The sequence below is a fragment of the Mustelus asterias genome, chromosome 20 (assembly GCF_964213995.1).
Source record: "Mustelus asterias chromosome 20, sMusAst1.hap1.1, whole genome shotgun sequence".
Taxonomy (NCBI): domain Eukaryota; kingdom Metazoa; phylum Chordata; class Chondrichthyes; order Carcharhiniformes; family Triakidae; genus Mustelus; species Mustelus asterias.
In genome coordinates this window covers 49,106,171-49,178,259 of record NC_135820.1, presented here as the reverse complement: position 1 = coordinate 49,178,259, position 72,089 = coordinate 49,106,171, and the positions used below count along the sequence as shown (strand labels likewise).

General features: G+C 43.9%; 2 protein-coding genes across 2 annotated transcripts; both read left to right on the top strand.

Annotated features, from left to right (window-relative positions):
- Window positions 1–52,520: 52,520 nt before the first annotated feature.
- Window positions 52,521–57,815, top strand: LOC144508299 (P2Y purinoceptor 1-like). The gene is made up of 2 exons (XM_078236118.1): window positions 52,521–53,687; window positions 57,311–57,815. The coding sequence occupies exon 1, from the start codon at window positions 52,615–52,617 to the stop codon at window positions 53,671–53,673; it is 1,059 nt and encodes a 352-aa protein (XP_078092244.1). The 5' UTR covers window positions 52,521–52,614; the 3' UTR covers window positions 53,674–53,687; window positions 57,311–57,815.
- A 6,923-nt stretch (window positions 57,816–64,738) lies between these two features.
- Window positions 64,739–66,643, top strand: LOC144508298 (P2Y purinoceptor 1-like). The gene has a single exon (XM_078236117.1). It carries the CDS (start codon window positions 64,825–64,827, stop codon window positions 65,845–65,847), a length of 1,023 nt encoding a protein of 340 aa, XP_078092243.1. The 5' UTR covers window positions 64,739–64,824; the 3' UTR covers window positions 65,848–66,643.
- The last annotated feature ends 5,446 nt before the right edge of the window (window positions 66,644–72,089 follow it).

The following is a 72,089-nucleotide window of genomic DNA, read 5'->3' as shown; positions in this document are numbered from 1 at the left end:
TGGAAGGCTAACACTAGGATGTAGGAGTACTCTCCCATACTATTTACAGATGCCACATTTCTCAATAATCTCTTCAATTAGCTTTATATGCTCTGCATCAGCTATACCAATATCATTCAGTAGGATTTCTTTTCCTTTGATAACTGGAGTAAACAAATTGCCTGTGTAACTCTAGGTTAATTTGCTTTCACTCTCTCTGATTCTTATCAGCTGATGCCATTCATTCTAATTCGGAATATAACATCAGGTTTTGTTAAGGGGATACAGTGATGTCCTGCTGGGTAAACTGCGGACCCAGTGACTTTCCAAAAATAATCGCCTTATCATGCCCCTTGTCAAGTTTCATTTGTGTCTTTTCCATAGAAGGTTTATTTGCCAACATATGTATCTCATTAGAAACTACATCAGTTCGTACAAAATTAATTACTCCAGCTGTTTTAAGTGGAATTGTAATCACAAAATCGAAAGCAAGTAATGTTTTTATATTCATTAATCTTACATCAATCCTTACTATTTACTGAATGGGGGTGGCATTTTAACAAATCTGTTCCACATACTTCTGAAGTGCAAGCTTTAACTAGCACTGCACAGTTAACTGAATCAGCAACTAACACGTTCATCACAAGATTAAAACTCATTTTGAGTGGTATAATTCGTTCAGATACATCATTATCTTCAATCTCTTTCTCATAGTTCTCTGCATCATCCGCCATTTCAAGGGCCCTATCTGTTTGCTTTGGCAGTTCATTGCACAATGATATTTCAAGTCACACCTGAAGCACAGTTCCTTGGCATTCCTGGGATTCATTCCAATTCTGTCTTCTGCCATAATAGCCAGATCTGTCAAAGGTGTGTTCATCCTCATTCTGCCTCTCTTTAACACTTGCATTTTATTAACGCCTGCATCCAGCGTTTAGACCATTTTGAAATCGAGTAATGATGAAAGAAATTTCCCATCTCTCCGAGCGAGAGGTTGTTGACACAGAGCAGGATTAAAGGGAGAGTGGATTGCTGCTGCTGCTGCTGATGGGCTGGGGAATTTAGAGTGCAGTGCAGTTGATCCATGCCCAATTTTGTGAGGCCCCTGGAGAGTCCAGAAGGGTTGGCAACCCAATAAGTGATGGAGAAAAACAACATTGAGAAATTTCTTTCCCCCGTGATTTTTTTCACGACAGCCCATCTATCATGGTCTCCCTCTCCAAGAATCAAATACCATCTAGAACAGGGAACCTATCCATATGAGACACATTATTAAATCCAGAAATTTAAATGCTAGCACTGATCCAGGGATCTTCAAGTTGAATTTCATCAATCTTTTATACAATGTATTAAAGTCCATGATATAATCCTCCATGGAATGGCCATCTGTTTTCTGAAGCCTATCAATGGCCGTTAATCAAAGTCTGAAAATGCCTCAGAGACATTTAACTGATTATCGTTCTTCTAGGTTTCATCCAAGTATCTAAACCTTCAGCATCATTCAATTGATGGGTATCCAGAACATAAAATACTTTACTTCTTGTTGGGAGTGACAATGCCAGAACAGTGCCTTTTTTTCCTTTCTGGTAGAGCCAAAACCCTTGTTCACGTAACCATTTCATTCTTCCACTACTGGTATGGTTCTACATCTAAGAGTTTTGGAGGGTATTATTTATTGATTGATTGATTTATTTATTAGTGTCACAGTTGGCTTACATTAACACCACAATGAAGTTACTGTGAAAATCCCCTCGTCACCACACTCCGGCATCTGTTCGGGTACACTGATGGAGAATTTAGCATGGAAAATGCACCTATCCAGCACGTCTTTCAGATTGAGAGGAAACCAGAGCACCCAGAGGAAACCCATGCAGACACAAAGAAAACATACAGACTGCGCTCAGACAGTGGCCCAAGCTGGGAATCGAACCCAGATCCCTTGCGCTGTGAGGCACAGTAAGAAGACTAACAACACCAGGTTAAAGTCCAACAGGTTTATTTGGTAGCAAAAGCCACGAGCTTTCGGAACAGGCTGTCCCTTTGTCAGGTGGGTGGGAGTGTTAACCACTGTGCCATTGTGCTGCTCATACCCCATTAATTTGTACTCGCTTTCTGCCATTTTCTGCAGTGGCTACTATGATCATAGTTTGCTGTTGCTACTTTGTCTCTGCCAACCATTCTCTGCCAGCATGTTCAACTGCAGAAAGAGAGTTGGTGAAGCATAGAAGTGGAAACAATCATTACACACATATAAATGTATTTACAGAATGACGCATTAAAAGCAAATGCCTCCTAACGCAAATAATTATTTTTAGTCTGTAACTATTTATCCCCAATTAAATGCTCACCAACAATTTGCATACAATGAAGCATAATTAATATACAATTTACTCCATTTGCCTCCATCAAAATCCTTACCTTTCATTCACTCTTTGACTGGCTGTGTCTCTCACTCACGTCCCAGCTCTCACCACTCATCTAGCTGACCCTTGAATTCCCCTCCCTCTGCGGTGAGAGATTGGGTTTAGGAGAATGGTTACTGCTGCTGATGAGTGAGAAAGTTAAAGTGCAGCGCAGGACGCCTCTGCTCCATTTCCCGCAGAGTCCAAAAGAGTTGACAACCCTATAAGTGTTGGACAAAAGCAGCATTTAGAAGCAGCTTGTTAGGAACATGAACTGGCACTACCGCAAGTTCAGGATTGGATCTACCTAGTAAGAGTTAGCAATAAAAGTTTTTGTCAGGAAACGAAATTGATTTTTTAAAATCAGCTCAGAGCTCTTCACCAGCATTAATATAACTTTCTAAATCTATCATTGCTGGTAAATCTTCTAATACAAACAAGCACATACCTTTTTGCTCTGTTACGTGATTAAAAGTGAAAAGCACCGGAGGGTCTAAGAAAGTTGAAATACAAGGTGGATGAATCACTGGCAAATTATATCCACCTCCACATTTCCTATGATTCTTTGCCACAGGAGAAATTGAATCCATGTGTCATTGATATAAAAGGATAATCTGTGTTAATCCCAAAGAGTACCAACCAGTTGTAGACTCTCTGGTGCCTACTTTAAGTTTGGCTAATACTGGGAGTGGAGGGGTGGGGTTTGATAGCGCATGGGAAATGCAGAGTTAAGTTCAGCACATTTCTCAGTGGCTCAATCAGTTCATTATCATTTTATTTCCACATTTCCTGCCTCATTCATAGCAGCAGTGTGATAGGCCCTCAAGGCTCAGAGTCACTGGGTTGCCTTTTGCAGGGGCGTTTGTAGTCTCCCCGTGTGAAAATCAGCTGCCTTTCACCAGCCAGTCTGCAGCCAATGTGGGAGCACTGTAGGAGCACTACACCAAGCAAAGACACCCACAAGACAGGTTGTAAGGCAGTGATGGGCAACCTAGGCTAGTAAGTCGCCCTCCTTCATCTCAGTGGGATGCAAGATTAAAATCAGGTTTTTTCATTAACCATGACCCCTTGAATAAGATTAAATACATTTAGTGCAGGCTGAATATTTCATAACAAGTGTAGAAAATGCTTAGTCACTTGTATTAGTATAACTGTCATCAACTTCAAATCGTAAAAAACTAAAGAAATATTTATGCTTTGGGTACAGAGGAGTGCACAGCTCTGACAGTCAGTGTTGTCCGCAATCAGCATGCACCTCACTTCCCTGACCCTTGCCTAACATGCGTATTACTTCAGTCATATGGGTAGGAAAAACAACTACAGGGACGAGAATCAACAGAATGTAGCAACCCTGCATGCGAGCACGGGACAACAAAATGCCTCGTGGACCGCACATAGAACCCAGATGGACCACATGCGGCCCCCAGGCCACAGGTTGCCCACCACTGCCCTGAGGGATTGCAAATGTTTGAATAGTTCATTTCTGTTTGTTTAACTGGATGTGTTGTTGGATCCAGATGTTAATGAGAAGGTTTTAGTGGGTGGCCTTTTTCATTCAATGACAGAATAGGGAATGTCGTGATGGAGTATCCCAGTTAGATGTGACGGCAGGGAATAGGTGGATCGATGATGGAAAGGGGAAGCAGTTTCAGTGAAAATGGAATCTCTGAAGGTACACTCTGACAGCCATCTGGAGACAAGGAGTCGTCATGGAACTGCTGCAACGGATTCAGTTCAAATGCCATGGAAGTCCTAATGGGACTTTGGGATTCCAATTTGCATGATCATGAATAAGAGGAGTGGGACTGGAGGATTTTAATAGTGAACAAACTGCTCCCAAATATTTTAACATCCCATCATCATTTACATCCTATTGTCAACCCTGTCCCCAACTCCTCCTCCTCTTCCTTTACCCCTCATAAGCAGTATAGCACACATAAGCATTGTATGTACCCTCATGGTGGTAATGTTGTGGAGAATGCAGCTGATTATCACAAACTTTAAAACTTGGTGTGTCTTGTAGGATAGTCAAGACAGTGGAAATATTGCTAGAGCAAGCCAAATGGATGCTCCGCAATTTGTTTATATGCTTGCTGTTCTTGTGTAGCTGGGTGGTGTAGGGAACAGTCAGCAGCCTTTGTCCCTGAGGAGCCAGCCCCTGTTTCGAAAGACAGTGGTTACAGCTAATTGGCAGAGAATGAATGCAATATGGCTGATGCCTGGATGGTGGGCATTCTCTAGCATGGTGCTATTGGCATAGTCACACGCCAGTTGCACGTTTATAGAATGGAACCCTTAACGATTCCTGTATTTCCCTCCATTGTTCCTGTATTTCCCTCTATTCCCTCCACAGAGCCATGTGCACTCAGGCAATGGTGTAATCCCAGTATCTACAGCCTTTTCATCCTACTTGCACATAGTGGGGGAGAAGATGAGTAGATGCCCTCTGTGACCTTCTTGGCCCATTATAATCTGACATCTGCATATAAGTGTCTTTTGATGTATTTTAGATGTCTCCCAGGTGCTCTAATGGAGGGCATACTGGGGTATATTGGAGTCTTCTCCTGTTCCTACCTGGAAGGGCCCAGGTGCATAAAAGTTCAGTGTTCCTGCAACCTTTATGCCCACTGGCAGCATGTTTCTCCTCCTGATGTGAGACTTCAAGTTTAAAGTTTATTTATTAGTGTTACAAGTAGGCTTACATTAACACTGCATGAAGTTATTGTGAAAATCCCCTAGCCGCCATACTCCTGCACCTATTCAGGTACACCGGGGAAGAATATAGCATGGCCAATGCACCTAACCAGCACGTCTTTTAGACTGTGAGAGGAAACCGGAGCGCCCAGAGGAAACCCATGCAGACATGGGGAGAATGTGCAGACTCCATACAGACAGTGACCCAAGCCGGGAATCGAACCCGGGTCCCTGGCGCTGCGAGGCTGCAGTGCCCTCATGCTGCAAGTTGTTGGAGGTGGAACAGTTGTCACCAGCACACTGTTGAACCTGAATCACCTCAGTCATTGCTCTGGGGATAGTTGGAGACATTCCCAAGTGTTCCCAAGAAACCCTTGATGGGCAGAGCATTCTGTAGAGAACCCTCCTGTCACTTTTTGCAGAGCTCCCTTCCTGCAGCCTCTGCTCCATCTGATGGCTAAGCTGCAGATCAAGAGGCAACCTCGGGAAGCAAATCCTGTGTCCTCCCTGATCACAGCACTTTCCCAAACTTGGCCTAAGCAGAAGAAAATCAGAAACACCTCACCTGCAAGTCTTCAAATAGTATTGTGGGGGCACTGGGGGCAACCTGACCAGCTGGGAGCGATCAGCGCAGGCCTTGTTTCAATAAGCACAAGGTTATAGAGTCATAGTCATAAAGATTTACAGCAGGGAAACAGGCCCTTCAGCCCAATTTGTCCTTGTCGTCCTTTTTTTTAAGCCAGTCCCAATTGCTAGCATTTGGCCCAAACCCTCCATACAAATCTTACTGAGTAACTGTGTAAATGCTTTTTAAAAGACAACATTGTGCCCGCCTCCACTACTACCTCTGGCAGCTTGTTCCAGACACTCACCACCCTCTGTGTGAAACATTTGCCGCCTGGACCCTTTTGTATCTCTTCCCTCTCACCTTAAACCTATGCCCTCTAGTTTTAGACTCCTCTACCTTTGGGAAGAGATATTGACTATCTAGCTGATCTATGTCCCTCATTATTATATAGAACTCTATAAGATCACCCCTCAGCCTCCTACATTCCAGAGAAAAAATTCCCAGTCTATCCAGCCTCTCCTTATAGCTCAAACTATCAAGTCCTGGTAGCATCCTAGTAAATCTTTTCTGCACTCTTTCTAGTTTAATAATATCCTTTCTATAATAAGGTGACCAGAATTGCACACAGCATTCCAAGTGTGGCCTTACCAATGTCTTGTACAACTTCAACAAGACGTCCCAACTCCTGTATTCAATGTTCTGACCAATGAAACAAAGCATGCCGAATGCCTTCTTCACCACTCTGTCCATCTGTGACTCCACTTTCAAGGAGCTATGAACATGTACCCCTAGATCTCTTTGTTTTGTAACTCTCCCCAAAGCCCTGCCATTAACTGAGTAAGTCCTGCCCTGGTTCAATCTACCAAAATGCATCACCTCGCATTTATCTAAATTAAACTCCATCTGCCATTCGTCAGTCCATTGGTCCAATTGATCAAGATCCCATTGCAATCCGAGGTAACCTTCTTCACGGTCCACGAGACCACCAATCTTGGTATCATCTGAAAACTTACTAAACATGCTTCCTGAAACTAACATCAAATGAGCAGGAGTGACAAGCGCCCTTGCCAATATGGACTATATCCAAAGTGCCGGGTGTGTGGGCAATGCTGTTTTATTGCCTTGGTGCTGCAAAACCCAATTTAATGCCTGAAGTGTCAGAATGGAGCCCAGACAAAAGGGTATCCCTGGTTTCACTGACACCTCTCTGGATGTGCTACTAGCTGTGTGAGGAAGAGGTGAGAGATACTTTCCTAGCAATGGGTGCTGGTTGGGGTGGGGGGTGGGGAGGGGGGGGTGCAGGGGGGGTGCAGGGGGAGTGCATGGGGAAGTCTGCAGATGAGGGCAAGAAATCTTGTTTGGAGGTTATGGAGGAGACTGGCAACAAGAGTGAGGTCTACAGTCCTGGATTTAGCAGGTAAGGAAAGGTGAGCACAGTGATACATTCACCTACATCTTGTCATGTACATCAACCCTGACCCATAATCTGTCTTCTGAAGCCTTCTTAGCACTTCATTACTCACACTAGCTTACTTTGCAGGAGCATCCATAGAAGCATAGAATCAATGACACGGAGACAGGATCTTCAGCCCAAACTGGCCCATGCCAACCAAAATGCCCATCTAAGCTTACCCGTTTGTCTGCACTTGGCCCATATCCCTCTAAACCTTCCCTATCGATCGGGCGGCACGGTAGCACAGTGGTTAGCACTGCTGCTTCACAGCTCCAGGGTCCTGGGTTCGATTCCCGGCTCGGGTCACTGTCTGTGTGGAGTTTGCACATTCTCCTCGTGTCTGCGTGGGTTTCCTCTGGGTGCTCCGGTTTCCTCCCACAGGCCAAAGATGTGCGGGTTAGGTTGATTGGCCAGGTTAAAAATTGCCCCTTAGAGCCCTGAGATGCGTAGGTTAGAGGGATTAGCGGGTAAAATATGTGGGGGTAGGGCCTGGGTGGGATTGTGGTCGGTGCAGACTCGATGGGCCGAATGGCCTCCTTCTGCACTGTAGGGATTCTATGATTCTATGGTGTATCTGTCCAAATGCCTTTTAAATGTTGTCAATGTCCCTGCCTCAACCGTTTCCTCCAGCAGCTCATACGAACGACTCTCTGTATAAAAAGGTTGCCCCTCAGGTTCCAAATAATTCTTTCTCCTCTTAACTAACACATCTTTTCCTGTGCGCTTTCTCGTATTCTTTTCTGTCCATTCAGCACTCCCACTGACTCTCATCCTTACGGAGTATCACTCCACTCCATCATAATTGGGAGAATGTAGCTTCACATGACCCATGCATCTCAATTTCTGGATTGAGTTGTGGAATCAGCACAGGGTATGTTAAAACAGCTTTGTGTTCTCCTGAATGAGAGATGCTTTGTAAAGAATGAGTATTTGAAGGATTGGGAAAGTCATTCATTCAAACTGTGATGGTCTGGGACATGTTGTTGGTCATTGCCTACAGTAATAGACCATAAGACCATACGATATAGGAACGGAATTAGGCTACTCGGCCCATCGAGTCTGCTCCACCATTCAATCATGGCTGATATTTTTCTCATCCCCATTCTCCTGCCTTTTCCCCATAACCTCTGATCCCCTTATTAATCAAGAACCTGTCTATCTCTATCTTAAAGACACTCAATGACATGGCCTCTACAACTTCTGCAGCAAAGAGTTCCACAGATTTACCACTCTCTGGCTGAAGAAATTCCTCCTCATGTCTGTTTTAAAGGATCACCCCTTAGCCTGAGATTGTGCCCTCTGGTTCTAGTTTTTCCTACGAGAGGAAACATCCTCTCCACGTCCCCTTTATCCAGACCTTGCCGTATCCTGTAAGTTTTAATAAGATCCCCTCCTGATCCTTCTAAACTCCAACGAGTACAGACCCAGAGTCCTCAACCGTTCCTCATACAACAAGCTCTTCATTCCAGGGATCATTCTTGTGAACCTTCTCTGGACTCTTTCCAAGCCCAGCACATCCTTCCTTAGATACGAGGCCCAAAACTGCTCACTATACTCCAAATGGGATCTGACCAGAACCTTATACAGCCTCAGAAGTACATCCCTCCTCCTGTACTCTAGCCCTCTCGACATAAATGCTAATAAAGTGACTGAAAATCATAGGCGGACCATCTACCTAACTATGATAACAGATTTATTGGGAAAGATTGAGATGAACATAATAGTACCTTCTTGGCCTCGTGTCACCTGAAGTCTGCATTAAGTGTTTTTTGATCTATTGTAGTTTAATGTTCGTATGCACGTAACAAAATCAATGGTAGAATTAATATGTGTTTTGAATAAAGTGCTGTTTATCATAGCCAGACTGGAATTGTGAAGCATGGTACCTGAGCTCTTACAGTGAACTCAATGCTAAAGAATTGCACATTGGAATAAGAATAGCAATAATCGTACTGTAGGATTTAACTGAGGATTTATGTTGCACTATGACACTTAAGCTCATTAAATACAAAGATCTGTGGTTACAATTGACGTCTATGTTTAAAGTAATGGAAGAAAATTGAACAGGAAAGCAGTCCATTAGTAGTCACACATTACGAGTGCTCTCCATCTATCAGATGAGCACATATCATTCCATTCACTCATAGGCCTGTTATTTCCGCCCTTGCAGGCGAAGAAAGAACAGAATGCCAGAGCGAGGGAGAGATCCCATGGCGGTTCTCCTCAGCTCATAACCACAGAAGAGACACTGGGAATAAGTGAAGTTATGACGGCTGAGGAGGGGAAACAGTTAACCCCGTTACCCATATGCCAAACGGACTGTCATGTTGAATTCCACAATGACTGATATTTTTAAATGGTAAATAACTTAGTAAAGTCTTCCTGGAATGGTCATCCTTAATTTAGAAAGGACATTTTGCCGAGGCACAGGCAAGATCTCAACATGTACAGGGAGAACTCTAGTGTTAAAATAAAAGATTGCATTTAGTTCTTGGGAATTTATTTTAGGGAAAGAATGCAAAAAGGCACTAAGTCGCTGTTACCCATGATATAACTGTGGCTGGAGGCAGCACTACAGAGAACTGCATGTCTCGCACTCAATTGCTGATTCAGAGCATTTTTTCAGGATGGTATAGCCCTCATGTCTGTATTTCCACAGAAGATGTGGAGTGGGAGTGCACTGGCTGGCAGATAATGACACATATAAAGATGGGTTAGAGACTGAGAGAGAAAGTTGCCAGGTTCTCAGAGGTTGTGCTGGATATCCTGATAGCGGACGTACAATGTTGGAGCGATACCCTGTTCCCATGAGGAGGAAGGATGCCACAATGGAAATTAATACATGGGATGTGGGTGGGGTTCACCAAGGCGGCCTCAAGCCTTGAACACTGGCCCCTGGGCAAGGCTGCAGTGCATTCAAATGCAAAATTCTGGTAAATCGAAATAAGACCATGAAATGCTAGAAATACTCAGCGGGTCAGGCATATCTAGTGAAAGAGTAACAGAGTTAACATTTCAGGTTGATGTCCTTAAGCCAGAATTCAAATCTGAAATCTGTATTTTTGGCTGGCGGGTCTACATACCTCGGTACTCCTGGTTTATCAGATTGATTTTATCAGATCAGTCTGCTTCCTGGTCAGAATTGATTTACCAATCTGAATCTTACACTTTGCCGGTTATTCATCTGTGGCAGACACACAGCACCCAAACACATGTCACCATCTTCACCGTAAGAAGTTTAACAACACCAGGTTAAAGTCCAACAGGTTTATTTGGTAGCAAAAGCCACACAAGCTTTCGAGGCTCTAAGCCCCTTCTTCAGGTGAGACTCACCTGAAGAAGGGGCTTAGAGCCTCGAAAGCTTGTGTGGCTTTTGCTACCAAATAAACCTGTTGGACTTTAACCTGGTGTTGTTAAACTTCTTACTGTGTTTACCCCAGTCCAACGCCGGCATCTCCACATCATGACTACCATCTTCACCGACAGACTTCCCTCTCTGTTTTAGGGCACGGTGGTCCACAAAAGGTAGCAGCAGGACAGTAGACCCTGAACCTGCTGTCCTCCCTCCTGATGATAATGTTTGTGCTCCCAGCACTCCTCCAGTGCCCTTGCTGTTTGTTGCCTGTCAGCCAGCAAGCCGATGAAATGTTGTGGCCCCAAGTAGAAGTTGTGGTCAGACATGGCTTGTAGCCAGCTGATGCTTTGATCTTAAATCATTCTTTATTCATTTGTGGGTCATGGGAGATGCTGGCTGGCCAGCATTTATTGCTCATCCCTAGTTGCTCTTGGAGGGCAGTTGAGAGTCAACCACATTGCTGTGGCTCTGGAGCCACGTGTAGGCCAGACCTGGTAAGGATGGCAGATTTCCTTCCCTAAAGGACATTATGAACCAGATGGGTTTTTCCCACAATTGACAATGGTTTCATGGTCATCAGTAGATTCTTAATTACAGATTTTTTTTTCCACTGAATTCAAATTCCACCATCTGCTGTGGCGGGACTCGAACCCGGGTCCCCAGAACTTTAGCTGAGTTTCTGGATTCATAGTCGAGTGATGAGTGTGAGCCCAATGTGCTAATTCCACACCCAACTCACGCAGAACCAATCAGTAAAGCTTCCTGTAGAGGCAGAGCAGTTCTCAAAGCAGATAGGAGGGGGTTATGAAGGCAATACAGGAAATGTCAGTGCCTTGCTACTGATGGAAAGTACAATGACTGCCATCGATCAACCATTCTCCTGGAGATCGTCACCACAATCAATCAAACCAAATGCTACAGAGAATGCAGTGAGCAGCTTAGTCATTCCAGCCTGTACATGGGTCCTACCCCCTGGATTCGAGACCGAGGTCTCCCTGGCAGGGTCCAGGGTTGAAGACAGCATCAAATTAGGGTAACACCATCCTCTCTCTGTGAGCAACCAGTGGGCGGCCGTCACAGGACAGACCTATTTTCCTTATTTTTTCCATTTTAGACGTTTAGATAATTGAAGGCTGACCTGTGGAGAGAGGACCCCTCAGAGAGCATTGCCATTCTTTTTTCTCTTTTTCCATAGAAGCAGATCTGATCCAAGGACAATATCGGTCGCACTCTGTGGCTGTGCATGGTAAAGATTCTGGTTGGAGCCGGATGGTCAGATCGAGGAGACATCAAGATGTCCTGCATCTCTGGGTGTATGGGGGAGCCGGACCCATTGTAATGCAGGGGGAAAGACATGGGGCACAGACAAGACAAACATATATTCCCACAAGGGGAAAGTGACCAGGTTGGTTGGGGTGAAACTCAACCAAATACTCCAACTCCACCGGCTACCTGCCCAGCCCTAGATTAAATATTATGACCAGCAAGGTACAGCTGAGAGAGGAAAGGAGAATGCACTTGGAGTGTCGGGGAAACATTTCAGTGGGTGGCGGCTACAAAAGACAGATGGGAGTAAAGCTGGTGTATTGGGGATTGGGAGAGACTGGGAAATGATTAATTTAGACAGATTATCAGGACAAAAAAGGGGTATGAAATTGTGTAGAGATAAATAGTGGGAGGAGGAGCAAGAAAGTTATGTTTGTGAAGGGATCAGAACACAAATGCCAGAAGGGGGCAGCCATTGCTGTTAAATACCAATGGCAGGACTCTGGATCCTGACTGGGCTGAATCAGAGTTTAGACTCTTGTGTGGTCCCGGATCCCCAAGATGCTGTTAATGCCACCGAACTGTTAACACTTGAAAGGCAGCCTCCACTGAGGGCCCCAAAAAAGTCAGGTGTTCCCTAATAAGTTGTGGTTTTGAGTGTTGTGCGGCGCCATTACACTAATTTAGAGCGCTTGCATTAGGGCATTAGGAGCAATTATTGTTTGTTAATAAACACGCCTGTGGTTGCGCCTAAAACCCTGTGCCTGTGTAAGTTTGTCCTTTATAACATCCTAAAGTCAAGAGTCATAGAATTCTACAGTGGGCCATTCGGCCCATCGAGTCTGCACCAACCACAATCCCACCCAGGCCCTATCCCCATATATTTACTCACTAATCCCTCTAACCTATGCATCCCGGGACACTAAGGGGCAATTTAGAATGGCCAATCAACCTAGCCTGCACATCTTTGGACTGTGGGAGGAAACCGAAGCTCCCGGAGGAAACCCATGCAGACACGAGGAGAATGTGCAAACTCCACACAGACAGTGACCCAAGCCGGGATTCGAACCCAGGTCCCTGGAGCTGTGAAGCAGCAGTGCTAACCACTGTGCTACTGTACCGTCCTTATACTGACAGTATAAGGGTAAACAGAGGTGTGCACCTCTTACAGTTAAGAAGAAGAAATAACTTATATTTAGAAACCACTTTCAAAGTCTCTGCACATCCTGGAACACCTCACACCATGTAAATACCTGTATAATCAGTATTTTAACAAAGGGTATATAAAAATGTTGTTTGCAGTCACTGTTGTAACACAAGGAATTAATGTAACACCAGGAATTAATACAGGGGAGGCGGTAGCATAGTAGTATTGTCACTGGACTAGTAATGCAGAGTCCCCAGGATAATGCTCTGGGGATCCATGTTCAAATCCCACCACGGCAGATGGTGAAATTTGAATTCAATAAAAATCTGGAATTAAAAGTCTAATGATGACCACATCGATTGTCATAAAAATCCATCTGATTTACTAATGTCCTTTAGGGAAGGAAATCGGCCGTTCTTACCTGGCCTGGCCTACATGTGACTCCAGAGCCACAGCAATGTCCTTAATGCTCTCAGGGATGGGCAATAAATGCTGACCCGGCCAACAACACCCAGATCCCTTGAATGAATGAATAAATTTAAAGAAGTCTTTTGGCAAAATCAAAACAAATCAAATATTAGAAATTAGATGAAAACCTGTCAACATATATTCAAAGTGCTTGTTGTTGAGCCAACATTAATGCATGGGGAAGATTTGTATTCATGTCTCCAAGATGAAATGCAAATCCAACGGGAGTGACTGTTCCAAACCTGAAATGACATTTTCTCACTAGGATTCCAATACTCAACTAGTTGTCCTGTTTCACTGGCCAGTAATGTTACAGTGCTTGGTGCAACCTGATTGAGTTCTCAACTGGTAAAATACATTGGCAGAAGTTAAGCTTGCCACTGGCTCATTGTTTGGTCAAGTTTCACAAATAAAGCACTATGATCTCCATTCCCTTTCTAGTGTGCTTCAGAGCAGTTCTTAAATTTTCATTCATGCACCAGCTTCACATTTTGTACACCCGCAACTGAAAAAAACAACTCCATCTCTCAACCTCTCTTTAAAATTCTCAATGAAACTCATATCTACAACCACATTTCTCCCAATATCTCTGAAGCTGACTTTCGCATCCCTTTTTTTGATTGTGCCTCTATGAAATGCTTTGGAAGGTAATCTATGTTGAAGTTAATGTATAATCGCAAGTTATTGTTGTCAACTTGGGCATTCGTATAATTGTTGAACAGATTTGTTCTTGTTTCATCAATCTGAGAAAGAGATTACAACATCCTCTCTCTCTTCAGAGGCCATGCCCTAAGAGGGCAATGGTAACCATGGACAGAGTCATAGAATTGTTAGTATCGGTAGTGTAGAAGGAGGCTGTTTGGCCCATCGTGTCTGCACCAGCTCTCCAAACAAGTATTATGGCTTCATGCCATTCCCCTTCCTTTTCCCGGTACCCCTGCACATTGTTTCTATTCAAGCAATCATCTAATGCCCTCTTGAATGCCTCAGTTGACCTGCCTTCCAGGCATTGCATTTCAGGCTTGAACCATTCATTGTGTGAAAAAGAATTTGTCACATCACACATGAGCTTTTTCCTCTCATCACCTCCACGTTAATCTTGCTCTGGGTAAGTAGATAATTTTTATCATACCGATACTAAATAGCTAACCAATGATTGGATTTCTGCCCAGTAGTGGAATGTAATTATTTATTCACAGTAATGTTAACAAAGCATAATTTTCTTCAATTGATATGTCCCATTAAAATATATTAAATGAGGCATTAAATGAATAGGTACATTATATAGTTCCTCTGATTTCCTGTAGCAAATTTAAACCTGAAACTCTTCAAGCCACAGTAATTTCAGGAACAGAGTGAGACTTCCCTGTGAGACAGGAACAAACCACTCACTGCTATAGGAGGGCTCTTTCCATTAAATTAACAGAAAAAAAATGAAACCTATGCTGTTAACAGCTACAAAGAGCAAAAGCCTGCCTAATCTCTGAAATGGAAGAAATTTGGCTGCCGTCCAAGCTGATGTGAAACCACAATCAACAGTGCACTAAATAAAGCTATAGAGAGATCTCATTGATCTAGTCAAGTGTTTCTCTGCTCAAACAGGATGTTAGTGAGCATCCTGTCCTCAAACTGCTGCTGGCAAGAGAGTGCGGGGTATAACATAATTAAGGTGGAATGTCCAATGTAATGAAACAGGAGCTTTTCCACTATATTATACCAACTATTCTCTTCTTTTCAAAGACAAATTGACTCACCGCTGACTTTTACGGGAGAACTTGCATCTGGGAAGAGGCAAATCAGTATTGCAATAATTCTGTACATTGTACACAGTGCTTGGGGTTGTGGGGATAGGGTCTGGGTGGGATTGTGGTTGGTGCAGACTCGATGGGCTGAATGGCCTCCTTCTGCACTGTAGGATTCTATGATTCTACTCTGTACACTGGGCTGAATTTTGCCACCAGTGGGCAGTGGGGCTGGGGGCAGCATTTTACCGGCAGCAGCCGATTTACAGGACACCGCAACCCATCAACCCAGAGCTTCCAACCCGATCACAGGCTGTGGCATGAAGGAGAGAGCATTTGAATGCAAAGATTTCTAAGAAATCACCGAAACTCACAGATACGGCCAGCCTGCCATGATCTGTGTGAGAAAGGGCAGCTCGAGGCCGCATGATTCTACACCTCACCGTGCAGGAATGCAGATATGAGCTCACACTCAAATTAAATGGACCAAGTTCGTGGAAGATAGGAAGCGTAACTGGCAGATTCACCTGGAGGGGGAATTGCCAGGAAAAAGTTACTGGGCGGGGAAAGGAAAAGAATGGAAGTAAACACTCGGGAGCTAAGAATCACTTTGAACTGGTTCTAGGAGAATTGAATATCTACTTAAGGAGTGGTGTAACTATGGCTGGAATTGTCCCATCCCGCCTGCCACTGGAATTTTAGTGGGCGGGTTGCGACACATTGACAGTCGGGTTGGAATTTCTGGCTTTTAGACCAGCATGGCCAGAGAATTCTGCCCTATATGTGTGAAGTGAGATTTTTGGGGTTTTTTTTAAAGTAAAAGGGGAAAAGTTCTGTTCCATACCTTAAAGTATAATTAGCCTACAACAATGCTGTTTAGTCTGTTTGTTACAGTCAAAGTCTTAAAACGTTAAATCTTGCGGTGCCATCCTTTTAAGTATGAACTGGAAGTGCGAATTTATTTTTGGAAAGTTGCAGTTTTCTACAGGGATTGTAACACTAACAGCAGATGTCATTAGATACTCTGCTGCAACATCATTTGGACAACATATACAATTAAAATGGTGAACATGCCCTGTGCTTCTGATCACAATGGAGTTTGATATAGATTAACATAGACCGGTTGGCATAGACTAGATGTCTTGTTTCTGTGCTGAAAATTCTATGTAATTCTATGTGATATTCAGAGCCCAAGTGGTTGCCTAACAATCCAGACAGCAGATTAATCCAAACTTTAAAATTATTGTAATTAAGTAGTCATGCAAGGACTTGTTTGTAACTGAGCAAGGCAGGCATTATTCCTTTCATTAAGACTCCATACCCAGCAGCTAGGAGGAATCTTGAGAAACCCTTTTCACAGCCATGATTAATAAAATCCTATGTTTGCAGTCTCAGGTCTTTTGTAAAGGATACTTTGCTGGATTTTGCTACAGATCTGCCCGGCAATGAATTATCTCTCTAATTAAAGCCTTACATTTAATATGGAGCTGTTATATTTCAATATGTGAAAGATGCAAAGGGTTCATCACTGAAAATGTTATACACAAGTGGATGTGTATTTGTTTAAATGGGCCATCTGTCGGCCCCTAACGTCTAATCTCCGGGACGACACACAAAGGAAGGTGTGCCAAAGATGAACCAAGAAGTCCCCAAGTAACAATCGCCCAGGAAATTCAAATTTCAAATGGTTCCAATTTACCCAGGAAAAGTTAAAAGAATGAAAATGATTTCTGACTCCTGGGTAACTATATTAGGTAACCACCACCCCCTCCAGCCATAGCCCCCCCAAACTCCACTGGATCATCCAACCACCCTCCCAAACCCCGAACCCCTGGGACCCCCCCCCCCCCCGACTACTTCCCCTGCCCCAGACCATCCTCCCAAACTCTGCACTAACACTACCCCCTGACTACCCTTCCAACTTCCTGACTACGCCTCCCCCAATGCATTTTTGAGGTACAATCACATCCCCCAACCCTCCCAACACTGTGATTACCTTCCCCACCTCCCAACTAACCGCTCAACTATCCTGCGACTACCGTCCTGAATCCATGGCTACCTGCTAGCCACTCAACTGCCCCCTACCCCTGATTCCCTCCAGCTGCACCTCTGAGCCCCCAAAAAATCCTCTCACCACTGACGATGGTTCCAACAACCACACCCCCACCGCACTGATCAACCTCCAGACTGCTAACCTAACTCCCCACTGATCAACCACCCCTCCGTCCCCACCCCCTCGCTGACCTCCTAGATAATTGAGTACTGCCAATTAACCTCTCTGGTATTGAGAATTAACTACTATAAGCATGGAGTCTCATTCTTCAGATTTTAGATTTGTATTCAAAACTGTCATAGTTTTCAATGCTTTTCTTGCTTTTCCTTTCTGTTTATTTTTTTTAAATTTATTTATTAGTCACAAGTAGGGTTACATTAACACTGCAATGAAATTACTGTGAAAATCCCCTAGTCACCACACTCCGGCGCCTGTTCGGGTACACTGAGGAAGAATTTAGCATGGCCAACTCACCTAACTAGCAAGTCTTTCGGACTGTGGGAGGAAACCAAAGCACCTGGAGGAAACCCACACAGACACAGGGAGAGCATGCAGACTCCACACAGACAGTGACCCAAGCCGGTAATCAGACCCGGGTTCCTGGCACTGTGAGGCAGCTAACCACTGTGCCACCGTGTTGCCCCTGTCCCTTCTGTCACTTCTCTCTCTCTCTTTCTTTTGTTTCCTTTGCTCTTTATGAATATTCTTGAAATACTGAAGATCCTTTAAGCAACAGCTCTCCCTTCTTGCCTTCCATTCTACAGATCACCTTTCTATAGCTAATGTTACACTGAATTCAGAATCTTCAATTCACCCCCCTTCTCAGTCCTTCCACTGTTAATTTCCCAATCTTTAAGCCTGGTTGGGTAAGGAGATACCCTGCTGGCTGTCCTGTTTCCTCAGATCATAGATGCCCTATTTCCTTCACTGCAGCATTACACATTCAGCAAACTAACAGGCAAAGTCGGTGTAGTTGAGAATTCTGATTAATTCTAAATGCCCAACATGAGGATAATTAGCAACTAATGTTTTAAAATGTGGTTTGAGAATAATACAAAATATGTAAGTAACATCTTAATAATGTCTCTAAGAAATGTTTTTAACATGCCATTAAAATGGAAGATGTATTCATGAAAGATATCAGCACAAGTCAGGCACAAATAATGCAACAGAGTAAATTACCAATGCATCTCGAAGCCAGGGGAATAAGTCCAATAGATAAAGGTGCCTTCAATAGAACCAGTTTAAATTGATTAGAGAAATGCTGAATCATAAGAAGCCATTTTTGGGAAAGAAGTTCTGTAAAACAGGTAGACGAATGACAGATCAATATTTGAAGGTGTCAAAATATGATTGATTAAAGGACATGCCATTGTTACATTGACAGAAATCATAGAAATCATAGAAACCCTACAGTGCAGAAGGAGGCCATTCGGCCCATCGAGTCTGCACCGACCACAATCCCACCCAGGCCCTACCCCCACATATTTACCCACTAATCCCTCTAACCTACACATCTCAGGACTCTAAGGGGCAATTGTTAACCTGGCCAATCAACCTAACCTGCACATCTTTGGACTGTGGGAGGAAACCGGAGCACCCGGAGGAAACCCACGCAGACACGAGAAGAATGTGCAAGCTCCACACAGACAGTGACCCGAGCTGGGACCCTGGAGCTGTGAAGCAGCAGTGCTAACCATTGCGCTACCGTGCCGAACAGTGAGTGAATGAAATTGCTTTTAATTAAGTACTGGGCTGTATAATCTGATAACGAAAACGAGAACCAATTCTGCCTGAGATCTTTGTGAAAAGCCTGCTAGCACATTAGCTGCGTAGGTGGAACCATAGATCTCCCATTTTGGCCAAAATGAGATTTGTCTTGTCTCAATTGTATGTTTGTCTGAATATTGTTCATTTGCAATGTTTTTGATTCGGACATTTCAATGTTTTAATAAAAACTAGTTTAATTGAAGAATTTCATTGAACTGAATAAACATTTGTTTTGCCTTTGTGAAATGAAATGTTTAATGGAACGATTTTAAGTTAATCAGGCCACCTAAAAGAATTTCCTCTAGCAGTGGGGTTGCCTGAAGAGAATGGGAACAAATGTAATTAATGCACTTTTGGTCAAAACCAGTATCCCTCTGTGTATTATTAAAATAGATGTGTCTGTGAAATCTCCCATTGCAAATCCATCCTTATGAAATTTCTCATTTTAGATGTTTGCACACTGCACTGTTACATTTGTATATAACTCTCCCATTTAAGATGCTGTTAATACTCTGGTATGATTTTCCAGTATTAATGTAACACTCTATCAATGAAATTCAAAACAGCTGCTTTGAGTCTGTGCGGAGTTGTAGTGTTTGATACCAAGTGCTGCTGCAAAGCCATTTTATTTACCTCCTCACCCTTCACTCATACTTATTTCTTATTTATGAATCTGTATTTTTCTCTAACTTTGTTCCCCTTTCGGGTTTCCCCAACCTCTCAGCCCTGACATTTTACCACTTTGAAGTTGCAGTTCCACATTTTAGCTGATAGGAGCTTCATATTTCAGTCATTTCAGATGCTTGGGCATTTTCCTGCTGCATTTAGGGCGGCACGGTGGCACAATGCTTAGCACTGCTGCCTCACAGCGCCAGGGATCCCGGTTCGATTCCCAGCTTAGGTCACTGTCTGTGTGGAGTTTGCACATTCTCCCCATGTCTGCGTGGGTTTCCTCTTGATGCTCCGGTTTCCTCCCGCGGTACAAAGATGTGCTGGTTAGGTGGATTGACCATTCTAAATTGCCCCTTAGTGTCAGGGAGACCGGCTAGGGTAAATGCATAGGATTATGGGGATAGGGCCTGGGTGGGATTGTGGTTGATGCAGACTTGATGGGCTGAATGATTCTATGATTTTGACTCTGTATCACCCTGCTAATAATGGACCAGCAGAATGCTTCGTCCAAACCATGAAGCACACCTTGAGAGCAACCAAAGAACAAGATTCATTCATACAAAGCCTTAACAAATTCTTACTGGTTTATCGGAATACTGCATATTCCACGGCCAAGACATATCCTGCATTACTCATGATTAAAAACCAGCTGCGTTCTGCATTCGCTCTCCTAAAACCTCCTAAAAACCAAGAACATAGTGTGACAACAACAAGCATAAGTGGAACGGTATGAAGGCAAGAGTTTTCCACTAAGGACAAGGAGTTTTGGCCAGGAATTACTCCTCAGAGGAGAAATGGGTTTCCACCATAGTCCTTGCACAGATATCTGGACCTGTTTCTTACACCAGTCGTTCCCCTGGCACATTGGTGTGCTGTGAGATGCGTGCAAGTGTGCCAAGACCATGACTGTGTGGCAGACTCTGAGCCATTGAACCACAGAATCCCTACAGTGCAGAAGGAGGCCATTCAGTCCATCAAGTCTGCACTCACTCTCTGAAAGAGCATCTTAACCAGGCACACCCCTTGTCCTATTCCCGGAAACCCGCGCATTTACCATGGCCAATCCACCTGATCAATACATCTTTGGACACTAAGGAGCAATTTAGCATGGTCAATCCACCTAAACTGCACATCTTTGGACCCAACTTTATTTTATTTTTCTCTTTCTGTCAATTTCCCAAGGCTTAACTCTGTCAATTTCCTGAATCTTAGCCACCTTAGCTTCAGGGGAGTTTTCCTCTTGAGTGTCCGAGTCAGAAAGAGTCCTTTAGTTCACCCCCCTGACTAAGAAGTGTCTATGGGCTGGTCTGTGCTATGATGGACCCGCTGCTCCAGGGCTATGTGGCCACTATGGTTTTGAGTTAGCTGGGAATAGTGCTCGGCTACTGGAATGGCTCCTGGAAGTTCTGCAAGAGTGGGGGGGGGGGGGAGATCCGCAGCCAGCTCTGGGAGCTGGGGTGCCTCCGCCACATCCGACAGGAGGGTGAGCAATGACACCATCATGCATCTGGTCACAGCCCAGGTCCTGGTGCACACCAAGGGACCCAAAACAGACATGGAGCAATTGTATAGGAGATTGGCTTGGGAAAACAAGGAGTGCATGAAGGCCATGGCAGGAAGAGTGGCAACTCACATTCAGGGCAGGAACACTGCACCCTGACAGTTTAACTCAGTGGTTTCCATCCAGTGTGCTGTGGCCATGGCTGTGGGACAGACTGCGAGCAACAGTGATCTGCATAACTGTTTTTCAGATGCTTCCCAAGCTTATAAAATGTGAGAATGTCACAATTTACCCAGTTCCAATAGAAAGTTAAGGGGATTGGCTCTTTTGACATTTCACTGTGTGTGTGTGCATGTGTGTGTGTGTGTGTCTGTCTGTCTGTGTGTGTTATATTGTCTCTGTTTAATAATATTGCTGGTGTTTGAGTGACTCTCGTTGTGTGAGTACTCATCTGGTGTCTGGGCCATTCTCATGGGAGTCATGAGCCTTGGCATCAGAGGTACGTATCTCTTCTCAGCTCATGGCCACCCATGCACAGATTGTTGGACCTTAAAGTTGTTTGGGAACACATTTGTTAAAAACTTAATATCAGGGGAAAAAATTGTCTTATGGCTAGTGCTTACCACTGATAGCACTTGAACGAGTTATGACCTCCTTTAAGAATACGAGATAACCTGGAAGAAGAATATGGTATTTGGACCACTGAGCCCAATCTTTGCTGCAGACCATGGCTAATGTGCACTGGCATGGTCTTGATAAATGTATTTAATCTTGCAAAGGAGTGATCAATGATTGTGGTTCAACTGGTTCCTGCTCGACTGTGATTGATTTTTTGGGCACCTGTGGGTTAGTGATGGCACTAAACAGAGCAAATTACGGAGCCAGGTTGACTGTGCCCTCTGTGATGTGGAGATGCCGGTGTTGGACTGGGGTAAGCACAGTAAGAAGTCTCACAACACCAGGTTAAAGTCCAACAGGTTTATTTGGTATCACGAACTTTCGGGGCACTGCTCCTTCATCAGGTGCCCTCTGTGAGCTAACATTTTCAACACTGGTATACATTAAAAAACAACAGGAGGGAGTGTTCAGGTTTCCCATCACCCCGATAAGTTGCTATTTACTCAACTTTGCATTTTTGTTCAGATCCATTGAATTTCAATTGTTATGTTGTCAACCTCTCTAAGTAAGACCATAACCATAGTAGATATAAGTAAATGTGACATTTATGAACAAGTTATGTGCAAAAAGACTGGTGAGCAATGGAATTGTTTGCCTCATTGAAGTGTGCCGTGTTACTAAAAAGGTTGGGAACCACTGTCTTCCACTGTCCAGATCTCATATTAAGAAGTTTGACAACACCAGGTTAAAGTCCAACAGGTTTATTTGGTAGCAAAAGCCACACAAGCTTTCGGAGCTGCAAGCCCCTTCTTCAAGTGAGTGGGAATTCTGTTCACAAACAGAGCATATAAAGACTCAGACTCAATTTACATGAATAATGGTTGGAACGCGAATACTTACAACTAATCAAGTCTTTAAGAAACAAAACAATGTGAGTGGAGAGAGCATCAAGACAGGCTAAAAAGATGTGTATTGTCTCCAGACAAGACAGCCAGTGAAACTCTGTGGGGGTTACAGATAGTGTGCCATGAACCCAATATCCTGGTTGAGGCCGTCCTCGTGTGTGCGGAACTTGGCTATCAGTTTCTGCTCAGCGACTCTGTGCCGTCGTGTGTCGCGAAGGCCGCCTTGGAGAACGCTTACCCGAATATCAGAGGCCAAATGCCCGTGACCGCTGAAGTGCTCCCCAACAGGAAGAGAACAGTCTTGCCTGGTGATTGTCGAGCGGTGTTCATTCATCCGTTGTCGCAGCGTCTGCATAGTTTCCCCAATGTACCATGCCTCGGGACATCCTTTCTTGCAGCGTATCAGGTAGGCAACCTGCAAGAAAGGATGTCCCGAGGCATGGTACATTGGGGAAACTATGCAGACGCTGCGACAACGGATGAATGAACACCGCTTGATGAATGGGGAGCTGGTGGTAGGCTGACTTCAAGTCGATGGTGGAGAACACCCAGTACTGCGCAATCTGGTTGACCATGTCAGATATGCGCGGGAGAGGATACGCGTCCAGCTGCGTGTACCTATTAATGGTCTGACTATAGTCTATGACCATCCGGGGCTTGTCTCCAGTCTTGACCACCACGACTTGTGCTCTCCATGGGCTAGTGCTAGGTTGAATGACCCCTTCCCTGAGGAGCCGCTGAACCTCAGATCTAATAAAGATCCGATCCTCAGCGCTGTAACGCCTGCTTTTAGTCGTGATGGGCTTGCAGCCTGGCACGAGATTTTCGAATAGGGAAGGCGGGGTAATTTTGAGTGTTGAGAGGCAGCATGTGGAGCTCGCTGGACAATTTGGAGGCTGCTGTTCTCCCACTGAAAGTGGAGGGAGTGGCCCATCGTACTGCAGGGTCACACTCCTCAGGTGGACCTTAAAGTCTCGCCCCAGGAGTACTGGAGCGCAAAGGTGCAGTAGCACGAGGAGCCTGAAGTTCTCGTAGACTGTGCCCCGCACCGTTAGGGTTACCACACAGCTCCCAAGAACGAGGACAGATCGGGACCTCGGCGCCATGGAGATTGTCTGCCTGACAGTTTGCACATGGAGAGCGCACCGTTTTACTGTATCCGGATGGATGAAGCTCTCCGTGCTCCCGCTGTCAAACAGGCAACGCGCCAGGCGCCCGTTTACCTCTACGTCCATCATGGACTTGTCGAGTCTGTGAGGCTTGGCCTGGTCCAGGATGATTGACGCCACTGTTGGATCCCGAGCGTAACTGCAGGCAGCTGAGATAGCCGACGACGAGGACCCCTGCTGGTCCCCTGCGGCCGGTGTCGACCAAAGTGGCTGCGCCCATGAATCGCACACGGTCGAGGATGTTGAAAACGGCGGCACCCGCAGGTCGCACGTGGCTAGCGTCGTCGTCATAGGAAATGGCGGCGCCCATGGTTCGCACGTGGCTGAAGACATCGACGAGGCTGGAGACGAGGAGATGGATCCTGGGGAGTCGCACGCAGCACTGCTGGGCCTGGAAGGGGTCTTCACTCGGCACACCTTTGCATAGTGCCCTTTCTTTCCACAGGCAGAGCAAAGCAGGATGCTTCGCCAAACCGCAGAAATAGCACCATGGGCCTCCAGGTGCTGCCGCAGCCGTCAGGTCTGAAGTTGGGAGGATCATCGCGCAGTTCCGAGGAGCCACCGAGTACAGCTGAGGCGGCGGCTGTGCTTGCCACGCTGTTCCCACGTGGTCGGTGGGGTAGGCTTCGAGACTTCTGGAGGCCGTTTCCATTGCGTTGGCCAATTCTACCGTCTTAGCCAGGTCCAGGTTACCCTGCTCTAGCAGCCGCAGGCGGATATAGGATGAGCCGATTCCCGCCACGAACGCGTCCCGAATGAGGTCATTGGTGTATTGAGTAGCCGACACCGCCTTGCAGTTGCAGGCTCTGGCTAGTTGTTGAAGTTCACGCAGGTAATGTCCCGTAGTTTCGCCGGGCTGCCGCCGTCGAGTTGCTAATAGGTGACGAGCATGAATTTCGTTCGGCTGTTTGTTATACAGCCTCTTGAGCAAGTCGATAGCATCTTTATAATTTTGGGAATCGCGAATTGTTGCATACACAGTGTCGCTCACCTTGGCGTGGAGGACCCGCAATCTGTCGGCGTCGGACTGGACTGCTGCCGAGGTCTCAACGTAATCCTCGAAGCACTTCAACCAATGGTCGAAAGTGTTCGACGCCCCAGCGGCACGCGGATCCAAGGTTAGTCGATCGGGCTTTAGCATCTGCTCCATTTTGTTTGAACAAAATTTTCAGTGTTTGTCGTGAATAAAATTGATGCGCGATTGATTCACACGGGAGGCTAGGACGTACCCGGGAATAAAGGCTTTTATTCACGACAAATAGGAGCACACTACTTAACAATATTATCCCAGGCTAAAGACTACTAGGAAGTAGCAGTGATCTTTATACTCCTGTAAGAAGGCGGAGCCGAACGGAGTGTACCACATAAACAATAATAACAGGTGGAACACCCAAACCCTAACCCCAACAGTAACAAGAGTAACATATGTACAAGTACCCATAGTGGTAACCATCTATGGTTCACCACACATTGCTCCTATTGAACTTGTTTTGGGGATGTTCAAATTAAGGGGGGAGGAAATGTTATGCATTTGTACAGCTGAACAGCTCTGCTACAGTAATGTATGCAAGGAAGTATTCTCACAAGGTTTGACCCCAATCGTGCATGGTCAACGTATTGAGATATCGAGCAGGAAAGAGAGAAGCAGCAGACACGAAAGTGAACACACACCATGAATAAAGTTTTTACCAAAGTGCTCCCAAGTGTCATGTCTCAAATACACAACAAAAAGTGCTGGGAAAACTCAGCAGGTCTGGCATGCCTGTGGGAGGAGAAACAGAGTTAATGTTTCAAGTCCAATGTGATTCTTCTTCGGGAGGGTATATATCCATTATGCTCAGATTTCACCTACTAAACATCATGCCACACATAGCAGACTTTATACAACAAATTCCACACTCATTGCAGATGTAAATGTGCAATAAAATTTGGAGAGAAAGAAAGCCTGGAACTCACAAGAACTATTCGCAAGCTTTGCAACCAATTATCTTCCTGTCTATGGTAAAGCAGACTTTGGATGTTTTCAGTAAAACAAATGGAAGTGTATTAATATTCATATTATATTTGGCCATATTCATCAAAGACTCTTTTTTTATACTGACCATTCAAAAATAGATCAAAATTTTAAGTCTTTAGAGAAAACCAGAGTGTGTGCATTTTGTTTTGCTGGCTGTACACATCTTCTAATTGACAAATCTGTTGATTTAAAGCAGAAGTGAAACTTGGGCCTGTATGTCGACAGGATGAGTTTGCTACACATTTTGGTGTTGTGCTAACGTGCACTGAACCCTGAGATGTGGATTATCTGCATTACTGGATCTGGAACTGGCACAAAAGCCAACAATGTGGATGGCCATCTGACTGCTTTATGTTTAATTTTATATTGCAATGATGTGTTATCACAGATCAGTGATCAACCTTTCATTACACAGCATTCTGGGAGTGGTTTTCTTTGTGGTAATCCAAAGTATAATTGCGTGATTCCATCAAAACTGGGGGCTATCTATGGCCATTGTGTGAGGGGTGGGGTGCGCTATTTTTTGTGGCCTAATTTCCATTCTTAATTTGAATTGCCTACGGGCAAAAGAAAGTTTGTTCAGTCAGCTGGGTGATAGCACAAAGTTAGGGATTGTACAACTGTTAAAGAGATTTATCATGCCATTAAAGAGGAAGTTGCAATCAGGGAAATATAGACTGATTGGTCACACCGACTGATGTTATAATAGAGGTCGGAAGAGTGTACAGTTGCTCCAGCTCTACAGGTTTTACCATGAGTTGAAAAGTTTAACCCCACAACCAAAATGGCTAATTATTCACCTTTGCTGCTATTAGATACAAAATATAAGATACTTTAACCTCGCTTCTTTAAATAAACTCAGAATGATCGATTTTTTAGATAACAAAGATAACAAAGATAACCAGCACACACACACAATTGTACTCATAGAATCATAGAATCCTACAGTGCAGAAAGAGGCCATTCGGCCCGTCGAGTCTGCACCAACCACAATCCCACCCAGGCCCTATCCCCATAATCCCATGCATTTACCCTAGCCAGTCCCCTTGACACTAAGGGGCAATTTAGCTTGGGCATCCACCACTCTGGAAGTACAACCATCTATTCCTTTTTAAAAGAAATATCCAAACAATTACACACACGCGCGCACACACGCGCGCACACACGCGCACGCACACACACAGAAACACACACACACACACACACAAGCAAACAAAGGACAAACAGATGGGGAGGGGGAATTTTGGGCCTCCCCACGATGTCTTTCTTGTGGTGGGATGCAGCGCACTGCTCATCGTTGGCGAACTTTTCTGGTCCCGCCACTGTCAATAGGGTTTCCCATTAACTGCACCCCACGCTGTCAGGAAACCCGCAGTGGGCTTGAACCATCGGAACTCATGTGTGCGGAACTCATCAGCCAAATTCCGCACACATGAGGACGGCCTCAACGGGATCTTGGGTTCATGTCACACTATCTGTAACCCCCACGACTTGCCTGTACTTGCAAAATCTCACTAACTGTCCTGGCTGGAGACAATACACATCTCTTTAACCCGTGCTTGGCCGTCTCTCCACTCACATTGTTTGTACCTTTAAGACTTGATTACCTGTAAAGACTCGCATTCCAACCATTATCTTGTAAATTGAGTTTGTGTCTTTATATGCCCTGTTTGTGAACACAAGTCCTCATTCACCTGATGAAGGAGCTTGAGGCTCTGAAAGCTAGTGCTGCCAAATAAACCTGTTGGACTTTAACCTGGTGTTGTGAGACTTCTTACCAACTGACAGAAGGCAAAGAATCAGGATAATTGGATCTTTTTCTGAAGGTAAGTGGAGACCCTGAGCCTGGCTCTCTCTTTATTCTCTTCCCAGTACAGGGGGTCCCTTGAAGGTCTGGCTGTCTCCGCTCCCAAGAAGCTATGTGCTTTCCTCACCTTTGCATGCATTTCATATGGGCCCCATTGAGGTTGACAAAGACCTTAATTAGTAACAGCCTCACCCTTTGGAAGATGCCATTGCCTTTTTACACACATGCTTTCAATGTGCCTGATGTTATGGGTGACAGCCAAAATCAAGGAACAACGATATATATTGAGGCATCCAGTCAAAGTGCCTCCCTTTGTTGTACCACAACAGAAGTAACGTGCTATCCCTTAAAAACATCAGTTTTATTTGCTTAATGTCTGTGAGCATGCAAACTGCCTGAAACTAACATGCAATATTTATACATAAAGAACAATGCAGTAGTTTATCTGTGCCTCATGATTTGTTATATCATTTTTAAATGAAAATAACACCTAAGTGTGTTGTAAAAGTTTTCTGCAGCAGATTTGCTGGGCCACTTCAGGAGGCAGTTAAGAGGCAACAACATTGTTGTGGATCTGGAGTCACATGTAGGCCAGATCAGATAAGGGCAGCATATTTTCTTCCCTAAAGGGAACCAAATGGAATTTTACAACAATCGACAATGGTTTAATTGTCATCATGAGACTTTTAGTTCCAGATTTTTGTATTAAATTCAAATGTCATAATCTGCCAGAGAACATAATTGTGAAGGCCAAAATGGCATCAGCAAAGTGGTGACTTTCTAGGAACTGATGAGGTGTCAAAATAGTTAATTTTGGAAAGGAAGGACATTGACACTCTGGATAATTAAAAATAGAGATATCAAAATTGCTGAAGCAGATTTTTGGGTGTGGAGCTCATGATTCGATCTGTCCAAGCCTGTGCAGATCAAAATGGAATTGGTATCATTTTCAATAACCCACGTCCTTTACATTGAGTCTCTGGAAGACAGGAGAAGGTTACCCATTGCACAAGGAGGAGGCAGAAGTGGAACAATGGCAAGGCTGAAGCACGGAAAGCCAGGTACATCTGACTGGAAGTCTAGCAAGGGTGAGTTCACGAAGGAAGAGCCAGGGCCCTGGAGGGTGAGTTCCCGTTTGGGCCTGTATTTCATTTGGGGTTGCAAGATGCTTTGAGAAGTCAGGTAAAAGGTGTTACATGCAAATCTTCTGTTTCTTAGTAGAGGCGTAGAGTATAAAAGGAAGGAAGTTAAGAAAAATCATTACAAAATATTGGTTCAGCCTCAGCTAGAGTTCTATGTTCAATTCAGAACACCATACTTTAGGAAGAATTTCAATGCCTTGGAGAAGGTGCAGGAAAGGTTATTCGGATGACACCAGGAGTAAGGAACTGCAGTTACCTGGAGAAGCTGGGCTGGTTCTTCCTAAAGCAGAGAATGTTAAGAAGAGATTTGATAAAATGCAAAAGTACATGCAAGTTCATTTACCCATCCATCTGGATGTTTCCTTTGTTGTGTACTTAGTCATAACAGTGCAATACTGACATTGCAAAGATTTCCTCATAACCTATATATCACAGTTATCAGTGAAGATTTGAAAATGCAATTTGCAGACTTAGAACATAGAACAGTACAGGCCCTTTGGCCCTCGATGTTGTGCCGAGCTTTGTCCAAAATCAAGATCACGCTATCCCACTCCCTATCACTCTGGTGTGCTCCATGTGCCTATTCAATAACCGCTTGAAAGTTCCTAAAGTGTCTGACTCCACTATCACAGCAGGCAGTCCATTACACACCCCAACCACTCTGAGTAAAGAACCTACCTCGGACATCCCTCCTATATCTCCCACCATGAACCTTATAGTTGTGCCCCCTAGTAACAGCTACATCCAGCCGAGGAAATAGTCTTTGAACATCCACTCTATCTATCCCCCTCATCATCTTATAAACCTCTATTAAGTCGCCTCTCATCCTCCTCCGCTCTAAAGAGAAAAGCCCTAGCTCCCTCAACCTTTCCTTCCTCTAACATTGTGCAACATGGAACTGAGCCAATATGGTGTGCTGAGGTGGCAATGAAAAGCAGCCTGGGTCCTCCTTCTCATTTTTGTATCTGAATTGGAGGTTAAAACTTGGGGCGCTTTCAGCACACATGTCTTTGAGTACGGACTTCCATATTGTCCCGATGTGCATGTGTATGCACAATCCTCTTAAGGCGGGATTCGGGCTGGAAGTTAGCGGCCAATATTTCAGGTCAACGATCTTTCACCAGAACTGGAAAGAGATAGAATTGCAACAAGCTCTAAGCAGTGCAATGATGTAGGTCAGATAAACAAAGTAGGGCAGGAAGATACAGAGAGTTTGACGTTGATTGTGAATCAGCGGTAGGTTTCATCTAATGCATAATAGTAAAACCAATAAAGGCTCTGATTGTTTGAAGCATCTGCAATAAGCTAGATGAACTAATTGCACAAATAGAGATAAATGGTTTCAATCTAATTACTATTGGAGAGAAATGGTTACAAGGTATCCAAGGTTGGGGAATAAATATTCCAGGATACACAGCATTTCAAAAAGACTGACAGAATGAAAATGAAGAAGAGCCCTCATAGTAAAGAACGAATAAGGATAAGGGTGAGAAAGGATCTTGGTTCAGAAGGTCAGGAAGTACATAGAACATAGAACAGTACAGCACAGAACAGGCCCTTCGGCCCACGATGTTGTGCCGAGCTTTATCTGAAACCAAGATCAAGCTATCCCACTCCCTATCATCCTGGTGTGCTCCATGTGCCTATCCAATAACTGCTTAAATGTTCCTAAAGTGTCTGACTCCACTATCACTGCAGGCAGTCCATTCCACACCCCAACCACTCTCTGCATAAAGAACCTACCTCTGATATCCTTCCTATATCTCCCACCATGAACCCTATAGTTATGCCCCCTTGTAATAGCTCCATCCATCCAAGGAAATAGTCTTTGAACGTTCACTCTATCTATCCCCTTCATCATTTTATAAACCTCTATTAAGTCTCCCCTCAGCCTCCTCCGCTCCAGAAAGAACAGCCCTAGCTCCCTCAACCTGTCCTCATAAGACCTACCCTCCAAACCAGGCAGCATCCTGGTAAATCTCCTCTGCACTCTTTCCAGCGCTTCCACATCCTTCTTAGTGAGGTGACCAGAACTGCACACAATATTCCAAATGTGGTCTCACCAAGGTCCTGTACAGTTGCAGCATAACCCCACGGCTCTTAAACTCTAACCCCCTGTTAATAAAAGCTAACACACTATAGGTCTTCTTCACCGCTCTATCCACTTGAGTGGCAACCTTTAGAGATCTGTGGATATGGACCCCAAGATCTCTCTGTTCCTCCACAGTCTTCAGAACCCTACCTTTGACCCTGTAATCCACATTTAAATTAGTCCTACCAAAATGAATCACCTCACATTTATCAGGGTTAAACTCCATTTGCCATTTTTCAGCCCAGCTTTGCATCCTATCTATGTCTCTTTGCAGCCTACAACAGCCCTCCACCTCATCCACTACTCCATCAATCTTGGTGTCATCAGCAAATTTACTGATCCACCCTTCAGCCCCCTCCTCTAAGTCATTAATAAAAATCACAAAGAGCAGAGGACCAAGCACTGATCCCTGTGGCACTCCGCTAGCAACCTGCCTCCAGTCCGAAAATTTTCCATCCACCACCACCCTCTGTCTTCGATCAGATAGCCAGTTACTTATCCAATCGGCCAACTTTCCCTCTATCCGATACCTCCTTACTTTCATCATAAGCCGACCATGAGGGACCTTATCAAACGCCTTACTAAAATCCATGTATATGACATCAACTGCCCTACCTTCATCAACACACTTAGTTACCTCCTCAAAAAATTCAATCAAATTTGTGAGGCACGACTTGCCCTTCACGAATCCGTGCTGACTATCCCGGACTAATCCGCATCTTTCTAAATGGTCGTAAATCCCATCCCTAAGGACCTTTTCCATCAATTTACCAACCACCGAAGTAAGACTAACCGGTCTATAATTACGAGGGTCATTTCTATTCCCTTTCTTAAACAGAGGAACAACATTCGCCACTCTCCAGTCCTCTGGCACCATCCCCGTGGACAGTGAGGACCCAAAGATCAAAGCCAAAGGCTCTGCAATCTCATCCCTTGCCTCCCAAAGAATCCTAGGATATATTTCATCAGGCCCAGGGGACTTATCGACCTTCAGTTTATTCAAAACTGCCAGGACATCCTCCCTCCGAACATCGATTTCCTCCAGCCTATTAGCCTGTAACACCTTCTCTTCCTCAAAAACATGGCCCCTCTCCTTGGTGAACACTGAAAAAAAGTATTCATTCATCACCTCGCCTATCTCTACTGACTCCATACACAAGTTCCCACTACTGTCCTTGACCGGCCCTAACCTCACCCTGGTCATTCTTTTATTCCTCACATAAGAGTAAAAAGCCTTGGGGTTTTCCTTGATCCGACCCGCCAAGGAATTCTCATGTCCCCTCCTAGCTCTCCTAAGCCCCTTTTTCAGATCATTCCTTGCTAACTTGTAACCCTCAATCGAGCCATCTGAACCTTGTTTCCTCATCCCTACATAAGCTTCCCTCTTCCTTTTCACAAGACATTCCACCTCTTTCGTGAACCATGTTTCCCTCACTCGGCCATTTCCTCCCAGCCTGACAGGGACATACCTATCAAGGACACCCAGTATTTGTTCCTTGAAAAAGTTCCACTTTTCATTAGTTCCTTTCCCTGACAGTTTCTGTTCCCATCTTATGCCCCCTAATTCTTGCCTAATCGCATCATAATTACCTCTCCCCCAATTGTAAACCTTGCCCTGCTGTACGGCCCTGTCCCTCTCCATTGCAATAACAAAAGACACCGAATTGTGGTCACTATCTCCAAAGTGCTCTCCCACAACCAAATCTAACACTTGGCCCGGTTCATTTCCCAGTACCAAATCCAATGTGGCCTCACCTCTTGTCGGCCTATCCACATATTGTGTCAGGAACCCTCCTGCACACACTGCACAAAAACTGCCCCATCCGAACTATTTGACCTACAAAGGTTCCAATCAATATTTGGAAAGTTAAAGTCCCCCATGACAACTACCCTGTGACCCCCACACATATCCATAATCTGCTTAGCAATTTCTTCCTCCACATCTCTATTACTATTTGGGGGCCTATAGTAAACTCCTAACAACGTGACCGCTCCTTTCCTATTTCTAACCTCAGCCCATATTACCTCAGTGTGCAGATCCCCCTCGAAGTGCCTTTCCACAGCCGTTAAACTATCCTTGATTCCAAAGATGTGCGGGTTAGGTTGATTGGCCATGCTAAAAATTGCCCTTAGTGTCCTGAGATGCATAGGTTGGAGGGATTAGTGGGTAGATATGGGGGTAGGGCCTGGGTGGGATTGTGGTCGGTGCAGACTCGATGGGCCGAATGGCCTCTTTCTGTACTGTAGGGTTTCTATGATTTCTATGATTAACAATGCTACTCCTCCACCTCTTTTACCAGCTTCCCTACACTTACTGAAACATCTATACCCCGGAACGTCCAACAACCATTCCTGTCCTTGTTCTACCCACGTCTCCGTAATGGCCACAACATCGTAGTCCCAAGTACCAATCCACGCCCCAAGTTCATCTTGGTAGAACCAAATGGATGGAGATTAGGAATATGATGGGTTAGAAAATTCTGAAATGAGTAGTTTATAGGCCCCCTAATGGTAATTATACCAATGGACAGAGCATTAAGCAAGAAATAATTGGAGCTTATAACAAAGGCAATGTAATAATTGTGGGAGATTTTAATCTTCATATGCAGAGTAACTATATATTCAGGATATTGAATTCGATGATCAGCCATGATCAAAATGATTGGCGGAGCAGACTCGACTCGACTCGCCGAATGGCCTACTCCTGCTTCTAGTTTCTATGTTTCTAATTCAAATTGGTAAAAGTAATCTGGAAGTTGAATTTATAGAATACTTTCATGACAATTTCCTGGAACAATGTCTTGTGGAATCAATTGGGGACAGAATTATTTTAGATCTAATACCGTACAATAGGATAGGTTTAGTTAGGAATTTCATAATAGGAGGTCCTGTAGTGAAACAGATGATCATAATACAGCTTAAATTTGAAAGGGTTTTGGTGAGACTGCATCTGGAGTAGAGTGTTCAGTTTGGTCTCTGCATTTAAGAAAGAATATAGTTGCATTGGAGGCAGTACAGCGAAGGTTGACTAAAATTGGTCCTATGATGAGGGACTGAGTAAATTCGGTCTAAATTCTCTGGGGTTTAGAGGAATGAGAGGGGATCTCATTGAAACCTATAAAATTGTGAAAGGTGGACATTGAGACATTGGGTGAGATTTTCCAGCCCCATCACAGTGGCGCCACCAGGGATGATGTGACAACCCAGCCAAAATTCCATTGACATTCGGCAGGACTGGCTGACCCAGATGGTGGGGTGCAACCGGAAAATCCCACCCATTGGTTCTCTTGTTTGGGGAATCCAAAACACATGGGCACAATCTCAAGATAAGGGACTGATCATTTAGGACTGAGATGAGGAGAAATTTCTGTATTCAAAGGGTTATGATCTTTGGAATTCTCTACCCCAGAGGGTTGTGGATGCTTCATCATTGAATATATTTAAGGCTGGGATGGACAGATTTTTGTATCTCAGGGAATTAACGATAAGGCAGGAAAATGAAGTCGAAGTACACAATCAACCATGATTGTACTGAATGACAGAGCAGGCTCAATTTTCCCTCCATGCCACATACCATCCTGATTTGGAACGATATCACTGTCAAAAATGTGAAACTCCCTTCTGAATAGCACAGTTGGTGTTCCTACGCCAGATGGATTGCAACAGTTCAAGAATTTGACTTCCACCAGCTTCTCAAGGGCAATTAATGAGTGTCAACAAATTCTGCCCTTCCCAGCACTGCTCACATACCAGGATCAAAAGAAAAATCATTTATTTTTTTTCCTTGTCCAATCACCATGCCCTTTGACCTTGCAATATGTGCCTTTTGTCATTTAATCTGTCCCGCCCTGCACCCTATCACAGATCTTCATTTTTGTTCTTCTTCCCACTCTCCCAGTGGCATGAAGTACCTTCAATCGGACATCCCATTTACAACAGCAGGACCAGAGAATTCCTCGGCCAGCGAACTGTGGCGGCACGTTGGCACATTGGTTAGCACTGCTGCCTCACAGCGACAGGGACCCAGGTTCGATTCCAGCCTCGGGTCACTGTCTGTGTGAAGTTTACATGTTCTCCCCGTGTCTGCGTGGGTTTCCTCCGGGTGCTCCGGTTTCCTCCCACACTCCAAAGATGTGTGGGTTAGGTTGATTGGTCATGCTAAATTGCCCCATAGTGTCAGGGGGACTAGGAGGGTAAATATGTGGGGTTATGGGGATAGGACCTGGGTGGGATTGTTGTCGGTGCAGGTTCACTGGGCCAAATGGCCTCCTTCGGCACTAGATTCTATGATTCTAAGAACAACACATTACCTTCTACAACCGAGAAACAATTGGCTGGGAAACTGGAGAACCTTGCCCCTTGACTCTGTTTTCACACAGATGCTGCCTGACCTACTGAGCATTCCTGTCCTTCCTTGCTTTTATTTCAGATTTCTAGCATCCACACGACTTTGCTTTTGTACAGATCAAGAGTGTGCATTTTGAGGTCCTGCTGGGGACAGGGGAGGAAGATTCCAGCATCACCCACCATTCCTGGCACCGGCAACTTTCACCAGGAAGGAGTTAAGGCGGCCCAAAGAACCTGCCCGATCCAAGAATATTGCTAACTGAGGAGGTTAAAGATCCCGTTCAGAGCTCATTAGGGGTTATGTTCAGATTTGTTGGGGGGGGCATTGGGGCCACTCATGGCCATCTCAGCAATTTAGTTGGGAAACATGACTGGGAGGATGGCGCAAAGGAGGACTCGGCCCCACTGGTACACAGAAGTCATTGTGTTCACGGGTAGCAGAGTTTATTGAGAGAATGGTAAGCATATGGGCAGCACAGAGATTTTCACCTTTCTGGTGTCATGGGGCATAACAGGAGAAGGAAACACTTCCCGACATAATTTGGAGATCAGCTGAGCATAAGGGAGGCAACAACTAGTAATGGGAGCATGCCACTGAGATTTTGAATCCACTAATCAAGAGAAGAAACATCATCCACAGGAAAGGCAGAGCTCTGGGCATGAGGAGGATCATGATGTGGAGATGCCGGCGTTGGACTGGGGTGAACACGGTAAGAAGTCTCACAACACCAGGTTAAAGTCCAACAGGTTTATTTGGTAGCAAATACCATAAGCTTTCGGAGCACTGCTCCTTCGTCAGATGGAGTGGAAATGTGCTCGCAAACAGACAAAATCAAGTTGCAGAATACTGATTAGAATGCGAATCCTACAGCCAGCCAGGTCTTAAAGGTACAGACAGACAATGTGGGTGGAGGGAACATTAAACACAGGTTAAAAAAATGTGTATTGTCTCCAGACAGAACAGCTAGTGAGATTCTACAAGCCCAGGAGGCAAGCTGTGGGGGTTACTGATAATGTAACATAAATCCAACATCCCGGTTTAGGCCGTCCTCATGTGTGTGGAACTTGGCTATCGGTTTCTGCTCAGCGACTCTGCGCTGTCGTGTGTCGTGAAGGCCGCCTTGGAGAACACTTACCTGAAGATCCAAGGCTGAATGCCCGTGATTGCTGAAGTGCTCCCCCACAGGAAGAGAACAGTCTTGCCTGGTGATTGTCGAGCGGTGTTCATTCATCCGTTGTCGTAGTGTCTGCATGGTTTCCCCAATGTACCATGCCTCGGGACATCCTTTCCTGCAGCGTATCAGGTAGACAACGTTGGCTGAGTTGCAAGAGTAGGTACCGTGTACCTGGTAGATGATGTTCTCACGTGAGATGATGGCATCCGTGTCGATGATCCGGCACGTCTTGCAGAGGTTGCTGTGGCAGGGTTGTGTGGTGTCGTGGTCACTGTTCTCCTGAAGGCTGGGTAGTTTGCTGCGGACAATGGTCTGTTTGAGGTTGCGTGGTTGTTTGAAGGCAAGAAGTGGGGGTGTGGGGATAGCCTTGGCGAGATGTTCGTCTTCATCAATGACATGTTGAAGGCTCCGGAGGAGATGCCGTAGCTTCTCCGCTCCGGGGAAGTACTGGACGACGAAGGGTACTCTGTCCATCGTGTCCCGTGTTTGTCTTCTGAGGAGGTCGGTGCGGTTTTTCACTGTGGCGCGTCGGAACTGTTGATTGATGAGTCGAGCGCCATAACCTGTTCTTATGAGGGCATCTTTCAGCGTCTGGAGGTGTCTGTTGCGATCCTCCTCATCTGTGCAGATCCTGTGTATTCGGAGGGCTTGTCCGTAGGGGATGGCTTCATCCCCTATGGACAAGCCCTCCGAACGCATCTCCATTAAGGACGGTCACCTCAGCACCTCACTGTACCGCAAGCCCACGGATAACCTCATGATGCTCCATTTCTCCAGCTTCCACCCTAAACACGTTAAAGAAGCCATCCCCTACGGACAAGCCCTCCGAATACACAGGATCTGCACAGATGAGGAGGATCACAACAGACACCTCCAGACGCTGAAAGATGCCCTCATAAGAACAGGATATGGCACTCGACTCATCGATCAACAGTTCCGACGTGCCACAGCGAAAAACCGCACCGACCTCCTCAGAAGACAAACACGGGACACGGTGGACAGAGTACCCTTCGTCGTCCAGTACTTCCCCGGAGCGGAGAAGCTGCAGCATCTCCTCCGGCGCCTTCAACATGTCATTGATGAAGACGAACATCTCGCCAAGGCCATCCCCACACCCCCACATCTTGCCTTCAAACAACCGCACAACCTCAAACAGACCATTGTCCGCAGCAAACTACCCAGCCTTCAGGAGAACAGTGACCAAGACACCACACAACCCTGCCACAGCAACCTCTGCAAGACGTGCCGGATCATCGACACAGATGCCATCATCTCACGTGAGAACACCATCCACCAGGTACACGGTACATACTCTTGCAACTCGGCCAACGTTGTCTACCTGACACGCTGCAAGAAAGGATGTCTCGAGGCATGGTACATTGGGGAAACTATGCAGACGCTGCGACAACGGATGAATGAACACCGCTCGACAATCACCAGGCAAGACTGTTCTCTTCCTGTTGGGGAGCACTTCAGCGGTCACGGGCATTCGGCCTCTGATATTCGGGTAAGCGTTCTCCAAGGCGGCCTTCGCGACACACGACAGCGCAGAGTCGCTGAGCAGAGACTGATAGCCAAGTTCCGCACACACGAAGACGGCCTCAACCGGGATATTGGGTTCATGTCACACTATTTGTAACTCCCACAGTTGCGTGGACCTGCAGAGTTTCACAGGCTGTCTTGTCTGGAGACAATACACATCTTTTTAGCCTGTCTTGATGCTCTCTCCACTCCCATTGTTTTGTTTCTTAAAGACTTGATTAGTTGTAAGTATTCGCATTCCAACCATTATTCATGTAAATTGAGTCTGTGTCTTTATAAGCTCTGTTTGTGAACAGAATTCCCACTCACCTGAAGAAGGGGCTTAGAGCTTCGAAAGCTTGTGTGGCTTTTGCTACCAAATAAACCTGTTGGACTTTAACCTGGTGTTGTTAAACTTCTTACTGTGTTTACCCCAGTCCAACGCCGGCATCTCCACATTTAATGTTCCCTCCACCCACATTGTCTGTCTGTACCTTTAAGACCTGGCTGGCTGTAGGATTCGCATTCTAATCAGTATTCTGCAACTTGATTTTGTCTGTTTGCACTGTTTGAGAGCACATTTCCACTCCATCTGACGAAGGAGCAGTGCTCCGAAAGCTTATGGTATTTGCTACCAAATAAACCTGTTGGACTTTAACCTGGTGTTGTGAGACTTCTTACCATGAGGAGGGTAGCAGAGAGGGATAAATGGCAGGAAGGGAACATCATAGGATCTACCACTGAAGATGATGATACCTTGAGATGTTAGAATCCAGTGTCAGAGGAGACTGCAACTCTCCAGGTAAATGGTTGGGGGTTTATGCCCTTGTTCCTCACACAGCATAGCACAGGGGCCATGTCCTGCCAGTAGCCATCAAATTCACTGGAGCCTTGAATGTCGCAACCTCTGGCTCCTTCCAAAGATCAGCTGCAGGCTTTGGTGGCAACTTGCAAGTAGCTGCATACAAGTCATGCATATCATAGGTTACTGATGCCCACTTTGCAAAAGCTGGGCAGTGCATACATTGACAGAAGGCAACAGGTTTCATCTCCAATGCTGAATTTACACAAGTGTAGCGCATTCTTCATTATACCCATGTTACCATCAAGGCACTGACTGATTGACAACTGAGGGTCTTTAACAGGTAAGGCTTCCACTCACTCAACGTTCAACTGTCTGTGGCCATTTTGAGAATGCTTCCATTGAAGATTCGACTCAACTCTTCATGCCAGTGAAGGATGCATGTTGGCCCAGAGATTTCACTCTCACTGTTCATGAACTCTTGCTCACTTACACCACTTATCCCTATTTTCCCTCCTTCTCTGCACCACTGATAATAAAAGGAGATTTAGATGCCTGGCTTCATCTGTCAGCATTATGAGGGCTCCAAAAGACATCAAGTGCACAGTTCCAAGTGAGAGATACTCAGTGACCCACTCAATGTCCTGCCCAACAGTGACCTTCACTCTTGGCCACTTTTACACGGTGTTTGCCTTGTGAGGGGAGCTGGAGGCAACATGCTCACTTGCTCCACTTGTGACTGAATTGCATGCGATAGTGGTCCTTATGGAAGTGACATTGAGAGCACCTCCTAGAGGCTGCTGAATCAGTGTTTGTGCAGGGGCAGCCTCCATCACTGTGCTCCATGAGGGGTAGCAGCCTCATGCTCATTGATGACTGCCTCAGGCCATGCTAGGGCACAACTGGCATTCCCTCCAGACAGTCCTGCACCAACAGTGTGGATATGGAACCCACTTCCCATCTGAGCTCTTTCTTTGCCATTGTGTGCTTGTTTCTCCTGCAAGCAAATGAGAGACAAGGCACTCTGGCCTCTATGGTAAATACCAGCTGCTTATATTCACTAGAAACTGCATGCTGGCAGGTCCTCAACAGCACTATGGCTGAGGAATCAGTAGATGTCCAGGACACACAAGCCTCCCATGTCCAGGGACAGCATGCTCCTTCGGGCTTCTCAGTTGGAGTTTGTTGGAGGGTGAATACCCAGAGGCCTCTCTTGAGAGTAAAACATTCACAGTGACACAGTGGTTAGCATTGTGGCCTCACAGTGCCAGGGACTCAGATTTGATTCCTGACTTGGGTCATTATCTGTGCGGAGTCTACACATTCTCTGTGTCTGTTTGGATTTCCTCTGGGTGCTCCAGTTTCCTCCCACAGTCTGAAAAATGTGCTGGTTAGTGAATTGGCCATGCTAAATTCTCCCTCAGTGTACCTGAACAGGTGCCGGAGTGCGGCAACTAGGGAATTTTCACAGTAACTTCATTTCAGTGTAAATATAAGCCTACTTATGACAGTAATAAATAAACTTAAACACCTTGCCAAACCACATACGGTCATTGAACCTCTTCTTGCACTGGAGCCCAACACACGCACATCATACTCTGTCTGCTCACTATGTTGTCACTTCCGTCCAGTCCTACCGTCTGCGAGGATGACCTCCTCCTGGTACCCTCCAAGATGAGAATTGCTCTCCTCTCCCTCAGGACCTCAAAGAGGACTTTCAGATCTACAACCATGTGGGGCTTCCCTGCTCTGCGTACCTGGTCCCCTGGCCTTTGCCTATCCTGAGACGTCTTTGTACTAGCAGATAATGCATTGCAATGGCAATCCAAGTAGTGGCTACCATGTTAGGTTTAAGTTGGGTCTGCTTTCTTTCAGCCCCACCTCTGTGGTCAGCCTGTGGCCACTCAGTGGCTACCCAATCAGGCTATCAACCAATTAACAGTCCAACTCCATGAATATCGGGGGGAGTGGGGGGGGCACAGTCTGTGACTGGCTTCCATAGGACCAGGACCTGGAAACAATTCCAATGTCCATTTCTCACCCCGGAAGGAAAATCTTGCTCAAGGAGTCTGATATGAACACAGAATGGATATAAGCCATTTACAGAACTTGACACTTTTTCTGCATTTGTTGTATACATGCATGACCAGTGCATCCAGTGTGCAAAATCTCCTTATCTTTTCATTTTGTCTCAGTATAACTGTTCAGTTTTGCACACTGCACAGTCTTCCATAGGGGTGTACAATTCTTCCATTGTAATGAAATCAATGAAGTCACAAATAGATGTCATCACTCATTTATTCCAAAACAAGTGAGTTGTTGACAGACTCATGTCTTTAAATTGTTTTATTTCTTTATATGTGTCCATACATGTGGACTTCCCTAAAAAACATGAATAAACTAGATGGGTTTTTTTTTGACCATCAATGATAGTTTTGTAAACGAGGTCTTGTGACACAATGGTTGCATCCCTGGACTAGAAACTCTGGGGTGAAGTCCAATGCCAGCACTTGTTGGCCATGGTGGAAATGTTCATAATGATAATCAGCTTGGGAATCTTTCCAAATCTTCCCCACTATTCCCCAAAGGAGTAAAAGTGTGTGTGTGTGAATATATGCTACAAAAAAATAGCCAGTTTTATTAACTGAACTCAAATTCCAGCAGTTGCCAATGTGGGATTTGAAGCCATTATCCTGGGACTCTGGAGTGCTTGTCCAGCAGCTCATAGTCCTCAACAATAACCTAGACAAGGTTTTGAGTTACTTACTTTTTCATTTTTCTACACATTCTAACAAGATACAACATGTCATAGTGCACTATGAGAATTCATTATGCAAACGATGAACTTTACATGCTTCAGGCATTAAAATATTGGATCAATCTTGTTGGAATATTGGCATCTAATGACATGAGATATTAGTTGTTCATTCCTGCATTCAATTTAAGCATAATGTAAGCCAGAACATGCAGAAGAGTGAGCTGATAAAGGACATCATAAAACACATGGGACCTTTGTGAAGAATGGAACCAACATTGTATCAACTTAATCAATGTGATGAGTTTGTCATTATTTTCCCAGCAAAATTTAACCCCTCACAAAGCAAAGGTGCCATGATGGTTTAGATGGTTAACAATAGGCATGAACACAGAAACTGAGGGATCATATGTATGCTTAGCTCATTTATGCAAAGACTTCATTTTAAAATATTTCTGCCTATGTAACTAACTCTGCTAAGCTTAAAAAAAACTAACAACTTGACTACATTTTAAAACTCACAAGGCATGCTGAGTTAGCTAAAAATTGACCATATTCCTGAAAAGTACATAGCAAGCAAAACAAGTTTTGATAACAATAACTGCAAGACTTGTGTTGTCAGACAGAGACAGCTTGCTGAAAACATTTTCAATAACGAGATAAGGGTCGAGATACATTTTGGTTTCGGAGTGTATGTTTGTGCAGTCTGTTTTCGAGATCCTGTCCAGTACAGTATAGGGGTTGACTTCGCAGCCAGTCTCGAGCTTTTCTCTTTCTTCTCATTTCTGTAATGATTTATTTTAAGTTCTGTTCAACAAAAGAAATGCATTTCAAAATTGTATCAGTGCTGTCCTCGTCTATTCGAAGGGATGAATGGAACCTACAGAATCATTTAAAAAGAATGGTACTAACAGACCATCGATGCCCACCCAAAATTATACATCCTTGTACAATACCTTCACCAAGCACAGGCAAGGCTACAATCTGTGGAGATAAAAAGCCAAGAAAAATCCTCTCCAACTTTGTGATCACAATCTCTTCAGGAGAATATGGTCACTCATGATGAATCGTTAGATGGACGTAACTAATCCTATCACTCTAGTCTGTTCCAATCTTCTTTCTGAGATAGAACCATATCAGATTAGAAAATAGCATTTCCTTCCAGAAGGTCACTTCTTCTAATCATTAGAAATTTCCAACCCCACTTTATCTCTCAATACTTTCAACTGCCTCATCTACCAAAAACCTAACAACAACCTTCCTGAAATATATAATATCTGCCACTTCCATGTTGTCATCAAAGAAAATAATTTTTCACCTCTTGGGCACATGCACTCGCAGGGTGCAGAATGCGCTTCTGGCCTTGATCAGTCCCGCTGCGTGGTTTCACGCCAGCCAGCTAATTAATGGCCGGCCAGCATGAAACGTGCATTCTGAAAGGCTGAGCGCTGCCAGGGAGGGTGGGCACCAAGAGAAGTGATGGTGCAGGTGGCCATTTCCAACAGGCTCCCTGAAGGCTGACGGTTGTCTCAGGGAGCTGCAGTATTGTTTCAATCACACTTGCTGCAACAGAATGCTGCAAACACTCTCTGAATTGAGCAACTGACAGCATAACACATAACACCTCAACCTGCAAACATTTTATTTTATCCCGGACATTTTATACTGCCCAGTAAAACAAAACGTGAAAACCACCTCGCCGATTGGTTCATATGCCAAGTGTAAAAGCGCACACACCATATACAATTAGGGCTAATAGCACACTTAAAGGGCTTAACTGCTCTTTCAATTGTTGGTGGGCATGCTTCTCACTCTCTCGGGTGCCCGCCATCTGAAATATTGTGGGAGGACGTCATGGTGTCGGTACACGCGCCGAACATCTTCTAATGCGATTTCACGCAAGTTTAGTTGGGTGCGCGACCGCTCAAGCTCTGTAAAGTTCTGGCCATTGAATCATTCCAGCACAGAGGAAAACCATCCTGCCCATTATACTGTTGTGGGGGAATTAAAGTGATGGACACAAAATGGTTGCCTAGCACACAAAATGGTTACCTGGGAAGGGACATTAACAGGCACTGGCTTTTAGCACAGACAGTTACTTAAAGTTAAAACATGCAAGAACCAAAATGCTGCAGGAAGCTGATCAGAGCTTGAGGCACTTTAGATAAGGGCAGACCCAGAACAATGAGTCTGATAATAAGGTCAGCCACAGATGGGGACATAAATACATAAATGCAACAAGATCAGCCACTGAATGTATAGATCGAAACCAGTCATTGATAGAGAACATAACTGCATAAATGTATCCATTCTATGAACAATGATATGTTAACTGTCCATGTCCGTACCTGTCTGCTTCTAACGATGTGTTAACTATCGATGTCCGTAATCTGTCTACTCAACTTGTAACGATGTGTTAACGACTAATGTCTGTACTGCCTATTGGCTAAAAGGTATAAAAATGATCAACTACCATTGTGTAGTTGAGAAGGTAGCTGCCAAGTACTGCGGAGTACCACTGCTTTCTCCCGAAGCTTTGTGTCCGAAATAAAACTATTGTTGAAACCTCCAAGTCTGACTCCGGCGGTAAATTTCCCACAACAATACCTGTACTGGCTCTGCTCAGGAGAAAATCACGTACTGCCACTATCCCCCTTCTCTCCATATTGCTGCACATTCCTCCTTTTCAGATATTTAGAAAATTTAGGAAGTGTAGAAACATTTATACCACAGAAGGAGGCTACTCTGCCTATCTTGTCTATAGCAGCCAAAAAAATGAGTCGTCTAACCTAATCCAATTTTCCAGCACTTGTCTGTAGCCCTGAAGGTTACTGACCAAGCCAGATAGACTATTTCATGAATTATCTTTGTGAAACAACTACATATGTAGCCACCTTGTCTCGTCTAAACTCAATTCTATAATAAGGTGAGAGTGATTGCATTTGAAATCAAGTCACCATTTCATCGTGTGTGGCACCAAAGAGCTCTAGAAAATCAGATGTCAATGAGGATCAGGGAGAAAACACTGAAGTGGCGGGACTCATACTGAGCAGAAAGGAAGATGGCTATGTGGTCGACCATCTCCGCTCTAGGATATCACCCTAGGAGTCCCTCAGAGACAATTGTCTGGCCCTGCCTATCTTTAGCTACTTCACCAATGACTTCAATCTAAGGTCAAAAGTGGACTGAATCATTGATGATTACACAATGTTAATCTCCATTCTCAATTCCCCGGTAAGGTAACTCTAGCCAGCTTTGTAACAGGTAATAATTCTAAGAGACTTCCTGCTGCTCTGCATGACTCCACTATGCTTGGTGTTAAAGAAATAAATCCTCCATCTGTATGCAAACTGGTAATATGACCCTCACCAGGTGAACAAGGCCTCTATGGAATATCAATGGTGTCTATTGAAGCTAACTGTGCTGAATTTGCATAAGGTGGTTCCTCCATAGTCTTAGATTACAGTACACTTGAACATACAGTCCAAAGATGTGCAGGTTAGGTTGATTGGCCACGCTAAAATTGCCCCTTAGTGTCCTGAGATGCGTAGGTTAGAGGGATTAGTGGGTAAATGTGTAGGGATATGGGGGTAGGGCCTGGGTGAGATTGTGGTCGGTGCAGACTCAATGGGCCAAATGGCCTCTTTCTGCACTGTAGGGTTTCTATGATACCAATTATAACTCATTTAAATCCATACATGTTAAAACCTGAAAGGGTATGAATGCCCAAGTTCCTACTTATCATCCAGACAATCTAGTTTAAAAATTTGGTCACACTTTGATCAGCCCACAATCGCATGGTTTTGCCCTTTACATTCTGAGACTTCCTCACCAGATTTAATTGTACCAACATTTGACTGTACCAAGCGACACGCAACTCTTCTGTTTGCCATTTCTTTTGTCAAAACTGTGGCAGGTTCCCTGTGTCCAGCATTTCTGTACCTTATGGTAGCACTGGGCCATCCCATCTATAATCTAGCCCTCTTTCAGATAATCAGTGCGCCATCTTATTACATTCTGTTACAAAACCCCGCTGATGTTTTGTGTGATGGTGTCCCAATCTGAAACACTGGTTTTGTATGGTATATTTGTTTTAGATATTAGTAGGAATTAGTGAGTTCTCAGACCTCTCTTTCATTAAACAAACAAATAAAAATATTTATTAAATGCAAGAAAGATAATAAAACTCTGCAAAGAACAATCTTATATTTCGTCAAAAGTAAGTAATAGTAAGCACTTAGTCCCTCAAAGACTGAAAACACAAAAGCATCTGTTTCCCCCATACCTAAACTTTGCTGAGACCCCATTTTCCAAACAACAACCATAAACCTACTGGTCAAATCTAGCCAGTGATTACCACACCATATAGCTTAAGTGAGCTGGACTTGGGAATGGTCTTCGGTTCAACGAAGAAAATGATGCTTTGCACAAACTAACTGCCTTTAGCACTTTGTCTCTAGCTGACCTGTTTCCTGAAAATGGCTGCCTCACTCTCTTTCTTGCTGCTGCTTCTTCAACACCTCGCTTGTGTCTAAACTGCTTCCTGGCTCACAGCACTCTGACTATGAATTGCATCAATTGCAAAGAACACCCTGTTCCCTAATTTTTCCTTTCTCTTAGGTGCTGTCCAGACATGGTTTCCAAAATACATGGCAGTTTGATTTTACTTGTACAAATAAGTATTCATTTGAATAAGTATACCATTTTGTGGCAATTCGAAAACCTAATTTTCCTTGTATCTTTCTTCTGTTACCTTATTTGTTGGGTTGCCAATGGGTAAATGTTCACCTTGTGGCACAGTAAGTTACTATCTGGTCAGCATTTGTCATAGAGCTGTAGACTCATTATGAAACAGGAGGCTAGTCAGCCCATCAATCCACCTCTCTACGCAGAAATTCATTCCCACTGTACTATCCTCATAGCCTCACAAGTTTATTTCCAAGTGCCCATTTTGAAATCATTAACTACCTCTGCTTCCATCAGTTGCGTAGGCAATGAGTTCCAGACCATTACAACTGGCTGCACGGTAGCACAGTGGTTAGCACTGCTGCTTCACAGCTCCAAGGTCCCGGGTTCGATTCCCGGCTCGGGTCACTGTCTGTGTGGAGTTTGCACATTCTCCTCGTGTCTGCGTGGGTTTCCTCCGGGTGCTCCGGTTTCCTCCCACAGTCCAAAGATGTGCGGGTTAGGTTGATTGGCCAGGTTAAAAAAAAAATTGCCCCTTAAGAGTCCTGGGATGCGTAGGTTAGAGGGATTAGCAGGTAAAATATGTGGGGTGGGATTGTGGTCGGTGCAGACTCGATGGGCCAAATGGCCTCCTTCTGCACTGTAGGGTTTCTATGATTCTATAAAGAAATTCTTCCTCACATCCCCAATATCTCTTGGCCAAAATCTTAAATTTGGATGCCCTAGTCCTTGTAAGATCAGTTAATGGGGAACAGTTTTTCTTTGAAACTCATGGAATTGCACAATGACTGGCATCTTAACCACCTCACTCACCTATAGAGTTTTACATTGGCTGTCCAATAACGAAATGTGTCCCAAAGTCAGTCTCTGAGCATTTCTTCACGCAACTTTGCATTTTTTAAATTTTAAGTAGTTTCCATGTATTCTGCATTTCTGGAACTAATTCATTATTTACACAATTAGGCACTTCATTTACTATGCTAACTTTATGCCTATAACCTACTGGGGAGAGGTTATAATAGTCAAAGGTTATATACTTCACTGTATCCAATTTGTGCAGATTTCAGCATTCATATACAAGAACTGGTTTTCATGCAGCTGGAGTTTAGTCTCAAAATCATACACAGAACCAGTGTTGTCAGCCTGTGGCAGCTTCTTATTAAGAATCTTCCCAGTGGGGTCTGTGAAATCCACTAATAATGCAAGGTTCATCAGTCATGCTTCTTACAGAGTTCCAGTTTAGGGCTTTGAACAGGTGTATTTCATGATACAACCCAAAGAATGATCTGACAGCAGAGCTTGAAACTGGTTTCAGAAGGCAATAATGCTAAGAGTTAACTATATTGTAAGAAATTACTAACTATGATACCCAGTTTACCAAACATTCATAACTAATTGTTTCAATTACAGGTCTCTAAGCAGAAGCCTGAATGATTTTTTTCTTCAATAAATAATTTGAGGATTTGCAGAGCAGAACCTTTTATGATTAGCAGTGGTGCTAATTGACATCAATTAATTTGCTAAAAAATAAAATGCTTGGCATGTGTATATCGCCCAGCAACTTGTGACAAGGAAGATATAACTCCTGAATTGGAATATTACCATAAATCAACCTACAAGTTTCGCAAAGTTGATGCATTTGCGCATCAATTGACCATTAAACATCCCACAGAAAGTTAGGTCTCATAATTAGCAGCATAAACTACTGTTTAAATGATGTGATAACTATTAATGATGGCCTGCCAACCACTCTTGCCGAGAAAATGAGCAATTAAAAGTGTGAAATTTCATTCCTTCAGGTTGTCAATTGTTGTTGGAGACCTAAAAGTAATTTTATATTTTTACTTACTTACCTTTCCTGTCTTTGTTTCCCTCTTTCTTTATCCAATCTTCCTTTCCTCACTTTATGTTTCTTTATCTGCCTGATTTGACTTTCAATCCCTCATTCTAATTTACTCTCCTTTTCAGACCTTCCTTTGTTTATTTCTCAACTTTTTAATCTGATTACAGAGATACACTGTTTGTCTCATTGCTTACCGAGGTACCAGGTCCTTGCCACATTGCTTCAGCTGCACATCCAGTAATTTCCAAAGCAAAAAAATTATACCAAAACTTGCACAAACAAAGCTAACTAGGTGTGTGCACTACAAGATGTTCCACTCTAGCAAAGCCTGGGTCATTATATGTACAAGTTTGCACTTGTGATCATGTAGGAAAAGGATCAAAGAAAGACAGCTTTGATTAGCCTAACTGAAAGCCACAAAGAAAGGAATGTGGATGGAATTACTAAAGTTCTGATTCAATAGTTCAATTTGTGATTTTGTAAACTATCTCTTACAAGTTGGTTTCTTCTTTACCTTTACTGATACTCTGAACATTTGAAAAAAGATTTCACCACTGTATTGACCACAATATGCCAATGTAGACTCTTTTGACAACTGTAATAGAGGTCTGACAATTATAAAGTGTTCAGATCCATGGGTCTACAAGTTCATGTTAGCTAATTGCAGAAAATGGAGTTTAAAGTAAAATAGTCTGCTCTTAAAGGGAGTTTTTCACAATTAAAAAGATTATTAAATATCTTGGGGCAGCACGGTGGCACAGTAGTTAGCACTGTTGCACAGTGGTTAGCACTGTTGCCTCACAGTGCCAGGGATCCGGGTTCAATTCCGGCCTCGGATCACTGTCTGTGTGGAGTTTGCACATTCTGTTTGCACATTCTCCCTGTGTCTGCATGGGTTTCCTCTGGGTGCTCCGGTTTCCTCCCGCAGTCCAACGATGTGCAGGTTAGGATGATTGGCCACACTAAATTGCCCCTTGGTGTCAGGGAGACTAGCTAGGGTAAATGCATGGGGTTATGGGAATAGGGTCTGGGTGGGATTGTGGTCAGTGCAGACCCGATGGGCCGAATGGCTTCCTTCTGTACTGTAGGGATTCTATTCTATGATCTTATACAATGGCTTCTTATCACAGTACACTAACTTGTGATGTGACTCAGAATGATCTATAACACCATATTGTAATGCAATTATTAAAAAAACTACATTTAAAGTTAGTGCACAAGTAAATGTTTTATACATAACTAGAAATTTTAAAAAAACACTTCACAGGCATCAAAGTCAAATGTCAGTGTATACCATGCTAAGTCACCAACAATTCCTTTCTTGAACTTTCTTTAGCGCTGGTATTTAACTATTCCATCTGCAAAGACCCAGATGGATATGAACTTATGAAATAGGAGCAGAGTTTGGCCATTTGGCCCCTCGGGTCTGCTCCACTATTCAATAAGATCATGGCTGATCTGTTTGTGCTTCGAATTCTACATTCCCACCTACCCCCAATAACCTTTGAATCCCTTGCCAAATGAGAATCTATTTACCTCTGCCTTAAAAATATTCAATTACTCTATTTCCATGCCTTCTGAGGCAGAGGCCAGAATTTTACTGGCACGCCCGGCCCGATTGCGGGGCGGGCGAGGCTCAGAGAATGGTATTCTCCCTTGGCCTTGAGCGGGATCGTACAAATCACGGGAGGATGTGCTGGTAAAATTCCACCCAGAGAGTTCAAAAGTTGCACAATCCTCTGTCAGAAAAACATTTCTCCTCAACTCTGTCCTAAATGGAGATTGAAACCTTTTTGTATTGGACAGAAGTGGAAGTTGGGCAGTAAGAGGGAATGTTCAAGTGGGATCATTTATTTTTGCTGCCAGATCCAGGTTTTTCTTCTCTCCTATTGATTAAAGAACGCATATTATGAACACGGAAGTTGGAGCAAATGGAAAGAGTATGTCTGAATGTTCCAATATGGATCTGCTGATACCATGTAAATGAAACGTTGGGTACCCACAAAAATCAGAGAACTTATCCTGCCTTTTTTTCAGTCTATAAAGGGGATTATGGGTTTGATGGGATAGTGGTGGAAAAGACACTAGCAAGATAGCCAAGCAACTGCAAAAGGCCAAAAAGCCTGTTTCTGTGATGCACAATTCTATAATTTGACTGCTACTGCAAACTGACCAGAGCATATAAAAACTGCATTCATCGTGGACCCAAATGTATGGAATTCATTTTTGATGAGACTTTGTAGAAATTGAATTGTTATTTTTAATTTGGCCCCTCTTGATCACATATCACCCTCTATTGTCTCTCCACTGTCATATGGCTGGGTGAGACTGCATTTGCCTGGTTCCTTTTTTATCTGACTAATTATAACCAGAGTATCACTTGCAATAACTTCTCTTCCCACTGCCTCATTGTCACTTTTGGCATTTCCCCAAGGATCTATCCATAGCCCTCTCCTATTTCTCATCTACAAGTGAATATCCTTGTCCCTTATTGACATCATTCAAAATCATATGTTAGTTTTAACATATATGCTGAAAGCAAACAGCTTTTCCATGCAACCACTGTTCTAGACTCCTCTACCGTTGCTAAGTTATCAGACTACTTATCCAATATCCAGTACTGGATGAGCAGAAATTTGCTCCAATTTACTATTGGGGAGACAGAAGCCATTAATATCAGTCCCTGTTTCAAACTCCATTTTCCACTGACTCCATCACTCTCCCTGGCAACTCTCTGACACTATAACAGGCTGTTCACAACTTTGGTGTCATACTTGACCCTGAGGTGAACATTCAACCATATACCTGTGTCGTCACCTAGAATCAGAGAATCATAGAATCCCTACAGTGCAGAAAGAGGACATTTGGCCCATCGAGTCTGCACCGACCACGATTCCACCCAGGCCCTACCCCCATATCCCTACTAATTTTACCCGCTAATCCCTCTAACCTACGCATCTCAGGACACTAAGGGGCAATTTTAGCATGGTCAATCAACCTAACCCGCACATCTTTGGACTGTGGGAGGAAACCGGAGCACCCAGAGGAAACCCACGCAGACACGAGGAGAATGTGCAAACTCCACACAGGCAGTGACCCAAGCCGGGAATCGAACCCAGGTCCCTGGAGCTGTGAAGCAGCAATGCTAACCATTGTGCTACCGTGCTGCCCTCCATAGCATCATTTGACTTCATCCCTGCCTCAACTCATTTGCTGCTACGATCCTCATTCATGCCACTGTTACCTCTAGAATTGCCTATTTCAGCACACTCCTTGCTACCTCCCATATTCCACCATTCATAACCTTGAAGTCACCCAAAACCTTGCTGTCTGTGCCCTTACTTGTGCTATGACCTTGTGTTCTTTGACTTAGATTGGCTTTCAATCAAGCAATTCCTTGATTTTAAAACTCTGATTCTTGTTTTCAAATCCCTACATAGTCTCCATTTCCCTCCTTCCACCCCCTCCACTCCACCTGCTGCACATCTCTGATACCTCTGTAATCTTCAGTCTCACAACCCTTCAAGCTATCTGCACTCATCTAATTCTTTCACCAACTAATTCAGTGGTGGGCAACCACTAGCCCTGGGGCCATATTCTGCCCATTTGTGGCCCACAGCACATTTTGTTGACCATTGCCCTCACACAGGGTTGCCACATTCCGCTTATTACCATTTGTGTCATTTCTTTCCTCCCAGTATGACTGAATTGATACGCAGGTAAAGCAAGGGCAAGTGAAGCGAGGTGCATGCTGATTACATACAACATTGACTATGAAAACTGCGCTCCCTCTGTGTCCGAAGTGTTTTTTGTTTTTCCCAATTCAAGTTGGTGATATTTCTATTTACATATAAATGATTATGCGTTTTCTATAACTTGCTATGAACTATTCCGCATGTAGTAAATGTATTTAATCGTATTCAAGGGTTAGGGTTAGTGAACAAGTTCAATTTCAATCTAAGATAAAAGATAAAATACTGCGGGTGCTGCAATCTAAAACAAAAACACAAAATGCTGGAAAATCTCAGCAGGTCTGACAGCATCCGTGGAGAGAGAAGAGAGCCAACGTTCCAAGTTTGGAAGACCCTTTAAGACCGGAAAAGTTGGCTCTATTCTTTCTCCACAAATGCTGTCAGACCTGCTGAGATTTTCCAGCATTTTCTGTTCTTGTTTCGATTTTAATCTTAGAACTCACTGAGATGAAGGAGGGCCCTTCATGCAGCCTGCTCACCAATTTAGATCGCCCATCACTGTGCTAAAGGCTCTAAACAAACGCAAGATGTTGTTCTGATCTTTTCAAATGGATTACTTTCAAAAATATTAATTATCTACATTCACTGCAGCAGTTAAATATAAGCGACACATCAACCTGTCATTCACAAGTTGTTTATTCTTTTGCAACAAGGTGTACAGTAACTGATTTTTTGTATTAGGTTAAATTCGAAGGGGTGTGGTTTTGTTATTGAATGTCTGAGCCAACCAATCACTCGTTCATTCTATTCCTTGCTGTACATAGCCTAATGGGCTGCGGATTTGATTTCCTTAACTGGGCTGGATCCGATTGCTGTTGCAGTCCTGACTTTTGGTTCATGTGACAACTGAGCAGTACCAATCCACCGCGGGATTTCCAGATATTTAGGTCCAGTCTGTACCTGTTGGGCGGTCATGATGTCGGAAGTCAGCACCCTGCCTGCAGGGTTGTTAACGACTGATTCGAAAGCACTTAACGAAAGTGAGGGATGTGAAGTGAACAAGATGTTTAAGCGTATGTTTCTCCCACCGATTTACATTATTGTGTTTGTGGTGGGGTTCTCCATGAATTGCTTGGTGTTGGTCTCCTTGTGCGTGAAGCGCAGGAAATGGACTAGCTTGGACGTGTTCATCTTTAACCTGGGCCTGGCTGACCTCCTGTCTGTCAGCACGCTGCCCTTCCTGGTGGTCTACTACGGCAGCCAGCGCCAGTGGATTTTTGGTTGGCTGTTTTGCAAAATAACGCGGCTCCTTTTCCACCTGAACCTGTACGGCAGCATCGGGTTCCTCACCTGTATCAGTGTGCAGCGCTACCTGGGCATTGTGCACCCCATGAAGGTGATGGGGAGGTGGAAACGACGCCACTCAGTGCTGATCAGCGCTCTGATCTGGGGGCTGGTTGTAATCCAGACCTCGGTGGATTTACACTTCACCAAGACTAACGCCAATGGCACAACGTGCCACGACTCTGCAGTGAATGCGGAATTAGCTGACTACCTGCTGTTCACCAAGGTTATTTCAGTCACTGGATTTTTAATCCCCCTGCTCGCCATTCTAACATCTTACTGTCAAATCGCGGTCGTTCTCACCAGAAACAACAACCTGGACGTTACTCTGAAGGAACGGTCCAGGAACCTCGCAATCGTCGTGATGGTCTTGTTTTCCATTTGCTTCGCGCCTTATCACGTTTTGCGCTATCTGAATTTAAATTCGAGACACTTGCAGTCCAAAGGTATCTGCAAGCGCAGCAACACCGTTTACCTGCTCTATCAGATCGCCAGGGGCTTAGCTAGTTTCAACAGTTGCATTGACCCGCTCGTTTACCTTGTAGCCCAGGGTAACGCGATCGGGAAAATGAAAACATTCAAGGAAAAGCTCCATCTGTCTCTCACTGGGGTTAAAGGCAGTAATTATCTAATGCCCCAAAGGACATTCATCACAGAATCATTGACAACACACGAGACAACCGTGTAAAACCACACAGAAAAGTAGGTTCACAAACTGTGATAATGAATAATGCAAAGCGATTTACTTTCATGTTTGGAGCAAAGCGAGGAGTCGGATATTTCATACAGCTCTGAACATATCTATAAACTACTGAGATTTGGCGTTAACTTCCGAGCTCTTTAACGACGGATTGGGGGCGGGGCGGGGGGGGGGGGGTGATATCCCAAAGATTAGTTGGGGAATCCCTCCAGAAAGTTCCCAGGTAAGGGTCCAGCAATAGTCCAGAGTTGGGACTGGGCTGGGAACTATCCGATAAACTGATTTAAATCACTAACTTCCGATGGCTCTGTCAGTTTTACCCTCATAGTTACTCTGAAATAGCTCTAAGAAATAAAACCATTTCAACTTCAGCCCGTCTATATTAAATACCACGACTGAGCACCGCACAGGGCATCCCCCACACTCCAGACCTCCCACCCATTCCCAGTTAATTACCCTCTTAGAGTAGAGTATTCGCAAATCCCACACCACTGACTCCCCCAGCTGCACCGCACCCACATGCCTGACTCTTAAGTATCCACCTGACCCAATCTGACCACCACCCACCCATGACCTGACCCAACCCCGACTCGACCCGCCCCCCCCCCCCCCCAACCCCAACCCACGGCCCCCTTCCCTGACTTCCACCCCTTGTCCCTCCGCCGTCAAATCCCATCCACTTACCCAGACACGTACCTTATCCACGGCCTGTCAATTCCACTGGGCCCTTTAAACTTACCTGCTTTCTAGCAGCCAGCGTAGTAAAAATGGGCACAGTGAGAAGTCTCACAATGCCAGGTTAAAGTCCAACAGGTTTATTTGGAATTACAAACTTTTGGAGTGCCGCTCCTTCATCAGGAGAGTGGCTCCTTCATCACTCGCCTGAAGAAAGAGCAGCGCTCCAAAAGCTCATGATTTCAAATAAACCTGTTGGACTTTAACGTGGTGTTGTGAGACTTCTTACTGTGCCCACTCCAGTCCAACACCGGCATCTCCACATCAGTAAAAATGGGGGCACGGTCTCCCGGAGCTCACTGGAGTTGCATTGTGCTGCTGTGTGGCCTGTGGGGTTTCTTTTGCTGCAAGTCCCAAGCAGCTCTTGGCAATGGAGGTTTCCAAGAAGGTTTCTGGAGCAAGCCAGTGTGCTGTAAACTCTTGTAATTCCAGCGAGCCATCACTTTACATTGCTGGGTGGAATCTTTGGCCCAATATAAAGCCTAAAGAGCAGGGAGCCTTTGACAGGGGACCTGAGATTTGTGTGAACAAAGCAAGCACTGATCAGGCTGAAGACTTGTTAACAGGCAGCACAGTCTGAAGCAGGAAGCACAGTTATAATAATATATATATGTGCTGTTTTTATGCTCCATTCAAGCTTTCTCCTACCCTTTCTCATATAACCCCATCAGCATTACCTTGTCCCTCATGTGTTTATCTTCCATCTCCTTAACCACACCTATTTGCCTCAACCATTCACTCGGGTAGCAACTTGCATGTTCTCTCTACTCTCTGGGTACTCTTCTGAATCACCTACCTGATTTCTTGGTGACTAACTCAGCAATAAGAGGCAACACATTGTATTTCCTCTATAAAAAGTTTCTTAATTTTAGAGCTCTCAATTAAGCCTTTTCTTTTCAGAGGAAAATGTGCCAGCCTGTCCATCGTTCCCTGATGGATAAGTATAATGTCATATATCCTTTTGAATTTATGTTTCACTCTCTCCAGTGCCTCTATATCATTTTTATAATACTGGAACTGTATACAGAACTTCAAGTAAGGTTCAATACAATTTTAGCACAACTTTTCTATTTTTAAACTCTATTCCTCAAGAAATAACCCTTAGTGATTTGATTACCTATTCAAGGCCTGACCAAGCTGTGTCATTGCCTTTAATGATTTGTGTATTTGTGTTCCTCTACCCGAGTTAGCTTTTTATTTTCTATGTAATATGTGGTCTTCTTACCTCACTCTTGCCCATACCAATACACTGTTCATTTCCCTTCCTCTTCCTTCTGCCCTTTGTGGCTATTATTTCAGCCACATAATTATTTCAGCCACATAACACTGCCTCTGAAACTCCCTCCTAAAGTTCCTGCTCCACATCTCTTCCCTTCTTGTTTTCAAAAGCCAACCATAAGCATTTGTGCTCAACTGCTTTTTCAGACCTTCCCCCAACCCCATTCAACATGTTTTCTCTTCCATTTAATATCTCTTTCATTCTCAGATCTGTAAGACAATGTGGGACTCTCTGACATTTAGAACATTATATTAATGTAAGTTGTTATGGTGCAGTCTACACCAAATGCTTACTTCTCTATGGTACTGCACCAACTTCTCTACTGCCATACCACTGATGTAATTTACACAGGGGGTACGATGTTATATGGGAAATGATATAATCTTGGAGCACTCAGGTCTGATAAAGTGAGTTTTCTCATACCACTGCACTCTGTAGTTTATCTTCACTATCTATCAGGGCTGAAGTTGAACACAGAGCTCTATCCACTTTGATTGAAACAGAAAATTCAGGATACTGGCATAAGTTAATACTCCCTTCGTTTCATTGAGAAGTGTCTGGATGTATTTTTGGATAGGTTAACTGAAGATACGAACTTTCATTATTTGCCTCAGTGATTTAAATACTTCATCAATATTCCGCATATTTGTAAGGCTTTAAAATTGAATACTCAACCACATGATAATAACATTTGTAAATATTAAGAATAAGTCATTCCAAAACATGATAAAGGTTGCATTTAGGATACACATTGAAATGTAATCTCAGAATTCAAAACTTATGATAATTTTTGCCACAAAGTGATGAACTAATTTAAGGAAAATTTAAGTGTTAATATTTACCATACTCTTATAATTATTTGATTAATCTTGAATGCTATTTTAATGGCTCAGGTTTGATGGTGGGTACATTTAATTGTGAGCCTATCATTGTTATTATAGAGTAAGTTGGACAGAAACCTCTCCAAAATTTTAGTTGCACCTGTATCCTGTTGAAAGATCCAATACTAAGGTACATGAAAGCATGAAGCTGAGTTTTGTAACCATCAGAAATACAGTAAACACACCAAAAGGTTAGGGCTGACTCATTTATGTGTAACTAATAATGCCGTGATATTTCATAATCACAAACAACCTCTCTGCCACTGGTAATAAACTTTTACATATATGGAGACACATCCCTGTAGATTTTAGTTAGTGTTGGAGTTTTTAATTTTCTTTTAAATTTTCTTTCTGCGTCTTTTATGTCCCTCTTTAACTTCCATCTTTCTTTCCCTCACTTTCGCTTTCTGGACGCGATTTTACTTTAATTATTTTAATTTCCAATTTCTGGTTTTGCATCAGCACATAAGGCTTCTTCAATCTTAAGACTGTAATATTACATGTTGCACCCTCTCCTTTCCTTCTCCCCTATGTACTCTCTGAACAGTATGCTTTGTCTGTGTAGAGTGCAAGAAACAATACTTTTCACTGTATCCCAATAATAAATCAAATCAAGTCAAAGAGTTACGCCATTGCTAGTCCTGTACACACAGATCTCAGATCTTCTATAGAGGGTTCTGAACAAGACTCATATTGGACTTTAACATTAACTCTGCTTCTCCCTCCACAGATGCTACCAGACCTGCTAAGTGTTTTCAGCATTTTCTGGTTTTTATTACTTCTATAGAACGGGCTATGCTATCTCAGACTCCCAATGACCCAAGAGCGGACAAACAGTTTGTGCATAGCTTTAAGCGTTATGAACAGTGAGCCATTGTTGACTGCTAGCTGCAAATTCCAGATCAATATATCTATCCTGTTTGCAGCAATGATTGTTGTGTTGTTGCCTTAATCATGATACATGATTTATTTAAAGGAAACCTATGCAATGCTATTTTTAAACCTTCCCACCATCAAATCTGAGCCTTTAAAATAGCATTTAATAAGTCTGTAAATAACTTTACCATTTTATATATACAACTTCTCAGTTTTGTCATGCCCTTGCCATCATGTTACTGTATACATTCTTCAGTTTACTGCCTGATTGTCCTTGCATTTGTATTTTTCTGTATTCTTGTTATTTTTATTGTTATTCTATAAATGTTGAACCTGTAAATAAAAAGTACAAAAATGGTAAATCTAGCACTCATTGGACATTGAAAGGTACTTTTGATTCTCAGGTCTACAGTTAAACAATTTTAATCCTTAATTTCTTTTGTTTTCTGGAACGGTGCTAAAATACACTCTTTAATACCTGCACCGCAGACCATTCAAAAAAGCAGCAGAATTAGTGATCTTGGCTGGCAATTTCTAACCAATGAAATGTCTGAACATTGTTCGCAGATTACAGGATTGAATTGGGTTGAGACTAGCAGATACATCAGGATCATACAGATGCAAAACCTATATCACAAATATACAGAGGTGTAATGGTATTGCCACTGGACTAGTAATCCAGATGGTGGTTGATGGGAAATGTTCATCCTGGAGTTCAGTTACTAGTGGTGTACCCCAAGGATCTGTTTTGGGGCCACTGCTGTTTGTCATTTTTATAAATGACCTGGATGAGGGCGTAGAAGGATGGGTTAGTAAATTTGCGGGTGACACTAAAGTCGGTGGAGTTGTGGACAGTGCGGAAGCTTGTTGCAGGTTACAGAGGGACATAGATAAGCTGCAGAGCTGGGCTGAGAGGTGGCAAATGGAGTTTAATGCGGAAAAGTGTGAGGTGATTCACTTTGGAAGGAGTAACAGGAATATAGAGTACTGGGCTAATGGTAAGATACTTGGTAGTGTGGATGAGCAGAGAGATCTCGGTGTCCATGTGCATAGATCCCTGAAAGTTGGCACCCAGGTTGATAGGATTGTTAAGAAGGCGTACTGTATGTTAGCTTTTATTGGTAGAGGGATTGAGTTTCTGAGCCATGAGGTCATGTTGCAGCTGTACAAAACTCTGGTGCGGCTGCACTTGGAGTATTGCGTACAGTTCTGGTCGCCGCATTATAGGAAGGATGTGGAATCATTAGAAAGGGTGCAGAGGAGATTTACCAGGATGTTGCCTAGTATGGTGGGAACGTCTTATGAGGAAAGGCTGAGGGACTTGAGGCTGTTTTCGTTAGAGAGAAGGTTAAGAGGTGACTTAATAGAGGCATATAAGATGATCAGAGGATTAGATAGGGTGGACAATGAGAGCCTTTTTCCTCGGATGGTGATGGCTAGCACGAGGGGACATAGCTTTAAATTGAGGGGTGATAGATATAGGACAGAAGTCAGAGGTATGTTCTTTACTCAGAGAGTAGTAAGGGCGTGGAATGCCCTGCCTGCAACAGTAGTGGACTCGCCAACACTAAGGGCATTTAAATGGTCATTGGATAAACATATGGATGATATTGGAATAGTGTAGGTTAGATGGGCTTTAGATTGGTTTCACAGGTCGGCGCAACATCGAGGGCCGAAGGGCCTGTACTGCGCTGTAATGTTCTATGTTCTATGAAACTCTTCCATAAATAGATTAATGGAGCTCAACAAAAATAATGGAAAAATAAACATTGCTGAAGACCAACATTGGGAGCTCATGTACAAACAAGTGACTCTTTTAAAAGCACCATGCTACACCTGAAATTACCTGATTTGTTTTATTTGTTCATGGGATGTGGGTATAACTGGCTAGGCCAACATTTATTGCCCAACCCTAACTGGCCTTGAGAAGATGGTGGTGAGCTGCCTTCTTGAACTGTTGCAGCCCATCTGCTGGAGGTAGACCCACAGTGCTGTTAGGGAGGGAGTTCCAGGACTTTGACCCCATGACAGTGAACAGACAGTGATTTAGTTCCAAGCCAGGTTTGAGGGGAACCTGAGGATTGTGGTGTCCCCAGACATCTGCTGCCTTTGCCCTTCTAGGTGGTAGAGGTCATGGGTTTGGAAGGTCTTGTCAAAGAAGAGTTGAGATGCAGTGCATCTTATAGATGGTGCACAATGCTACCTCGGTGCACCAGCTGTGGAGGGAGTATATGTTTAAGTTGATATCTGGCATGCCAGTCATATAGGCTACTTTGACCTGAATTGTGTCAAGCTGAGTTTCTGGATTAATAGTCTAGCAATAATACCACTACGCCTTTGCCTCCCCTAGTCTGGCCTTCTGTACCATAATTATTCAATTACCTCTGGAATTCAGTTTTTTGCTCCATGTTTGGCATCAGCTGGACACTTTGAGCCAGGAGGCAGTCAGACCCTTTAGGTTTAGAAGTTGTGCAGGACTGGCTAGTAATCAGGGGCAGTAAGATGTGGCTGCGGGTCAGGTAACGGGACCGAAGACATAGTGCTAGACAATATGAAGTTCTTGTTTCACATGCAGACAAGGGAAAACTCTGCAGGGTGGATGAGCAAACTGAACATGGAACAGGAGCCCATTTAAGTGAGGGAAGTGAGAAGGAATAGGGTAGTGGTTGGAGACATTATAGTCGGGGGGAGGGGGGGGTGGGGGGGAGGAATAGATATTGTTATTGGCAGCCATAACTGTGAGTTCCAAAGAATATGTTGCATGTCAATGCCAGGGTTAAGGAATTTGGAATGGGAGGTGGAGAATCTAGGCATCATGGGCCACGAATCAATGATGTAAGTAGAACTATGGAAGAGGTTCTGCTGAGAGAATTTTAAGAGCTACCATCAAAACTAAAATGCAGAAGCTCAGAGGTAATAATCTCTGGATTATTTCTCATGCCGTGTGCTAATCAACATAGAGACTCGCGGATTAGAAGGTGGCAGAAGGAATGATGTGGGACTCAAAGGGTTCATGGGGCGCTGGTACCAGTACCGAGGAAAACTATTTTACCGGGAAAGGCTTCATTTACACCAGGGGCTAATGTCCTGGTGAGGTGAATAATGGGAGAAGGGAGTGCTTTAAGCTAATGTAGCAAAAGGTAAATTCAAAAGCAGTGAGGGAAATGTCAAAGTGATAAAGCAGAATAGTGATCGGGGTAAATATGAACAGAGAAGGAATACTGAATTTAGGCTTAGTTTATACAAAATATAGAAAGTTAACATGCAAGTACAGAAAGAAATTAGGAAACCAAATGATATGTTAGCGTTAATTGCATAGAAACTGGAATATAAGTGTGAAGAAATCTTACTTCCAACTGTATACAGCTTTGGTAAGACCACACCTGTAGCATTGTATACCTAAAGGATATATTTATATTGGAGGATTCACTGGGCTGATCCCTAGGTTGAGATCCGATGAGAAGAGATTGAATAGATTAGGCCCGTACTTCCTACACTTTAGAATAATGAGGAGTGATTTAATTGACTCATTTAAGATTCTTTAGGGGGTTGGCAGGATAAATGTTAGGAGATTATTTTTCTGGCTGGGGTGTCTAAGACTTATTCTTTTTTGGGATATGTCTTCGCCAGTACTTTTTGCCATCTTTAATTGCCCTTGAATTGGCTGGCTTGCTAAGACATTTCAGAGGGTAATTAAGAGTCAACCACATTGCTGTGGGTCCAGAGTCACATGTGGGCCAAACCAGGTAAAGTTGACAGATTTCCTTTTCTAAAAGATATCAGTGAAGCAGATGGGGTTTTAAAATAATTGGTGATAATTCCACGGTCAACATTATAGGGCGGCATGGTGGCACAGTGGTTAGCACTGCTGCCTCACAGCACCAGGGACCAGGGTTCAATTCCCGGCTTGGGTCACTGTCTGTGTGGAGTTTGCACATTCTCCCTGTGTCTGCGTGGATTTTCTCCCGGTGCTTCTCCCACAGTCTGAAAGTGCTGGTTAGGTGAACTGACCCGAACAGGCGCCGGAGTGTGGTGCCTAGGGGAATTTCACAGTAACTTCATTGCAGTGTTAATGTAAGCCTTACTTGTGACTAATGAATAAACTTTATTGAGACTAGCTTTATATTCCAGATTTATTAATTGAATTTAAATTCCACCAGCTGGCATGGTGAGATTTGAACACAACCTGTGTCTCTGGGTTACTCGTCCAGTGACATGACTGTTCCACCACCAATTCTCTCTATATTCTCAAATTAAAGGCCCCACCATTTAGGAGTGAAATAAACAGACATCTTTTTGATTCAAAGATTGCAAATCTTCGGAATTCTCTTGCCCCAGGAAGTTGTGAATGCACAGTCATTGAGTTTATTCACAGCAGAGATTGATAGATTTTTGGACACTAAGAGGAATCAAGGGATACAGGAATTGTGCAAGGAAGAGATAAAGAAGATCAGCCATGATCTAATTGAATATTGGAACAGGTTAGAAGGGCCAACTGCCTTACTTCAACTCCTATTTCTTACATTCTTAAAAGGGTTGGATAGCCAGATCACTGTATCTCTGCTCCATTTTTTTCTTGATATAGGCTGAGCTAGGGAGAAAGGTTCGGAAAATCTACTCTTTTTTTATAATAGGAAGACATTATGTTACACCTTTGATGTCATCACCGACAGTATGTGTGATTTGGCAATCTTGTTTATATATTACTGTCATTCAGTCCATCAAGTCTACATCAACTCTCCAAAATGGCATCTTACCCAGGCCCTCTCCCCTACCCTATCCCTGTAACCCCACTTATTTACCATGGTGAACCCATCTAGTCTACACTAAGGGTCAAGTTAGCATGGGCAATCCATCTAACCTGCACATCTTTGGATTGTGGGCGGAAACCAGAGCATCCAAAGGAAACCCATGCAGACACCGGGTGAACATGCAAACTCCACACAGACAGTTACACAAGGCCAGAATGGAACCTGGGTCCATGGAGCTGTGAGGCAGCAGTGCCAACATTAGGAACAAATAGAACTTTGAACTTCTTAAACCACAATTCAAGTGATAGAAATAACAGATTGAGTAAATCCAGCCAATTATGTGGGTCTTTTTTTTACTTTCTTCCATCGGTTTAAACTGTTTCTCTTCAAAAACATTCCAAAACCATGTTTTCTGATCAGAAACTATTCAAATCATCTTCTTGTTCCAGAATAATGCAGGTTAGAAATATAGTTTAAATTACAACTGGCCTGATTCAAACCTGAGGCAAATGACTTCTTCCTACATGGCCATGTAAAAACTAGTGAAGTCGCCATAGTCCCAGATGACCATAGGCTGCTCTCCCTTTTGAGGGAGAGTTGACTGGTGGTGGTTTTAACCTGAGGATCACCATACCTCAGTTGGGGGACAAGTCTGAGAAGGCAAACCTTCATGAATAACTCAGCCAATACAGAAATTGAACCCACGCTGTTGCCGTCACTCGGCATCACTAGCCAGCTAAAAACTAGTACATACCATTGATCAATGAAGCAATTTGTTATTTCCAGTTAAAAAAAGAAGATTCCAGACAGTAAGTAGACTGGAAAATGTTAAGCCAACAAACCATTTGAGTTAGACTTCCTTACTTTTCATGTGTGGTGAAATTTTAAACCCACGTTTATAATACAACCTTATTTCACAATAAGAATCTTCTCCCAGCTATAACTTTCCACATATTCATATGAAATACTATGTCAAATGAATACACTTGTCCTCCATCTATATTCCTATTGTATTGAACAGCCCATCTCTTATTACACCATCGCATTTCCCATCATAAAATCTTTCTGTCTAATGCATTCTTCCCAGAACCTCAAAACTGTGGTATTCTTTACTTTGTATTTCCTTATCTTACAAATATATAATCATTGCTTCCCAATTCACCTCACTTTTTAAAATTGTTTTTAGTCTACACTTTGGGCCTTGATTGGTCAGTCTCTCTCTCTTCTAACTCTGGAATATTTATTTAATTTTGTACGGCACATCTTCATCTGGTAGAAGGTTTTCTTCGCATGCATTGCCATCATCCCAGCAGTTCAGAAGTTATTGCATTCCATATAGCATTCAATCATTGCTATACATCTTAGGAAAGCAATGACCTACGTAGTATGTTTTGATGCAGATGAGGATAATGCAATGCTGAATTCACAACAACTTTATATCTTTCATAAAATTAGTGCATATTATATATACTTCACAGTAAGAAGTCTCACACCACCAGGTTAAAGTCCAACGGGTTTAATTTGGTATCACGAGCTTTCAGAACGCTGACTCACCTGATGAATGACAGCAGTGAAAAAAAGCGAGGGAGAGTGGGAGTGAGTGACAAGTGAGAGCAAGTGAGAGAGAGAGCGAGTGAGTGTGAGCGACAGAGAGTGAGGGAGTGAGAAAGATGGAGCCAGTGATCGAGTGTGAGAAAGTGTGAGCGAGTGAGAGTGCGAATGAGAAAGAGGGAGTGAAAGAGAGTGAGCGAGCATGAGTGTGAGTGACTGAGTGTGTCAGTGAGTGTACAGAGTCTGCCCTGTGCCCAGTCTCAGGTTTCTCACTCATCACCACACTAGAACACACACACTCTCATTCACTCACCCATCCACATTCACTCATCCTCTCATTTTTTGTATTGCTTTATTTTTCTTTAACCTATTGGTTGCTCTTACATTGCCTCACTTTTGCTCAGAAGGCGTTTCTTTCCTTTAAACCCCAACATTTTTGTTTTTGAAATTCGGTTTATTCTTCTGCCAAATCCTTGTCGTTCCCAAATGTTCTCCTGGGGCCCCTTGAAGTGAGGATAATTTGTGAAGGAAGCCTCCCGAGCGAGGCCTGCTGTAGAGAGGGCTGGGTGTTGTTTGAGTCTCTTATTCCCTTCCATGTGTACAAGCCCCTGGGAAGTGTGTGGACAAGTCCATGTGCAATAAAGAGCTGCTGTTTCTTTGCGTGCAGGGAAATTCAACAGCAAAGTCATGATTGTTGCAATGAATTCACAAAAGCTTGAAGTTGCCGACTGCAAAATAATCACAAAATCCGGGCCATGTGTTTTATTGTTGGACCTTTCTGCTCTCGTCTTTAACAGTCACTTACAACTTGGAGAGCTAGATGGGCACCGTGGGGCGTGTCACTTACGCTCTGTGAAGTTAAACCGCCACCAGCCTGGGATTGACATCTCGTCAAATTCACCCAGCCGAGGCAGCAAGCTGATGACACGCCAGTAAAGCGAGCATCAAGAGCATTGCAGCGCGGCGGAGAAGCTGCAGAAGGGGGCGGCTCGCTGTCAAAGTTTGAGGTCGGATCTGCCAAACCAGCAGCTTCTGTGCACCTCGCAGCTTGTAAAGTGAGCTGAGCATGGGGGAGAGAAGCGACATGTTTCCTTCGCTCACAGACTTTACAGTCAACCAGACTTACTGCAAAGTCAACAAAGAGTTCACAGCTCAGTTCCTACCCGCCGTCTACAGCCTGGTGTTCATCGCGGGCTTCCTGGGGAATGGCTGGGTTTTGGTCGCCATGTGGTTGTCTCGGAAGAAGTGGAGCAACCTGACTGTGCTCCTCTTTAACCTGGGCCTGGCTGACCTGCTGTATGTCAGCACGCTGCCCTTCCTGGTGGTCTACTATGTCAGTCGGCGCCAGTGGATTTTTGGGAAGTTGTTCTGCAGGATAACGAAACTCTGTTTCCACTTGAACCTGTACGGCAGCATCGGGTTCCTCACCTGTATCAGTGTGCAGCGCTACCTGGGCATTGTGCACCCCATGAAGGTGATGGGGAGGTGGAAACGATGCCACTCAGTGCTGATCAGCGCTCTGATCTGGGGGCTGGTTGTAATCCAGACCTCGGTGGATTTACACTTCACCAAGACTAACGCCAATGGCACAAAGTGCTTCGACAGTACGATTAATGAGGAGCTTCCGGACTACATAAAGTACAATCTGATTCTATCCGTGACTGCCTTTCTCATTCCCTTTCTGATAATCGTGGGCTGTTCCAGCCACATTGGTCTAGTCCTCATCCGAAACAACAACGTGGACCGAGTCTTGAGGAGCCGCTGTCTCAAACTTGTGCTGATTGTCACGCTTTTATTTGCCCTTTGTTTCACGCCCTACCACTTTCTGAGAATCGCCAACTTGATTTCCAGGTCTTTGCAATTGCAGGGTCAGTGCATTCAAAGCTTCAAGGACATTTACCTGCTTTACCAAGTGGCCCGGGCCCTGGCCAGCTTGAACAGTGTCATCAATCCGCTCATTTACTTTCTGGCCGGGGATGATGTGAAGACCCGAATGGAGAAGCTGGGAAAAGTGATGAGTCGCTCTTTGTCTTCAGTGGTCAACATCCAATACTTTAGCCAGGGCCAGAAAAGGACATCTTGTCTATAAATGCTCCATATAACACCTCTCCATCTATAAATGCCCTACATAGCACCTTTCCATCTATTTTACAGTGTCATTGAGAATTGATCGGAATATTTCCAGAAATATTTTGTTTATCTCACTGCAGTATTGATTTTTGAATTGTTTAGTGAACGAATGTTCTTTATACATTTGCGTGCATAACGTGAAGGATCATTTGTGTGTGCCATTGCAGTTGGGTGAGTTCCCCTTGTTGATAAGACTGCAACTGGTCAATAAAGAAATTGCATGGATTCTTCACCTTCTGTTTCGATTAAGCTATGATTCTATGATTTCTAAACACTCGATGTGAAGTCTACGGTTTAATATACGCCCGCCTTCTAAAATATAACTTTTTTTTTAAACGTACCATTTAACATTATGAGGGCTGGCTGCTGGTTGTTAAAGCTTCCTTGTGCACAAATAGAGAGATAATCCAGTACGGGTTTGATGTCGCCCCTTTTCAGTATGTTTTCAAAATATGGCATTTGTTGTTAGGTGTTGTTGTTATCTCCAAATCATGATTTTTTTAAAAAGAGACAATAAAAACAACGCAGTATATATTCTCAAAGCAGTTAAATTTGCACGCTAGATGATGTGAAGATAAAATATTTGTATTGACTTATCTAATTGCCTTCAGTGTCGAGTGAATAAATATTGCTCCTGGATGTTTCTTATTGAGCCAGCTACATTAACAGTGAATAAGTATTCAATCCCTTTAAGATGTGATTCAGTGAATTAAGTAATTATTTTGTAAATGGTTTTTGACTATGAGAAAAATACATGTTTTAAATAATTGTGTTGCTTGTCTGATTATGAGAAGTTTAAGTGTGCCTTATGTGTTTTTCATGCCAAAGTAACATTTTATCACAACGGCACAGTGGTTAGCTCTGCTGCCTCACAGCTCCAGGGACCCAGGTTCAATTCCAGCCTTGAGTGACTGAGTGGAGTCTGCACATTCTCCTCATGTCTCCATGGATTTCCTCCGGGTGCTCCAGTTTCCTCCCACAGTCCAAAGATGTGCAGGTTAGGCCATGCTAAATGTTTAGTGTTCCAATGTAGGTTAAGTAGATTAGCCATGGGAAATGTGAGGGGTTGTGGAGGTTTAGGGTGGGGAAGAGGGCATGGGTGGGGTACTCTGTCAGGAAGTTGGTGCACTCAATGGTCTGAGTGGCCTCTTCTGCACTGTAGGGATTCAATGAGGACAACCACTTGAATTTATGTAGCGCCTTGAATGTAGTAAATGTCCCCATGTGTTTCACATCAGCACCTTTACACACAAGCTTTATTGTAGGATACATGATGTAAATCATGGTGTATAAGTCAACCCGGCATATGGCAGCCCCCAAAATCATGCCTTTGCATATACTTGGTGTCAAGGTTGACCCCCCCGCCCCAACCCCTCTTATCCCCCACTTTTCAACCACAACATGTTATGCTGGTATTAGTAGTCAGCTGCAGAAGTTTCTTGGGCCCAACCATCTTCAAATCCTTGGTCAATGACTTCCCTCTGTCACAAGGTCACAGGTGGGAATATTCACTGATGATTGCACAGTGTTCAGTACCAGTTGCACCCCCTTAGATACTGAAGCAGTTCATGCCTATATGCAGCGTGATTTGGACAACATTCAGGTTTGGGAGGATAGGTGGCAAATAACATTCGTGCCACACAAGCACTCAGCAATGATCATCTCCTATAAGAGATAGACTATTTCCCTTTTGACATAGAGGGAGTGAAACAAAGAGTCTGATCCCTGGGATGACAGGATGGTTCTATGAGGAGAGATTGAAGAGATACGGCCGATATTCTCTGGAGTTTAGAAGAAAGAGGTGATTTCATTAAAGTGTACAAAATACTTACAGGATTTGACAGGGTAGAAGCAGGAAGTATATTTTCCATAGTTGGGGATGGAGAGTGACGGTGTCTAGAACTGGGGGACACAGTCATATTAAGAAGTAGGTCATTTAGCACTGAAATGAGGAGGAATTTCTTCAGTTGGAGAGCGATGAATGTTTGGAATTCTCTTGAATGTACTCAAGACAGAAATTGAGAAATATTTAGATATAATGACATCAAGCAATATAGGGGGCAGCCACTATAGATTAGCTATAATCTGGTTGAATGGCAGAGCAGGCTTAAGGGGATGAATGGCTTACTCCTGCTTCTATCTCCTCTGTTCTCAAAAACATTATTTTCACTTAGTATTGCAGCTTTGGGATTACCAGCCATATAAATACTATGGCTACAAGAGCAAGTCAGAGGCTGGGAATCCAAAAGCCTGTCCACCTACAAGGCACATCAGGAATGTGATTGATTACTTTTCACTTTCCTGTATGAGCGCAACTCCAACAACACCCAAGAAGCTTGGTACCATCCAGAACAAAGCAGCCCACTTGATAAGTGTATAAGTGTACTAGGTACCCATCCACCACCCTGAATATTCACTCTCTCCACCATTCCTGCAGTGGCAGCATGAGTCACCAAGGCTCCCTTGGCAGCATCTTCCAAACCTACAACACTACTACCTAGATCAGTGATTCCCAAACTTTTTTCACTGGGCCGCACTTTCGGAATAAAAATTTGCTCGCGCCACATCAAATTTTTTATTGATAAGAAATACATTCAAAAACAAAAAAAAACTCCTAGCAGTGCTTGATTCATAACATAGAACGCAACTACTTTATAAATATGATCATGAGACATCCAGAAAGTATAAAACAATGCAGCTACATAAAAATATGATTCATTCCCAAAATATACTTATAGACGAGCCTCTTACATATGTAACCTTAAGTAAGTATACAAACTCAATGAGAGGTGTGAGCTTGTTTTTGTCGGGTAATCTCATTTATATTAGATCTAATTTGAGACAAACAAACTCTCATCTCATCAACACAAAGAAGCCTTTCTCTTTTCTGGTCTTTGATATTTGTCAGAGCTGAAAATCCCTGTTCACAACAATATGTCGTGGAGAACTGTAGAAGACTAGCTAATGCTCTTGAAGAGTTGCGTGGATACTGTTTCTGGTTGTATATCCAAAAAGAGTCCAGTGGCATACTCCCGTGTTTCATTTTCAAGGTGCGATCACTCGAAATGCAGGCCATTTCCTCCTCCTCATCCAATGTCAGACCTGAACAGCTGGAATTCGCAAAGGGGTCTCCAACCCAGTTGAATTTTCACAATCAAGCTGCAGGCAGGCTGAATCAATTTTTCCAGCTATTGTATGTGGTTTTGTCTGTTGAGCAATCAATTCAGCCACTTGGTAAGATACAATCTGCATCTTATCTGAGACTGTCATTCGTTTTTCAAAATATGATCATTGGCATTTCTGTTGTTCCAAAAACCTTTCAAAATATTGAACATCCTTGTTTGCCAGATTTCCATGTTTTGACAACAGATGTCTTTTCACCTTGCTAGGGACCATATTGGAATTGGAAAGCTTCTTACCACAGATCAAACACATAGGCCGAGGTGCGTTTTCATCTCCAGTCCATGTGAAACCGAGACTCAGATAGCTATCCATATATTGTCGACAAACTTTCTTTTTTGGAGGTTTGCTTGGGCCTGCTATTGGTGTAGAATTAAACGACTCTTCTTCAACACTCTGTTCGAACGGCGATTCTGGATCACAACGTGGACTCGGATCATCCTCAGCATCACTTGATGCTCTTGCTCTCACTTTGGAAAAATATCTATCCATGTTTAAATGTTTCTTTGATTGTCCTTGAATCTTCCCGCCACACTTGCCGTCCTCTCTCGCCGCACCAGTGTGGTGCGCCGCACCCTTTGGGAACCACTGACCTAGATAGAACATAGAACAGTACAGCACAGAACAGGCCCTTCAGCCCACAATGTTGTGCCAAGCTTTATCTGAAACCAAGATCAAGCTATCCCACTCCCTTTCATCCTGGTGTGCTCCATGTGCCTATCCAATAAGCGCTTAAATGTTCCTAAAGTGTCTGACTCCACTATCACTGCAGGCAGTCCATTCCACACCCCAACCACTCTCTGCGTAAAGAACCTACCTCTGATATCCTTCCTGTATCTCCCACCACGAACCCTATAGTTATGCCCCCTTGTAATAGCTCCATCCACCCGAGGAAATAGTCTTTGAACGTTCACTCTATCTATCCCCTTCATCATTTTATAAACCTCTATTAAGTCTCCCCTCAGCCTCCTCCGCTCCAGAGAGAACAGCCCTAGCTCCCTCAACCTTTCCTCATAAAACCTACCCTCCAAACCAGGCAGCATCCTGGTAAATCTCCTCTGCACTCTTTCCAACGCTTCCACATCCACATCCTTCTTATAGTGAGGTGACCAGAACTGCGCACAAATGTGTGGTCTCACCAAGGTCCTGTACAGTTGCAGCATAACCCCACGCTCTTAAATGTTTCTTTGATTGTCCTTGAATCTTCCCGCCACACTTGCCGTCCTCTCTCGCCACACCAGTGTGGCGCGCCGCACTCTTTGGGAACCACTGACCCAGATAGAACATAGAACATAGAACAGTACAGCACAGAACAGGCCCCTGTTAATAAAAGCTAACACACTATTAGCCTTCTTCACAGCTCTATTCACTTGAGTGGCAACCTTTAGATATCTGTGGATATGGACCCCAAGATCTCTCTGTTCCTCCACAGTCTTCAGAACCCTACCTTTGACCCTGTAATCCACATTTAAATTAGTCCTACCAAAATGAATCACCTCACATTTATCAGGGTTAAACTCCATTTGCCATTTTTCAGCCCAGCTTTGCATCCTATCTATGTCTCTTTGCAGCCTACAACAACCCTCCACCTCATCCACTACTCCACCAATCTTGGTGTCATCAGCAAATTTACTGATCCACCCTTCAGCCCCCTCCTCTAAGTCATTAATAAAAATCACAAAGAGCAGAGGACCAAGCACTGATCCCTGTGGCACTCCGCTAGCAACCTGCCTCCAATCCGAAAATTTTCCATCCACCACCATCCTCTGTCTTCGATCAGATAGCCAGTTACCTATCCAATCTGCCAACTTTCCCTCTATCCCACACCTCCTTACTTTCATCATAAGCCGACCATGGGGGACCTTATCAAACGCCTTACTAAAATCCATGTACATGACATCAACAGATGGACAATAGAGTGGATGCAGGGGAACACCATCACCTGCAAGTTCCCCCCAGTCACATGCCATCTTGTTATATCACCACACTGTTTGGCTAAAATCCTTGGAGCTTGTTCATAAAGCACTGTAGGGGTTCCTAAACAGATGAATTGCAACAGTCCAGGAAGGCAACGCACCACTACATTTTTAAGAGCCATTAGGGATGGGCAATAACTGCCGGCCTTGCTAGGAATACCAAGATACCATGGTCAATTTTTTTTAAAATTTGACTCCCGCCAGAGGAGTTATACAACAGCTGGGTGGTCACTGGGTGGAGGGTAAATCCATTGGGAGGTCATATGAGGTTATTAAAATTCTCATGACTCCTTGTTGCAATCTCTGGATGCTTTTGAACCTACTTACTTTAATTCAGTTTCTGTTTGCCTCTCTTCACTGAGTTCTTGGTCTCCATATACCCTCTCCCCTCACAGGCAATGTGAAGAAAGTTCTGACCAGCTGGAGCTTTAACTGCAGCTTCCAGTCTCAGACTGATTGCTGCAATGTAAGGAAAAAGGAAGACATTTTAAAAAGGTACTGGAAAGGATAGCTGGTTCAATAGAACAGCTAATGTTATTACAAAATTGATTGCATGAGTTTATATTTTGACTTCTTTTGCTTAATGGGTGAAGAAGGAAATAATCCTTCAAGAGATACTGAAACTGGGATACAGGGCAATGATTCAGATTATTTGGCAAAGTTAACATGGAGAATACAACCACACTGTCATATTATCTCTGGTGAGGTATGAACTTAACATGTTTACATGGGAGTTGGCTGGACGGCTGGTTCATGATGCAAAGCAACACCAACAAGGTGGGTTCAATTCCTGTGCTGGCTAAGATTATTAATGAAGGCTCCACCATCTCAACCTTGTTCCTTGCCTGAGGTGTGGTGACCCTCAGGTTAAATCACCACCAGTCAGCTCTCTCTCAAAAGGGGAGAGCAACTTATGGTCCTCTAAGTCTGTGGCAACATTTCCTTTCATTTCATTAATCAGTATATCACTAAGCCTAACTACTAACCTATGCACTGGGCAAAAGTCCCATTTTGGGCAAAATCTCTTCTGAGAACCCAACTTGAG

Bases quoted from the DNA above. Each gene is read 5' to 3' on its own strand.
- LOC144508299 (XM_078236118.1), top strand. From the start codon at position 52,615: ATGATGTCGGAAGTCAGCACCCTGCCTGCAGGGTTGTTAACGACTGAT.
- LOC144508298 (XM_078236117.1), top strand. From the start codon at position 64,825: ATGGGGGAGAGAAGCGACATGTTTCCTTCGCTCACAGACTTTACAGTC.